This window comes from Emydura macquarii, unplaced genomic scaffold (genome assembly GCF_026122565.2).
Source record: "Emydura macquarii macquarii isolate MOO-44397 ecotype Brisbane River unplaced genomic scaffold, CSIRO-AGI_Emac_v2 contig_2452, whole genome shotgun sequence".
Taxonomy (NCBI): Eukaryota; Metazoa; Chordata; order Testudines; family Chelidae; genus Emydura; species Emydura macquarii.
In genome coordinates, this window is record NW_027132589.1 from 4,360,166 (window position 1) to 4,432,254 (window position 72,089).

Here is a 72,089-nt window from a genome sequence, read left to right on the forward strand (position 1 = left end):
ACTGGGATATCTGGGAACTGGCCATCTCTAGCCTCAGGTCAGCACATTCAATAATTTCCTCATATGATGTTACCTTTTAAAATAAAATCAGGAAGTGATTAGCTGCTTTATAATATCTAAAACAGCAAAAGCAGGTTTTCACAAAGCAATACATTCTCATCTCCGTAAGCCCTGTATTTGTATGTGTCACTCCCATTGGCCCTAATGAGCATCACACATCTGTATCCTACTTGCCTTGCTCATGCATATAATCTCACTGACTTTAGAGGAACTAAACATGTGAGTAAAGTAAGCAGGACTTTGCTCATATGCTAAGTTTCCACACACACTGAGTATAGCTAGCTTTTCTATCAGAAGAAAGTATATCAAATCCAGCTACAAGTTCTTTAGAGGTTTCCCATCCAAGTACTAAACTGGTCGGACTCTGCTTACTTTGTGAGATCTGACAAGACCTCATAAGTCTAAGAAGACAGTTAACATAAGACAGGTTGGAAGAGGGAGAAAAACATACAATTGAAACAAATGTCTTAAAAGTATCCGCTTTCCATTGTGTCAGGTTAAACTGCAGAGTTTCTGCTATACAATCACACTTGTACCTTGCATGTCAAGCTACCCAAATCTCCTTGAAGCTTCTCGTTTTCTCCTGTGAGCCTCTTACATTCTTCTTCCTTTAGAGCCAGATGGTTTTCCAGTTTTGTAATCTCAGAAAAACAAACAAAATATTTATTTGACAACTACTATCAGAAACAAATCCTGTTAAACATCAGAAATAAAGAGCTATCAGAATGGAAGAGTGGAGGATAGATGGCAGCCATGATTTCTGAAAAGGGGTAGTGGTCTTTGCAAGCCTTTATTAGTCACTTGTCCCAGTTCCCAAAACTGTACAATGAGGGTAACACTGCTTGCACTTCCTAGCGGTATTGCGAGGCATAAATCATTAATATTTGTAAAGTACTTTGAGGCTCCCAGATGGCGAACACTGGCTTACACCCTACCCTGTCCCTCTTCAGGGACCCCTCTCACGAGCATCTCCTCATTCAGGAGGTGAATTCTCTTCTCCTCGGAGCAGTGGAAGAGATTTCTCCTCAGGAAAGAGGGGGTCTACTCCCATTATTTCCTCATTCCCAAGGCAAAGAGGGGCCTGAGGCCCATTTTGGAACTTCACCATCTGAACAAGTTCATCAGGCGCCTCAGATTCCGAATGGTTTCTCTAGCCTCCATCATTCCTTCTCTAGATCCAGGAGACTAGTATGCTGCCCTCGACCTAAAGGACGCCTATTTCCATATTTCTATCCTCCCCGGTCACAGACGGTTCCTCCGGTTTGTGGTAGCTGGCTGCCACTACCAGTTCTTGGCCCTACCTTTGGCCTCTCGTCCGCCCCCAGGGTTTTTACAAAGTTTATGGCGGTGGTGGCGGCCCACATGCGCCGCACAGGGGTTCAGATCTTCCTCTACCTGGATGACTGGCTGATCCGGGGCAGGTCCAGGGCTCATGTGAGGAACAGCCTGGAACTCACCTGCGTGACATGCACCAGACTGGGGCTGCTCATAAATGAGCAGAAGTCCACTTTCACCCCGGTGCAGTGCATAAACTTTATCGGAACCACCCTGGACACTATCCAGGCCAGAGCCATCCTCCCACAGCCTCGCTTTGAGGCAATGGCCGCCATAATCAGCAATCTCCACAGGTCCCCCACTGCCTCCAGCTGTTGGGACACATGGCGGCATGCATGTATGTGGTGAGGCTGACTCGCCTCAAGCTCAGGCCTCTCCAGGGGTGGCTGGCCTCAGTATACGCACCAGCCAGGCACTCGTTGAGTAGAGTAGTCACTGTCCCCACTCAGGTACTGTCTCCATGGATTGGTGGAGGGACCAAGGGAGGTACTGAAGGGTGTTCCCTTCATAGACTTGACACCCTCAATAACTCTTATTATGGATGCCTCGGATGTGGGTTGGGGGGCCTACATCAGCAGCGACCTCAGCACCCAGGGGCTCTGGTTGGCGCAGGAGCAGTGCCTCCACATCAACGTCCGGGAGCTTAGGGCAGTCTGTCTGGCCTGCAAAGTGTTCCTCAAATTCCTGAGGGGCAGGATGGTACAGGTCCTGATGGACAACACGGCGGCCATGTTTTACATAAACAGGTGGTGGGGGCGCGCTCCTCAGCCCTTTGCCAGGAGGCCATTCGACTTTGGGACCTTGCGGTGAGGCACGACTTCCACATATCTGCCTCTCACCTACCGGGGGTCAGGAATGATGAGGCGGACCACCTCAGCAGGTCGTTTCTACCCCGCCACGACTGGTCACTGCACCCGGAGGTGGTGACTTCCATTTTCTGCAGGTGGGGTGTTCCCCAACTGGACCTGTTCGTGTCGTCCTGGAACAGGAAGCGCCCGAGGTTCTGCTTGCTCCGGGATTGCAAGCCGGGCTCCATTTCTGACGTGTTCCTTATAGATTGGACGGGGACCCTCATGTATGCATTTCCCCCCATTCCGCTGCTGCCCAAAGTCCTCTTGAAGATCAAGAGGGACAAAGTGGACATCATTCTGGTCGCCCCGGCCTGGCCGAGACAGCATTGGTTCAGCATGCTGCTGGACCTGTCCATCGCCACGCCGATGCCAATCCCGAGGTGTTACGACCTGCTCTCACAGGACCAGGGTCGCCTGCTGCACCTGGACCTGGACTCCCTCCACCTGATAGCGTGGAGACTCTGTGGCTGATGGAGGGAGAGAGAGCCTGCTCGCTGCAGGTCCAACAGGTTCTGCTGGGTAGCAGAAAACCTTCCACTCAGGTAGTGTACCGAGCCAAGTGGAAGCGGTTTACCTGTTGGGTGGAGTCTCGGGTTATCCCACCAAGCTGCTCGCCCATATAGGTGATCTTGGAGTACCTGCTCCACCTGAAGCTGCAGAGCCTGGCCCTTGCCTCCCTGAGGGTACACCTGGCAGCCATCTTGGCCTTCCACCAGCCGTTGGAGGGGAGGTCGCTGTTCTCGCACCCTTTGTCTCTCAGGTTCCCCAAAGGGGTGGAGAGGCTGTATCCGCAGGTCCGTGACCTGGTGCCTCCCTGGGATTTAAACCTGGTCCTCACCACTTTGACGGGACCCCCCCTTCAAGCCTATGGCTACATGCCCACTGCACGTCCTCTCCTGGAAGATAGCCTTCCTGGTAGCCATTACATCGGCTAGGAGGGTCTCTGAGATTAGGGCCTTGACCTCAGAGCCCTCCTATACTGTCTTCTATAAAAACAAGGTGCGGCTGAGACCCCATCCGGCCTTCCTGCCTAAGGTGGTGTCTCAGTTTCACTATAACCAGGATATCTTCCTCCCCGTGTCCTTTCCTAAACCACATGCTTCGGAGGAGGAGCGGAGATGGCACTCGCTGGATGTCAGACGAGCCCTGGCCTACTACATCGAGCGGACCAGGCTGTTCCGGAGGTCAATGCAGCTGTTCGTAGCAGTGGCAGACTGGATGAAGGGCTCACCTGTCTCCACCCAGCGCATCTCCACCTGGATCACCGTCTGCATTACGACCTGCTATGAGCAGGCGAAGGTGCCGCTTCCAGGAACTGTGACTGCATATTCAACCAGGGCCCAGGCCTCATCTGCAGCTTTCCTGGAGCGTGTGCCCCTGCAGGGCAGCGACCTGGTCGTCGGTCCACACCTTCATGTCCCACTACGCCATCGTGCAGCAGGCAAGAGAGGATGCGGGTTTCGGCAGGGCCGTGCTGATGAGAATAGCTCGCCGCTGACTCCTACCCACCTCCAAGGTATGGCTATTTAATCACCTATATTGGAATGGATATGAGCAATCACTCGAAGATAGAAAACAGGTTACTTACCAGTAACTGTTGTTCTTCGAGATGTGTTACTCATATCCATTCCAAACCCGCCCTCCGTCCCCGCTGTCAGAGTCGGCAGAAAGAAAGGATTGAGGGCCCTCAGGGCTGGCAGCACCTGATATACCGTGGCATGAGTGCGGCACTCCAGGGGGCGCTGGAGCCGGCCCTTCGGGGCTTGCTAGGGGCAAAAAACGTTCCGGGAACCAGTGCACGGGGCACACACTCACCTATATTGGAATGGATATGAGCAACACATCTCGAAGAACAACAGTTACTGGTAAGTAACACTGTTTTCTAAGGCCTTATTCTGTCAGATATCGGTTTCCTCACCTGGCATTGGAGGTCGTCACTTTGCTTATAGTATTCATCCTGTTTTGTTCTCAGCAAATCAGATAGTTTTGTGCCACTCTCAGTTTCCTCTTGACTAGCACCTGCATTCTGTGGATAATTGGATTATGGAAAATTGGGTCAAAACCAACATTAGACATTAGACTTGTTTCCTTTCCTGTAATAATGGATTTCAAGTTCCATAATGTAATTAGTATATTTTTACAACTAATATCCAAACCACTCAATGTACCAAAGACTGGTTTGGTCTTTGAGGTTCCAACTCACTCTTTTTTTTTTTTTTAATTTGCTTGTCAAAATCAGGAAGATATAATTTCTGGGCCAGATTCTCCATTTGATAATCCAGGTGTAATTCTGCTGATTTTAGAAGTGTTATACTTACCTAAAATTGGAGTAATGTAGTAATGACTCAGACCCTCATTTATTATGTTTACGTTTTCCTAAAAACTACATCCTATACCGTATTTCCCCATGTATAAGATGCTCCCATGTATAAGACGCACCTTAATTTTGGGGCCCGAGATTTGAAAATAAATGTATTACGGTACATCACCGGGCACCCTGTTTTTAGACCCCAAATTTTTCGAAAAAAGGTGTGTCTTATACATGGGGAAATACGGTAATTTAAAATGCTCTGTAAAAGTGATTACTTCACAGAGGTCCATTCATCCTAATATAACTTTTTGAAGTTTAAAATGTAAAAAGATTATGGCACAGATTCTCACCCCTGACTCCACTCCCTTTGTGATACTCAGGCAGTGTAAAGGAAGCAGAGACTCATTATAATTCCCCCCCTAGAAATTCCCCGAGCACTAGATGTCCCCGGATACACAGATGCAGGGAGCAAACAGATCCAATTACGAACACAGACATATCTACACCTTGTCTTGCTGGCCAGTCAATAAAAATATAACAGCTCGTATACAGGTAAGGCATGAAACTTGGAAAGGGAGAGGAAGAGTGAAACAGGAGGCCTGTCTACACTAGGTAAGTCACCATGTTAATGAATGGGATAGCACTGCTAGCGCTGTCTTGCCCTGCAACAGAGCAGTGTGCCCTCATCAGCCAGTTTGATTTATATATATTAGTGCAGTACATCCAAACACATCCAACCATTACTGAAGCTCCTTTCCTGAAGTTCCCTGTACAGCTGTCTTCAACATGGGCACAGCAGCAGGTCATAGCTGGCAGCACTAGGATACAGACATCTTGTTTTTATTATGCCATTATTAGTAGTATATTCTTCTGAACACCCAGGGCCCTAAACAAGATTGAGACCCTATTGTGTTAGGCTCTATACAAACACAAAGGCTATGTCTAGGCACAATCACAGGGTGTTCAGCTCGAATAGACGTTCCCGATCTAGCTTTAATTTAGATAGCTCGGACCCTGGAGTAGTGAAGCTGCAGCAGTGCACGGCTAGCGCAGGCTAGCCCTGAAAGCAATTATCCAAGGTTTTGGGTGGGCTTGTACAGCTCATGCTAGCTAGCTAGATTAAAGCCAGTTTGGGTACATCTGCTCGAGCTGCAGTCTCACTCTCTAGACACACCCACAGTCTGAGACAATCCTGGCTCCAGGAAACGAAGTCATATTTTAATTTAATATCACTGTACATTATCATATTAATACTGACCAAAAAAACCCCAACCAACTTACCACCTCTAATTTCTATAATTGCTAATAATGTTGAACTCACCTCAGTCACTTGATCTTGGGAAACCTTCTCATTAATAATTAACTCTCTCATGACTGTTATGCTTTCCCTGTGTTTCTGTAACTAAATATTTACAGTGATAAAATAGACGTGAGAGAGAGAAGATATGCCACTCGAGTATAATTTATTATTAACACAAACATCTTAGAAAAACTATCCATCACACAAGCAAATCTTGAGTGGAGAGACTCCTAACAAAAAATACTGCCTTAGAAATGATACACAGAGCCTTGGTGTATTTACATTATTTATATCTCTTCAGTATCAACGAAGGAAGCACAACTACCAGATGGATCCAATTTATTCTATTCAGATTTTTGTATCATGCCCATCAGTGTGTTCATCCAACCATTTTTATCACTTACTGTCTTAGGCCCCAGTCCAGTCACCCATGCAGGGGTACACCTGCATGGAGATAATTGCAGGATCTGGGCCTTAGCGATCAAGCATGCCTGGTAGACCCTAACCCCTCCTCTCTGCCCCTTTTGGGGCAGCAACTACCTGTTGGGACACTAGGAGGAAACAGCCCTTGCATTCAGAGGAGCTCAAGGACTATATTTCTGTCCAGCCCTTGCACAGGATGCACAAGTGGGGAAGGCTGTGGAATCCATCTCTCCCCTGGGGCTGGCTACAAAGCTGTTCTTTAATTTCCTTTTGTTTATTTTGATTTTTGTAACCATTTTCTCTTCTTCAGACAGACCAGAAAACCTGGGTACATTGAGAGACATTTTATAGCAGTAATAGAGTGCAGCAACTGACATGCCCTTTAAAGAAATTAAGAGTTCCAACTACACTGTCACGTCTTGTAACAATATTTTGATATAAACACAGGGATATAACTTCACCCTGTAAAATAATATGTGATAAAAGCCTATTTATAAGGCAGTATCCAGAATTAAATGTGAGGAGCCAGGTTCTCAAGATAAATCAGTTTAACGAGCCATTCAAGGTTAAGCGGAAGAACAAATTGATTCCATTTAAAAGCATGCACAGAGTAAGTTCCACCACTGTGCAGCACAAGGTAGGGAGGCGGGATTTAGAGATGCAGAACGTTCCTCATCCACAGTACTTGCAATGGAGCTTGAAGGCTTCACCACAATGGGCTTGGTTCTAGCTCCTCCTAGTGGACCAGTACAGAAGCTCTGGACATTATAGACACTGCACGCAGTATTGGCACACATCCTAGCATATGGCAATTTATCTGCCATTTATCCCCATTCTTTAGAGTCATGGAAATGCATTGCCTGAATTTGTTCTTGGCAATATTACCAATTAGGCAGCCATGCTATTTGTCAGGTTGCTGAATAAATGGATTCTATTGTATAAAATATTTTGACTGGAGTTTTGACTTACACTCTAGTGAAAACATCTTGGCTAATTGAAAAGGTGATTAACAGACGGCTGTAATACCCAGAGGTACAGATCACGGGCACTATTTTTCTGAGTTTGCCCCAGAAATTGGGGAATGTATCTCAGCAGGAATTAGAATTATATATAATATCTTTCTTCATCAGGAACCAAACAGAGATTCAGACCCTGAGGAGGACAGTTTGAGTCTCAGAAATCATTTTCATGGTCATTCCAGTAGAAGAGGTCACCTAAAGTTGTGGTGGTGTTTTGCTGAATAGGTCTTTCTTCTTGGGACAGTTTGGGCTGGCAGGAGCCTCACTTCTACCTGAACCAATAATTAGGGAAGGTCTACCTCTTTTTCCAAGGTTTTCTTTTTAAGGATAACGTTCTTCATTTTTTCTCTCAGTTCAGTAATCGTTTCACTCTTCTTGGAATATTCAGTGGTAGCATGGCTATCCATGTCCTAGTGAGCATAACAATAGGACAAAATTAACCATGTTTAAACAGTCAGACTAATCAGATTTGCCAGGCCTACTTGTATTCTGTTTGAACCATCAAGTTTCACAGGAGAGTCACATTCAGGTTCTGAACTTGCTCTCTAGGCTAGATAGTGCTGGGAACAGTAGTGACTTTAAGGGGAAAGGGAACACTTAATATTGTTGTTCAGTGACATCCCCTGATGGCCTGCCCAGAGAGAGTTCTGACTGATTTTGGAGAGAACCACAGTTAGAGGTCCTTGGCTGGAAGTTCAGCCACCAGGCTTTTAATCATATAACAGCAGTACCCTGTGATCTGCACCAGCTGCTTGTTAGTTTCCAGGTGGAGTTTAAGGTGTCTGTTAACTTACAATGTCCAAAAGGGTTTGGAACCTGCCTACCTGAGATACTGGTGCCCTCCCCTTGAGGCACAACCTCAGCTGTGATCAGTGGAGTTTTTTGTAGCTGGAGACCCCTGGCTTAAACAGGAATGACCTGCTGACAGGACGTTTTCCATGAGGGATCTGTGCCTCACTCTGGAACTCACTTCCCCCTTGATTTACTAGAGCACAGATTTGTTAACATTTCATACATACTGTAAAGGCCCATCTTTCTTCTCTACCTGTTTGGGGAGCATGGGTTGAAGGACGTGGTTTGAATAATGTGGGGAAAGGGAAATGAACTCTTATTATTGTGGTGGGAAAACATAACAATGCCAGTGGTGGGAGATTTAGTTTATTACATATAATGATTTCAGTGTTGGCTTATCTCTTGTAAAAACTCCTAGAGCCACAGATGGACACTTGAAATAAGTAAAAAATAAGTGACAGAAAGGAAGAATTGAGGGGAATAAAAATAATTCCCTCTCCCTCCCAAAGACTCCCCGAGGATCTGCTTGTGACTGAAACTTAAAATTGAAGGGTAGGCTTGAAGTCAAAGTGGGAGCCATTCTCCTTTGGAATTTTGTGTGTGTCTTCTTTATTTCTATGACAATAGCAACAAGAGGCCCATTGTACTAGCTGTTGAACAAACACATAGCAAGATACATCCCGTCTCAAAACATTTACACAATCCAATTACACAAGACAAAGGATGAGAGAAATGAGTTTTATTCCCATTTTATAGATGGGAACTGAGGCATAGAGAGAATAAAGCCCCGGCCACTTTTTAGTTCAAAAAGTGAACTAAAATTAGTCCAACTTCAGTTTTAAATGGTCCATTTCTCTCTCTCCTCTTCTTCCATGGGCTTGCAGCTGTCCCGCCATGCAAGTAATCCATACAACTTTTAAAGGTCTTCAGTATGGTTTGAATAGAATAGGCCAATGCTCCATTTCCTGTACATAATACCTAGTGTAATACACAGTGTATTACCAATCATTGTTAGCTTGTTTCCCATTGACTTCAATGGGCATGGATTCAGGCCTAGATGAGAGGGGAGACTCAGGCTTCCAAGCTCCCCCTATAGTACTGAGAGAGGAAAATTATTGATATAAAGTTTATCGCAAGGAATGTCATACAGAGTCCTGCTATCTCTAGCAAGATTCAAACAGGCTATGTCAACAGACACTACAGAACTGTTAGTGCATGGTAGCAGGGTCCACTCAGCAAGTTAAAGCATGGCAGACCAGTGTGCTGTAGACTCACACTCTGGCTTGCTGCACACTAACTCGCCACATAGGCAAGCCCCACTTTTACAAACATAGGCCCTGCTCCTGTAATGTGAACTGCATGGTGAATCCTTGAACCCACTTGGATCCTTGTGGGCTCTGTCCACATGCTGCTTAATACAGGATTGGAGCCTTGCGGAGGACAAAGGAAGGAATAAGTCTCTAGGGAAGGAGTCCAAATTTTTGAAAGGTATTGTTATTTCACAGTCTATATAGCAGGGGTAAAATCCTGGCCCCATTAAAAATCAATGAGAGTTTTGCCATTGATTTCAGCGGGGCCAGGATTTCACCCCAGTTCTTAGCACACTGTGAAACGTCACACATCCATTTGTGTACCAGCAAGACCTTTTCTCATTTCTATTGCGATGACGCATTAAAATTGCAAAAAGAAAACAAGAATATTCAGAAATTTCTATTTGCATGAAGAAATAGAGTCACCTTCAGGAGGGACATGAGAGAGAACCATCCTTGGATCCAGTGGAGAATTTTCATCCTGTTCCACCAGTTCATTCATTATTGCAAATTCTCCCAGTGCATTTGTAGTTGTATACAATACCATAGTATCTGTGTCAAGTCAGCATGTTCTGTACTACAGACCAGATTCTGGTCAATGCAAAGTGCAGCAAGGATGACACAAATGAGCCATTCAGCAGCTCCCTGACTTTCACACTGGCCCTGTCCCAATCCTAGCCCTGCTGTCATTTACAGTAGCCTGGTAAGTGCTCTAAATTATGCCAGTTTGTCCCTAGAGGTACGTCTACACTGCAATAAAAGAGACACGTATGTCTGCGGATAGCCTGGGTCAACTGACTAAAAATTGCAGTGTAGACATTCAAGCTCAGGCTGGAGCCCAGCTCCAAAACCCTGTGAAGGATGTGGGTGTCAGAGCCTGGGCTGTAGCCTGAGCCCAAATGTCTGCACTTCAATTTTTAGCCCTGCGGTACAAAGCCCACAAGCCTAATCAACTGACTCGGGCTCAGAGACTTGATGCTGCGGGTTGTTTTTTATTACTGTGTAAATGTAGGTGCCTTTTGTGACCATCTGCCAGCCAAGACAAGTCAGAGCACAGTAGCACTCTGGCCACACCTCCTCCGCCAAGTCAAGGAGGAAGGTAGCAGCCGGTCATGCCAGTTCTACTCCAGCTGAGGACTCCCCTTGCTTGAGGAATTTTCAGTTGAGATCCCTTGTTGTCCCATTAGTACTGCCAGCATGGCACAAGTGGGCTGAAGAGGGCTAGAGAATTCGGCTCTACATCTCCAACACTGTTTAATCTGACACATTTTTCTGTTTCTGGTAGAGATTGTCTATCAAGAAACAATGTGATCTTAATGCACAAGAATTTTCACATTCTTTATACAATTGCTCAGGAGTCACATTGAAATATAGACCCCCCCCACTCTTACTGGCAGTCAGGTGTTCCAGAGATAGAGTCCACTTCATAACTACCAAATCAGCTCCACTGGGAATTAAGTGAAAGGAACCAGAAGCAACCACTGCAAATGTTTCTTCCCTGGTTTGACATCTGTTACTCATGCAAACAAGACTTGTGTGTGGCTAAGCCAAGGATATTATGCAGATAGCTACGGCCTACACTAGGAGCATGCAAGCTTGTTCACAACATGGACTTGCTAATGTACACTCACAACCAGCCTTTTTTAAGCAGTAGATCTTAGACACACATTTGGTCTAACTGGCACAGTGCTTAAAATGCTGGCAGCAACATGGAGCCCAATCTACATCAGGGCTCTCAGCATCGTTACACTGGTGGAGCTGAACTGGCAAAATTGTCCCTTTCATAGTCAAGGCCATAGAAGCTTACAGATAAGAGGAGAGCAGTAATTTGATTTTTTCATTAACCTCAGTCACAATTATTTTTCTTTTAACATGAGTGTGTGTGTGAATTTAATGCTCATGAAAAGTGCTGACTTGACAGTCCTGAACAACAATGACCTTTCTTTATCTATAGTATAAATTAAGCAGAATACAGGCAATAGTAATGCACGCATCCCAACAGCATCCCTCAAACATGCTCTGGAGAAACCACCTCTAGGAATGAGACAATAATTCAGGCTCCATGTTCAATCAGGCCCTAAGTCAAAGCCCTCCAAGTCAGCTGAGACTGCTAATAAGGGTGCCAATGAGGTGAGGTAGTTTTTGTGATGCAAATACCTGTCCACTGGAACTGGACTGAGACCACCAAATCATTTCATATAGGCCACCAAACAATCATTAGATGGAAGCAGACTTTGCTCACTACCTATGTTGGCTGGATTTAAAAGCGGCATTAAATATTTTTTCCACCCATTTGTCAGTGGAAGGGAGGAGTCTGAGTGGGGTTTTAGGAAATGCTGAAAGGTGTACAGGTACATCTCCATCTCAAATTCTTCTTCTTGCCCCACCATACATAGACATAAAATGTTGCCTTGGAGCCAACATCCTAAAATCACTTCCAAGCTAGAGTTACCAACTTAGCGATGGGAACTCAATTGCATGATTGTGGCTGATTAAAGTTGCAGGCAAGAGTTAAAATAATAGGGATTTTTTTGTTTGTTTTCAAGACATATCTGAAAATTCCTTTATTTTAAATTATTAGAAATAGACAGCAAGAGTGAATGCCAGGTGACTAGCTCTGAATGGATCTGAAATCAGTGCCTAGGACCTGTGCAGGTATTGAAGAGCTGTTTTGTATTACCTTGCAGGTAAGTAGTCCCTCTGTGAGAGCCAGAAGGCTGCGAATTTTAGATAGAAGCTGGGATGCTCTCTGCACATATGGAGAATTGAAATGGTCTTCTTCACTGTGGAGGTTTTTCTGGATTAAATCAGAATGCATCGACTTCATATCCTGTATAGACACATTGGGATCTATCAGATTACAGGATAGAGGCTGCCTCTCAACTGAAAATGCAAGTAGTGTGTATAACTAGTGTTACCAAAGAAAAGCTAAATGCAACATAGGATTCTCACTAGCTATAGTTACCATTCATAAGGGAAAGTTCAGAGTGAAATCTGGGGACCAACCTTGAGAACATGATGCTGTGCTCTTAGTTGTTAAATTAATGCTTGCATACTTCAGGTTCTAACACAGATCTCCTACATGGCCATACTTAAGTGCTTTTTTTAGATAGAAGAAGTCTTAGTACTCAGTTCTGCTCCTGCACTTCTTACTCAGTCAGAATTTCCACTGGAGTCAATGGGAATTTTGTGTGAGTAAGAAGGGGAAGGACTATGTCATCTGTAGGCATGAAAGTGCAATTGCTATTGCTATAATAAAATATTCTTCTAAGAAAATACAGCACATCTTAACATACCAGAAGAAACCTCCCCAGAAGGTGCATCTTCCACTCTACTTCTTCTTCTTTCTTCCTTAGCTCTTCCTTCTGTATGCCAATTTTATGTCGGAGTGTCTGGATCATTTGATACTGCATTTGCTCCTAGCATTAAGACAGCAAAATTAAAGAACAAATCACCCTATGCTTCTTATATCTCTGCTCAATACAAAGGCTCATTTACTCAGCCTTTCCCCCTTCCTCCGGACACACACATTTTGAGCACCACATTTATTTCAGTGAGGGATTTTAAATATATGATCAGTGCTCACAAGCACAATATTCAGACTGTAAAAGTTGAATTTAGCAGCTGATTGTGACTTGCATTTTATGCAAGTGTGTGTGTTTGCTATGTGCGCTTCGGGTGAAATTCACCTCTGTATACAGCGGCAGTAAAGGTGAAGCCTTCAAAAAGAGGTCTTAAATGGGGCACAGACCTTGTGCTGAGCTTCTGTGGAGAGATTAATTTCACCCCATATAAAAAAGTGAGGAAAAGGCACATGGTTGCCACTGAGTATATAGCGCAGCTGGGCTTTCTATTCTATTCTATACTACACAGGTTCTTATGGTTTTTACAGTGCTACAGTACATTAAGGATTCAAAGTGTATACTAATACCTTTACTGTTTGTGACTCCCTGACTTTGTCATACTGCTCTTTCCACCTGGCAATTTCAAGCTGAAGGAAACGATTTTGCTCTCTGTCTTTCACTATCTGTTGCTGAAGCTCTTGGTTCTCTATTCTGAATGCACTGATCTGCTGTTGCATTTTCTCTGTCTCGGCCCGTTCATTTTCAGATTCTGCTTTCAAGATTTTAATCTGAGCAACCAGCTTGTTATATCTGGACCCCAGCTGCTGCCTTTCTGCCAGCCTGTCATCCTTCAGTCTCTGAAGTTCTGCCTGAAGGGACAGGAGCTGTTTCTCTGCATTCTCTTTCTCTTCCCTTAGTTTGTTCAAGGCTGAAGTGGCAGTCTTGACCTCATGCTCCAGTTTTTGTTTGAGATACTGCAGCTCTTGTATTTCCTGCTCTTTTTTGCGTATTGTCTGATCCCTCTCTAAGCACTGGCTCATAGATTTGGTCTTCTGCTCCATCTCTACCTCATGCTTCTCCTGAAGGAGACTATAATCAGTTTTGAGTTTTTCCAGCTGCAGAAGAAGGGCTTTTCTTTCAGCCCCAGCTTCCTCAAAATGCTCCCTGGCACTGAATAAAGCCTCCTGCACATTCTTCAGGCAGTTCTCAGTCTCATTCTTCTCCACAATGATCTTGTCCTTTGCTTCAATCAGATCTTCGATGTTCTTCTTCAGCTTGTTTATGGTGTCTATAAAATGCTGCTGCTGGACAATTTCCATCTCCAGCTGTTTAATCTTGGTCTCCAGAGAAATGTTATCATAGTAAAGATCCATGATTTGGGTCTGCTGTTTCTTCTGGTCCTGTTCTATCTTCTTCATAACCTCATACAAGTCCATACCCCCATCCTCAAGCAGCAGTTTCTCTGTTTCCTTAATCTTCTTCTCCAAAAAAATATTATCACACTGAAGGTCCATGATTTGGGTTTGCTGCTTTTGCTGGTCCTGTTCTAATCCCTTCATTACCTCATTCAAATCCGTATCCCCTTCCTGAAGCAGCCATTTCTCTGGACCAAGCTCTGAGTTTTTTGTCTCATACATATTGAAGGATGCTTCATAGGGACTTAGGCAGTGGCTTCTTGTTTGATGAGATGGGAGAATTCCTTTACTACCTGCATCCCCTTGCTTGCATTCTTCTTGGCTGTTAAGTGACTTCTCAGAAGAATGGAATAAAGACTTCTCGGATATATGTGCTCCCTGAGGACAACCACAACCTATTGTCAACTTATTAGAAAAATGAAAGCATACATGACTTGATTGGCTGTGACTGTCTGCCTTACCTGACTAGTTCACTTGAGGATAATTTGAATGGGTTCCATTTACTGTAAGAGAACCAATATTGTTGCCATTCTACCATTACAAACAGGAGGTCACATCCTGCAATGTTTAGTCAGTCCTCCTTACTCACACTACATTTCCATTAACTTAAATGGAAGTTTTATTTACATGAGAACTGAATGAATCTGGGCCAGGCATTACAAAGCAAACCAAAAAGAGTTTAACAGATAAATATAATTTTTCAAAAACACTTTTTATAGTATTTTTTTCTTTTGAAATGACTAACAGCTCATTTTTGTAACAGCAAAAAATAATATCACCAATAAATTCAAGACATAGAATCTTTCCCAACCAGAAATAGGATGCTGGGTATGTTCCTGGAGTGGCAATGAATAAAAATCAACATTGATCTAGGGCCCCAGTCCTGCAATGGCATCTATGGTCACTGTGCCTGTGCAGAGTCTCAAGGAAATGAATGGGGCTCACAAGGATGTAATTGTATGCTTGGGCTGTAAATTGCAATCTTACAACAGGAATTAAAAAAATTCAGACCATCAGTGTCAGCTATTGCACAGGATAGCATGAAAGTGGAGACAGAGAGCATTTAAGTGAAAAAGGCAAACAAGACCACAGATTAAAAGTGACTTTCACTGATCCGTGCAACAATGTATGTGTTGAATTTCTGTATGCCCTACATAAGGGAGATTTCACTCAACGATGGTACAACTCAACCAAAGTGGATTGAGGGTTCTCAGATGCTATCATAAAACTAATACTAAACTGGAGCAGAATTTGGCCCACACATTTTTATGCAGGTTTTCAACTCATTTAAACTAAAACTCTTCCCCTTGTTGCATATCTGTGGCTAAAAGGATAGAAAAATTATAAATAAAAGGTATCTCACAGACTCAGACTGATGGCTGCCACCAACACTTTCCTCTTTGTTGCAACAATGTAATAAATTGCTCTTGATATTTTCTTTCACATGTCTATTTGATTTCATCAGAGCTTGAATATATTCTATGTTTTCATCCAAAGAGACTGGAGAAATATCCTTCAAGTTCTTTGCACAGTCAATGTGTTGTTCAGTGGCTATCTGCCAAAAGAAAGTAAGTGTTTGAAAACTGAATGGGAACGTTAGTGAAAATATGCCATCTCATAACATTCAGACTTCAGTTAATTCAACAGGCATTTCTAGTGCACCTAACTGTAGTATCCAGGGGAGTTTTAGAATATGTCTACTCTTTCTATTATTTATATCATCATACATCAACAAGGTGCACCACTCACTCACAGAGAGTACTACTAGGTATACACATCATTTCAAACACCACCACTAGCTATAATGGGCAACATTGTTTTCATCAACATGTCTCCACTTTCTTGTGGAAAGCTGTTTGAAATCTTACCATATTTCCTTCATCACTGGTTGCTTTGCCAGTCAAGTTGAAGTTATCTTTTCTGAAAAATAATTCTTCAGTAACAAAACACGGATTTTTCTTGACTAAAAAGCCTGTGGGTTGAGTGAGAAAACAAGACACTTCTTTTATGGGGGATTCCTTAACAATGCACTCCAGCAGTGACTCCCCCATTATCACAAATGCATCATCTTCCAGAGGTAACAATTCTTTTGCCAGTGAAACTTCCTCATTCTCAGTTTCCCATGATGCTTTTTTAACCAAGCCTTTTCCTGTAATAGAGCTTTCCTTTGACCAGTCCAGCATTTCGTTGCGTTGTGCTGATTCTCCTTTGGATAACGATTCCTCCCTTGGGAAGAATATTCTTTCATTTTCTGAGGATTCCTTCCAGTCAGCTACATAGAGAGACTCCTTGTTTCTAAGGCATGTTCTTGTATCACTTAATGGCATCAAAACTTTCTGTGAAGAGTCTTCAAAATCTGTACATAGTCAGGATGGGATTGAGTAAATACATGAGAAGTGCTTCATAGAACATTAATGGAAACATCACACTGTAACTGTGGACAGGCATGTGCTGTTTGGGGTTTGCACAACAGAGGTCTGATTTCCTTTCAGCTTACATGGCTTTCTGATCAGAAATAACCTAACCTGCACATGATACAACTGCATGAATGCTCATGGCAGGGATTATGTTAGCAACCTCCAACTTCAGCCCTCAGATACATGTGTGCAACTTCCACTGAAATCAGCGTGCATGTGAGGGCAGAATTCAGCCTACAGTGTTGGAGCAGTGAATGATGCAAACGAATTAGCATGCTGTGGACTGGATCCTGGCCTCTGTCATGCTGGCATGTAAAGGGAACCAGGGTATAGGGAGTCTTTTATACTGGAGCAAGCAGCAGAGCAGTATCAATCCTAATGCTCAAGGCAGTACTAGGAGGTACTTATGACTAGCATGCTGGCTTGCATGCTTTGGGCCAGATCCTTAACTGGTGTAAATCCATGTAATTCCAATGACTTCAGTGGAGCTATGCTGGTTTTCGCCAGATGGATATCTGGGTCTATAGCCTCAAGAAGAGGTAATCTGCCACCTAGTGGGCACATGCAGCCCCCACAGCCAGCTATACACATATACTGCTGTCAGCAGCCAGTGCTAGCCGGGCCTGCATGCTGCTCCAGCTCACAGGAGTAGTCAGCAGTGTTTTATGGCAGCCTATTGTGAGTCATCAGTGAGCCTGCATGGAATGAAGGTCTGACAAGTCAGGAACAGCTGCAAGGACCAAATTATCTCATTTCAGTGTCTCAGTGGACACAGCGGAAGGGAATGTATTATTCACTGCAGTTTACAAGTGAAATTTGTGTGTTGGTGAATTGAATATGGACCTCGTGTTTTTTCTCTATATTGTTTTCTGTCCTGTTGATATGTTGCTTTTTATATAAATAAATACACCTTTGTTTAAAGGGTATCTTGATTATATTCTTACTGTTTCCAAACCTCCTTGCTCCATCCTGTCTTTAATGCTTATCTCCCTCTCTAATGTCACATCTGAAAGGTAGATTTTAAGTGCTTGATCTAAAACCTGTTGAAATCAAAAGGAGCTTTCTGTTGATTTCAATGGGCTTGACACCAGGCCCCACATGCTCTGGGGAAGGGACTGAGTCCCTTCTCTATACCATCTTTGAAGTGCCTCCATAGCACACTTAGGGGCATTATAAAAGAACTAATCATTCTACCCTGTTTTAGGATAAGACAGTTGACGTTCTTTCTATTTCATGATTCATTGTCAAAGAGGAACATACTGTATATCAAATTTTCCAACCCTGGCTAAAAAGATGGTCTCCTTTGTGGAGTCTGCAGCCAGGATCCCTTTTCCTCCTCGCATTCTGTATTTCATCCTGAAAACACAAAAAGGGGAATCCTTAACAATCCTCATCACTTGGATCTTCAGCTGGTAGCAGGGCCTCCCTCACTCATCACAAAAAGAGTTACTACACATAGACAATTTTTCCGTTTGTTTTCTCCAATAAGTGTGAGCCACAGTATCCAGTGTATTTGCTTTTCCTATCCAAAGGTGAGCAAGCGTCATCATTAAGGTAACTGAACTGAGGCTCAGAGAGGTTCAAGATTAGATTGAGCTTTCAGGCACCACCCTGTATATGGAGCAGTGCGTAGCTGCAATGACCCAGGAGGAACTCACAAAAAAGAACAATTCCTTGTTCCTGTGGGTTAGTAATAACCTGATACTGACTGTGATCAGTTAGAGATTACAGCTCCCCCTAATGCCAGCTCACTTATGCTGGCTAGCACGTTGAGTAGGGGTCGAGCTGCAAGGTAGCCCTCTCTGGTCACTCCTTCCTAACCTGTATGGGGGTGGGGGAAACATTCTGGGCATGCAGCCCTTGCTTCCTCCCACCTGTGCCTGAGATGAGACATGGGGAGGCTGCACAGAGGTGGTGGTGTTGTAGGGGATGTCTTACAGCCCTGCCATGTAGGTCAGGCAACCATTTGGCCCTAAGTGAATTGATAAAGGTCACATGACAAGAAAACAGCAGAGCAGAAATTAGAATCCTGATCTCCGAACTCCAGTCCTCTGCTCAGTCCAATAAATTCGGTAAGCTGTACTGTTTCAAGGGCTATAGGGTGACCAGATGTCCCGATTTTATAGGGTCAGTCCTGATATTTGGGGCTTTTTCTTATATAGGCACTTATTACCCCCTACCCCCTGTCCCGATTTTTCACACTTGGTCATCCTAAATGGCTATCATAGTCTATCTAGATATTGATTAGGTCCCATCAACATACTATCTGAGTGTCTCCCAAACATTAATGAATTTATTCTCACCACATCCCTCTGAGGCAAGGAAGTATTATTTTCCGCATTTCTAGGGAACTGAATCACAGAGATATTAAGCAATGTGTGCCGGGTAATATATTGAAGTCTATGGCAGAGCCAGGAATCAGATCTGATCTCCTGAGCCCCAGCTCAGTACTTTAAATATAAAATCGCCCTCCTGAAGCATGACACTTTTGCTAGCTGCTTGCAGAAGTAGGAGCTTCATTCAAATTGACCCTTTCACAGGTGTCATGTATTCCTTAGGGAGTCACTTGCATCGCTTTCTATGACTGTTTCAGAAGGAGCATTGTTGGCCTCCTAAAGGCCAGGTCCAGCCCACCTTGGCTAGAAAGATGGTCTCCCACATGGAAGCCTTGAGGAAGAAGGGAATAAAAACAAATATGGGAAAGTATCCCAAGAGCAGGAAATAGTTAGTAATCAATGTTACAAGCAAAATAACTTCCAGTCATTCAAATGAATCACTATGTTTACTCGAAGAGTTCCATATAAAATATTAAATATATAATAGAATAAACCTGTAGGTCTCTACTTCAAACCTATCCTAGGTCAGTAATGGCTGAAACCATGTGATAGTTGATCCTAAAAGAAATGAGAGATGATCTGAACCCAGCTCTTAGTTCTCATTGGCAGCATCAGCAGAGAGGCAAAGACTGAATGGGCTCAGGGAATCATCTACATTTCACCACTGGTCCCTTCTTGGTCAGGGTCACCAGCATGCTGACAGGACAGCGTGAGGAAATCTGCGCTACTGCTACTCACACTTCACTTATTTTGCTGACACATAAAAAACTTCAGCTTCCAGGACCATCAACCCTTCATAAGCATTAGATTCACTTTAAGAAAAAGCAACAACAACAACAACAAAATAGAATACCTAGATTGTGAGCTCTCTGGAGCAGGGACTCCCTTTTTTGTTACAGTACTTATCTGTACAGTGCCTAGCATAATGGGGCCCTGATCCTGGACTGGGGTTCTTAGATACTACAGTATAAGCATAAGGCATCTCGTATCCTGTTGCATCAAAATGACCTAGATACTGACAGAGTGTTAAGGCTGAAATGTTGCAGCTCTCTGCAGTGTATGGGTACTGTATAGTAGTGCTTTAAATAGTTTGGGAGCCCTCTACTGGGCATTCATCTCTTCTATTTTTGAAGCCACCAGAACCCTAACAGAGTAGTGGTATACATAGGGAGCTAGGTCTTGTATACTTACATATAGTTAGTAAAGACAGTTTTTTGGAACCCAGCAGTGTCTGTGTGGTTTTCTCATATTCCTAATGCTTTGTAGACAAGCTAAAGACACAGCACTCTCTTAACAACAGCTCACACAAAGCCACGGCCATGAGAGAATTACTGTCTTACTGGGAGAGAATGTCAGTTAGGATACCAGCATCTAATTCCCCTACTCCTTTGGTAAAAATATGCATGGGATATGTGATTTCCATGTGAATAGCGTCCAGTGACTGGCGTGGGGGAACTTAAAGATACCTCAAAGTAGCTCTATGATGTACACACCTGAGAGATTTCTGAAGCTGTACTGCTGCTTTCAACATTAAGAGAATCTTGATGGGTCAACTGCAGAGAAGCATTGCTAAGGGAAATGGCATCTCCTTCACTCATTGTATTTAAAGGCTCTGGGGTATAAGCATCAACCTCTGATTCATTGATTACTCCCAAAGTCGAAGACTTTTGATAGCCTTCATCTTTACTTACTGGATGATGGGAAAACATCTACAAAAAAAAAGATTGTAATCCTTTTAATTTCACCTAGCATAACAATAGTAGCAAAATGCTGATCTCCACCTTCATTTTTCTAACTGAACAATAAATAAATAAGCAGTGATCAAACTGTCTGTATATTGGTCATTAACAGTGTTGTTGTAGCAGTTGGTCCCAGGATATGAGAAAGACAAGGTGGGTGAGTAATATCTTTTATTGGACCAACTTTTGTTGATGAAGCTGGAAAGCTTGCCTCTTCTTTTGACAGCCTTCATCTTTACTTACTGGATGATGGGAAAACATCTACCTAGCATAACAATAGTAGCAAAATGCTGATCTCCACCTTCATTTTTCTAACTGACCAATAAATAAATAAGCAGTGATCAAACTGTCTGTATATTGATCATTAACAGTGTAGCAGTTGGTCCCAGGATATGAGAAAGACAAGGTGGGTGAGTAATATCTTTTATTGGACCAACTTTTGTTAATGAAGCTGGAAAGCTTGCCTCTTCTACCAACAGAAGTTGTTCCAATAAAAGATATTACCTCACCCACCTTGTCTCTTTTATTGAATATTAAGACATTATTATGACATATATTGAGAGAGGTGATCTAGTGAGAACTGAAAATTGGGAATTCCATTGGATTCAATTGGAGTTTTGTCTGAGTAAAGATTTAATTGTAATTGTAATTTAATTGTATATAACAGAGATCACACAATCTACATTAGATACTACATAATGTGTGTATGTATATATATGTGTGTGTACATGTGTGTGTATATATATATATATACATGTGTATATATACATACGTGTGTGTGTATGTGTGTATATATATATATATATAGTAGCGATCTTTACTCAGAAACAGCTTTAACTGAAGTCAATGAAATTCCTGGGTCCAATATATGTATTTTTTCTGCCAAGTAAATTCTTCTTCAAAGCAGTGAGTAGGTATTCCTAGTAATGGTAAAAGGACTTCTGGAAGTGATACCACTAAAGATTTATATAACCTACGAAAATTGCAAGCCCATTAACAAGGATTTTTAATGAATCTGTAAACTCAGGGGCTGTACCGTATGACTGGAGAATTGCTAACAGTTCCTATTTTTCAGAAAGGAAAAAAAAGTGATCTGGGTAATTACAGGCCGGCTGGTGTGACATCAGTAGAATTCAAGGTCTTGTAAAAAATTTTGAAAGAGAAAGTAGTTAAGGACATCGAGGTTAACGGTAATTGGGATAAAATACACCATGGCTTTACAAAAGGTAGATCACGCCAGACCAACCTGATCTCCTTTTTTGAGAAGATAACAGATTTTTTAAACAAAGGGAATGCAGTGGAGCTAATTTACCTAGATTTCAGTAAGGCATTTGATTTGGTTCCACCTGGGGAATTATTAGTTAAATTGGAAAAGATGGGGATTAATATGAAAATGGAAAGGTGGATAAGGAAGTGCTTAAAGGGGAGACTACAATGGGTCATACTGAAAGGTGAACTGTCAGGCTGGAGGAAGGTTACTAGTGGAGTTCCTCGGGGATTGGTCTTGGGATCGATCTTCTTTAACCTTTTTATTACTGACCTTGGCACAAAAAGTGGGAATGTGCTAATAGTTTGCAGATGACAGAAAGTTGGGAGGTACTGCCAATACAGAGAAGGATCGGGATATCATACAGAGAGATCTGGATGATCTTGTAAACTGGAGTAGCAGAAATAGGATGAAATTTAATAGTGGAAAGTGCAAGGTCATGCGTTTAGGCACTAATAACAAGAATTTCTGCTATAAATTGGGGATGCATCAGTTGGAAATGACAGAGGAGGAGAAGGACCTGGGTGTACTGGTTGATCACAGGATGATTATGAGCCACCAACGTGATGTGGCTGTGAAAAAAGCTAATGCTGTCCTAGGATGCATCAGACGAGGTATTTCCAGGAGAGATAGGGAGGTGTTAGTACCGTTATACAAGCGCTGGTCAGACCTCATCTGGAATACTGTGTGCACTTCTGGTCCCACATGTTTAAGAAAGATGAATTCAAACTGGAACAGGTGTAGAGAAGGGCTACTAGGATGATCCATGGAATGGAAAACCTGCCTTATGGGAGGAGACACAAAGAGCGTGGCTTGTTTAGCCTAACCAAAGAAGGTTGAGGGGAGATATGATTGCTCTCTATAAATACATCAGAGGGATAAATACCAGGGAGGGAGAGGAATTATTTAAGTTCAGCACCAATGTGGACACAAGAACTAATGGATATAAACTGGCCATTAAGAAGTTTAGACTTGAAATTAGACGCAGGTTTCTAACTATCAGAGAAGTGAAGTTCTGGAATAGCCTTCGAAGGGGAGCAGTGCGGGCAAAAAACCTAGCTGGCTTCAAAACTGAGCTCGATAAATTTAAGGAGGGGATGGTATGATGGGACAGCCTAGTTTGGCAATTGGCTGATCTTTGACTACTGGTGGTAAATATGTCAATGGCCTGTGAAGGGATGTTAGATGGGGTGGGTTCTGAGTTATTACAAAGAATTCTTTCTTGAGTGTCTGGCTGGTGAGTCTTGCCCACATGCTCAGGGTTTAACTGATCGCCATATTTGAGGTCGGGAAGGAATTTTCCCCCAGGGCAGATTGGCAAAGGCTCTGGGTATTTTTGTCTTCCTCTGCAGCATGGGGCACGGCTCACTTGCTGGTGGATTCTCTGTACCTTAAAGTCTTTAAACCATGATTTGAGGACTTTAATAACTCATAGTAATGATAATAATCCTCTCCCCTTGTATTTTATGAAATATGTTTAATCAGGTCTTCATTTTCTATTTGGGGCTTTTTTAGAAGTGGGCGTCAGGGCCCCATATGGGGGGGGGGGGGGGGAAGGAAAGGGTACACTTTACTGGGGCCCGGAGGCCCTGGGGGGCCCGGCCCAGGCTGCAACCCCCATGAATATGTGTGTGGGAGTGGACCCGTGTTACAAGTTTGTACTGGGCCCAAAAGAATTATGCTTGGGCCCTGGTGGGGGTGGCCTCTTCACTTCTCATATAATCACTTTTAGTTAGGTTATTAAAAAGTGCTCACATTTTGGATCCGTCAAAACTTCTGAATTTTGGCCCGATACTTCCCGTTCTCTCCAGGACCTTCTGCGTATGAGATGGTTGGGAGCTGACTTTCTTCTTAGAAGTCCAGTTGGCTACGACTGCGGTGATGTCACAAAGAGCCTCTGTGACATAACAAATCCACAACTGCTTCCCCTGCCTGCAGGACAGCAAATGATGACGCGGGGAGGTAAAATAAACACCAGCATTGAAACAGAGCATGTCCTTTGTCTCACGGAAATAGTGATGGGAATTTTCAGAGGGGTAGCCGTGTTAGTCTGTATACAACAAAAACGAGAGTTCTGTAGCACTTTAAAGACTAAAAAATATAATTTCTGCAGGCATAAGCTTTCGTGGGTTGTTTATGCCTGGAGAAATTAAATCTGTTAGTCTTTAAAGAGCTACAGAACTCTAGTTGTTTTTTATGGGGATTTGTAACTCATCTGCTCCGGGCTCAAGTTTAGCAGGTGCTTTATTTTACCCTCCCTCCCCCCAAACTTACATACTATTAAATGCTACTGGTTTGTGACAGTCAGCTCCTAACATGTTGGAGAAGCCTGATTTCAGTGTTCACAAAATAAAATGGGCACGCACACACATATTAATCTGTATGAACACAATATTCATAAGGCATTTATTTATAAATACACCGATGTATATGAATATTGGACAATATCAATAGTGTGTGTGTGTGTGTTCATTCATGTGTCTGTACCACGGCTATCTATCGTCTGTCTGTCTGTCTGTGAACTATAAAGGTGAGCTATATGCTGTATATGCCCGTACTTAGCTTCCATGCCACATTAGGGGTATAGGTCTGTGTATACCTACTTGGCACATACATCCCGTGTTTGTGTACATATTAATGTACAGGGAGGCTGCGGTTGTGCACGTGGGATTCATACACGTTGCAGCGCCGTCGGATGGTGACGAGGCGCGCAGCCACGGCGCCTGTCGGCATTGGTTTGAAATGAGAAGCACGCGGGGGGGTGGGATGCGACTCCGGAAAGTAGCTTGGCTCGATGGGTCCTAGAGAGCGCACGGCCGCGTTCGGGGCTTTTTGAGCCTCTGGCTGTGCCGTACAGGGTGGTGCCTGGTTGCGCCCGGCCGGGGGGGGGGGGGGCACTGGGGCAGAGAGAGAGAGAAGAACACAGAAGGCGGCCGAGGGTTGCTCGTGCGGGCCGCGTGTCCGACTCAGACCCGGGGCGCCCAGAACAGAACAGAATAGAATAGAACAGAACAGAACAGAATAGAATAGAACACCGAGCCTCGCAGCCGGGGAGCTGCAGCCCCAGCGAAGGGAGCGCGCGGCCGAAGTGGAGCCTGTGTGTGCACCGCACGCAGCAGCAGCAGCAGCCTGCGCAACGCAGTCTGGTGTGTGACACGCGCAGCCTACCTAATGCACAGCACGCGCGTGTTGGAACGCACACACACAGTGCGCCCTATCTCGTTTTGTGTATAACACACTGTTGTGTAGTGCGTTCACCGTCACGCGCACAGAGCGCCTCGCTTGCATCCTGTAGCCCACACTGGAGTGTACACCGCATACGCGGGCGTGTGTGTGAGTCTCTGTGAATCTCAAATACCTCTAACGCCGACAGCCCCCACGTCAGATCTAGCTCAGTGTAAGGTGTAGACCTAAGAAACTGCACATAGAATCGATAGCACACAAACACACAGCACATAACCCATCCAACACGTTGTGTACATAACACAGACGGATTGCAGTCCTCTGTACGTGGTGCAGCGGCCTACTACACTGCAACAATGAATTACAGGAAGGAGATGATGAACCGAACAGTCCCAGGACAATTCGATGATGCAGAGTCTTCAGACAGGTAAGGAGAAAACAGGCTGTCAAGGTTATTTTCAAATCCTCCGAAATTTAGAGCGGTTTGTTCCCCTGAACCCGCTTTTCTATTTTTAAGATAGTGTCAAACAGTTGGGGCAGTGTTGTGAGATTGCTGGTGGTAGGGTGGGGAGCAAGATTTTCTTTATATAGGACGAGGAACAATTTGTTACCCCCACCCCTCCTGCTGTTCTGGCCTCTACAACGTCTGCCTGGGTACAGGGGGGCCTCTTAGCAGAGCTCTTTGCAGGATCAAACTGCTGCAAACTCTATTTACCAGGTGTAGTACTTATTGTTAGGAACAGTTTTTCTGAGGTAAGTGGAACCACTCACTTGAACAATTATGTGTGTATGTTGCAGGGTTGGATCCTTGATTACTAAAGATACTTTTTGCCCATCAGCTTCTGCTTCCTTACAGCATGGCTATTGTGGCTTTTTGGTCCTGCAGCGGCATTGTCATCCCATGTTTTTTACTCCACAGTCTATTGCCAAGGGAATAATTTTGGTGTCATGTAGTTGTTATTGTAATTTAAGTGCAGGACCAAATAGGGACAGGATGGGCAGTGAGGAAAGAGACATTTTGAATCATTACCAAAGGAAAGGATATCTATGAAACTCACAAAATATGAATGGATTTAAAGGGATGCTGTCCGGTTAAAAATGATGTGAGAATATATTAAGTCTGTTTACTTTTTACTATTTATGCTCTCTGCTTAGGCAATAAAAATGGACTCGTTATTTGCAAATTTGTTTATAGGGAGTTTCACTTTGTGATTCTCCTGAATTGTTTCAAAGGATGGAGGAGAATATTTTTGTTTAAAAAGAAAATTGTTTCTGTTGATATTTAAATAAAATCATGGAAATATTTCCATTATGTCTAGAATTTGTGAAAGGTTTATTTGTATGAGGAAAAGTTTGTTTCTTTTTTTGCTTTTTGTTTTTGTTTAACAAAACCTGTGTTCGGCCACGTGTGACAGTCCACGGTCAGCCTGTAGAACTTGTTGCCAGGGGATGTTGGGAGACCAAAAGTATAACTGGATGCAAAAAAGAAATTAGATGAGGTCACAGAGGATACAAGATGGTCAGGAATTCAACCCCATGCTCTGGGTGTCCCTAAACCTCTGACTAGCAGAAGCTGGGACTGAACGACAACAGATGGATCACTCATTAAATTGCCCTGTTCTGTTCACTCCCTCTGAAGCATCTGGCACTGGCTACTGTTGGAACACAGGAGTCTTCATTGAGCTTCCTGCAGATCACCAGTTAGGTGCAGTTTGGAAACATCTCAGTTAGAATCCTAGCCTAGCATAGTTTAAGACAATGGAGTGTGTCTACCTTTGAAGAGTGACCAAAGTGGTCTTTTCTAGTGTAATTGTTTGGTAGGCGTTGCAGAGCAAGCCAAATATCTGTGAGTCACTGAACAGAATAGTTGAAAGAATTACAAAACAACATTTAAGCAAAGGAAGAAGATGCTTAAAATCACTACAATAAAATTGAGCCACCATGCAGAAGAGCTTGGGTTGCTGTTTCAGGGTAGGTGAAATAATAAAATATTGAGCAGAGAGGTAACCTTGCTATTTCATTCCTCTGGAGGACTATACATTGATTTCATGGTGACTCTGGTAATATGGGGTTTATTTATATAGATCTTTTTTGGTTTTTTATAGTGAATACACCCAAGGCACAGAAATACGTAAAGAGGAGGTAACAATTAAAAATCAGCAGTCATGTTTGTGTGAGGAAGTGGACACTGATGAAATTGAAGATGACGACGATGATGAGGATGAAGAGTGGGACTGGGATGATTCAGTTGGAAGACTCACCAAGCGTCATACTGCAACTGGAGGCTGCAACCCACAGGTACATTAAAGATACTTCCAGGATGCTGTTCAGAGTCCCTATAGCGAACAGGACTACACCGGGGCACAATGATATGTGAATGTGATCCCAACCATAAATTCAAGTCGGGACTTCTCCCTGTACACACAGTTTAGGAGCATCCGCTTGTCTCATGTCTCTCCCCCTCCCACACACAAAGTGAACACACTAACCAGTGCCACCCTCTTCCCATGCCCCAGTGGTTCCCCTTCCTCAATGGTTATTGCACGGTCTCACTTGTGGCTGCAACCCCTCTTCCATTCCTTTGGGGTCTCAACCTCTTCCCACACCCTGATATCACTGCTGTGTCCTCCTTTTCAGTATCCTCCCTCTATATTCCTAGTTTCCATCCCTTTCTTCTCTCCAGATTTGGAGACAACATGCTTGATGTGATGTGGGGGGCAAGCATACATTTTGGATCATTAGTAAAGGAGACAAGTAAACCCATGAAAAACACCAAAGGTGAATGGATTTAGACAGAAATTTATCAGGTTAAAAATCTTGTCTGAATTACTAGCTTAAATAATTAACCCACAGAATTTGAAAATTAATTTACTTTTCAGTATGCTGTCACCTTGGGCAATTTAAGTAGAACATCTCTCCTTTTCTCTTTGACGTACAACTCTGGTAAACTGAGGGGGAGCAGTTACAGATTGTTCTAGCTGGCTCAAAACATTTTCTGGATTACTTATTTCTGCCTTTTGGGCTTTGGAAGGAGACCTGGGGAGTAGTGAGTTAATGAGTGATGTATGCTATTTAGGAGCTTATGGGGAGCTGGCTGGGGCAGATATTTATTAGGTCGGTAGAAGATTGCCTGTGGGAACTGATACCTCTTTAACAAGCCATGCATGCCCCTTCTGTGTTCTCTCTTTCTACTCTGATTCTTTCCCTTCTCAGTTTTTCTCCTCATCTCTCTCTCAGTATTTTCTCTCCTTGTTTTTCACATCCTTGGTGTTCTTGTTCTCTCCTGGGAGCTAAAATATGCTAGTATAACTGAGTTACAGTCAGTTCCCTGATTAACAAGTACCTTCTCCTTGAACACTTAGCTAATAGGATTTTGAACCCACATGTTTGTTTTTTCTTAAGGAAATCATTTCCAGTTGTAAACTATGTCCGCACCCTGATAAATTTTGATTTTCTAAATGCAGATAAGCTTGTACAGCTGTTTAGATACATAAGCAGATCAAACTAGATAAGTTGATTTTTTTTCCCCCAACTACCATGTGTATTTAGAAGGGCTACTTAGGGAAGGCAAATTATGTAACAAATCCTTTGTTTCAGGCAAATAGACAGACCCCTAGTTGCAATTCAGCAAAAATGTCCACTCCTACAGACAAGGCCCTAAGAAAATTTGAACATAAAATTAATCTAGGTAAGTATAATCCTATCGTCATCCTTTTATGGTAATAGGTACACCTTGGTAATATTCAGTGACTAATTCTAATTACGTTGATCTGGGGATTTTAGGCATTATAGCTAGCCAGCTGTTCTCAAGTAGTTAAAAGCGTTAATATTGGATGTCACCTTCAGACATTGTCTGTCTTTAGAGAGATAATCCCTGGAACCTCTGTCTTCCCAGAGAGCTGTCTATCTCTCTTCCCTGTCTCCTTCTGAGCACACAGAATAACTCTCCATAGTTCTCCCCCTAGAAACAATATGATTGGTTGGGAGGGAGGAACTCAGCTGTTCATCAAACCATCATCTGATCACTTTCAAAGCTGCAGCAGCTCAGCTTCTTGTGTCTATTACAATACTGTATATATTCAGCATGCAGTGAAGTTGTTCTGTAACATATGGTATCTTGTGATAGCAAATTTATATTAGGATTCAATGATTTTGTTTCATACTGAAAGCTTTCCAAAATGATGAGATTTTGGTGATTTATAGATGACAAATAGCAGGGATTTATAAATGGCGAACAATAGCAGTACATGTGGCATTAATTCACATGCCATCTTAAACATATGAATTAGCATTACTGAGAGAATATTGGCTTGGACACTGAGGGCTATTGCTTACTCTGTCTGGAAAAATGGCATGGGATTTTTAAGTTCCTTAGAGATGGGCAGATGGACTTCTGTTTAACATCCCATTTGAAGGACAGCATCTCTAGGCACTATCTCAACTCCAGGGCAGTAGCCCCTGTTGCTCTTCTAGATTCGTGGTGTGGGTCTGAGGCCCATAGAGGAGAATGCTAAATTAATTCATGCCACTACTGTGTATGTCTTTAAAACCTGATCAACGTGTTACAAGTATGTTTCTTGAATGTGTGGGATATGTTTATTGGCAGCAGAACTGTAGCTGCAGTTTTGAGCATGGAAAACCTCTTCACTTCCTTTTTATGTATTTTTCAGATAGGTTAAATCTGGCTGACTCTGTTATAAACAAAGTTACAGAAAAGTCTAGACAAAAGGAAGCAGATATGTAAGTAATTTGGGTGGCTGTATTTCTGTTGGTCTATTGAAAACTCTTATACCCTCAAATTGTGATTTCTGCTACCAGCTGCAGCTTGAACTGTGATGCTGAATAAACTAGCAGTTAGAGAATGTAAATGTTCTGTGTTGTTTGTATTTTGAAATTAATGTTTTTCTCATAAACTGGGATGATTTGCTGAGCTAATCACCTAAGACATTGCGAGGTCTTGATCCTGCTTTCTTTGAAGTCAGTGGCAAATCGTATTCATTTCAATGGTTGTGGGGTTAGCCAGTAAAGCAGAAAATGCTGGTGGCACTTTGCCAGCAAAGGAGTCCTATTTTAATGTCCTCTTTTCTCTCCCTTCCTCACCTCCAAAATTAATTTTCTTCTTGAGCAATCATTCTGGAAAAATTATTGGAGGATCTATGGATATTCCTCCTGAGTAGATCATGTCATGCTGTTATATTTTCATTTCCACTAGGTATCGAGTCAAAGATAAATCAGACAGAGCAACAGTAGAACAGGTAAGTCCTAAATATATCAAACTCCTTGTTAAAATTGATACATTTGAAATCAATAACCAGAGCTAAAATCCCATTTTCTTTGGAGTCAGTGGCAAAACACTCATTGACTTCAGGTGGGACAGGGTTTCACCCCATGTTTCTCTTGTCTTTCTGAACAAGAGTACTTTATAAAAGTTGTATCTGCTTTCACAGCTGATTTGGAGAAAATTGGGGTGCTTAGTATTATGATTTACTGTTGTATTCAACTGGATTTTTATTAGTAGGCAAAGAATTCATCTCGGTTTGACTCAAAAGTGGAATTTTCCAAGGAAAAGATGAAATAGTTCAATTTTTTTAATCCACATATTTTTGCTTCTAAAACTAGTATGTTGCATTGAAGGCCTGTATACCACAAGGATCTCCATGTGCTATTGTGAATGCCTGGAACATTTTAGGATATCTGTGTTCTAACACACTTTTTTCTTGGTACTGTGGATGGGAAATCACTCTTTTAGTACCCTATTAGAGTTAGCCTAAGGATGCATGTCAAATATTATAAACCACTGATTAGGAGTTGCATACAACTGTCAAACACACTTTTCCTTAATGTTTTAAAGGTAATTCCAAAATTATAGAAGAAACAGAGTACTCTCCTGATAGAATTCTGAGTGGGTTGGTCCACTAAGGTGCTGGGGTTCTGTGGGTTCTTCAGTTCAAGATTGTTTAGTTTAATAATATTTTCAGTAAATTGGATAAAGTAATTTTGCTTATTTGTTTTTTTAATTTCCCCGAGGTGTTAGATCCAAGAACACGGATGATTTTGTTCAAGATGCTAACTAGAGGTGTCATATCAGAGATAAATGGCTGCATCAGCACAGGAAAAGAAGTGAGTGTCATTCTAACTGGCATGCTACAGTCTTTCTTTGCAAACTGAATGGATGTTTGCTGTGCTGAAAGGGAAATAGTAAAATACTTATTATCTCTGGCATTAAATTAATTTTCTTGTGTTTGAGTGTCAAGAAGTTAATTTATTGTAAAGTGTGACATTTGTTACTTTGAATTTCATCCCCGATCAATAGTGAAGCTACTGAGCTCTGTTTAGTAATCCAAATGTGGTGCACTTGAAGTCCATCTTGGTATTTGCCCGTAAAAATTCTTCATTATATATTCCTAGTGAATTCTGTGGCAAAACTGTGCATGTGGGGAAGATAAATGCGTGTTTGCTTACATGCAAAGTAGCTATGTTTTTACAGTCTTCAGACCTGACAGTTCTCATACACAAAAATCAGTCTTGCTTCTTTGCAGAGATCGAATAACTGAGTGTGGGAGTGAAGTTTCAAAAAGTATTACTAAAACTTTATCACTTCTGCAGAATAGTTTGTGTGCTACTACTATCAAGTAAGATCACAAATATTTAAAACTACACTACAATTTTCAAAGTATATGCACAAAGTATAATTTTGTGATGCTGTTTCCCTGTCTGGGTTTGATTTTCTTTAAGGGTGAAATTCAGCCTTGTGTGGGAGTCAGCACAAGGCACCATTTAAGTTCCTCTTAGACCATATTTTAGGGACTTAAGTGGTACATAGGCCTCATGCTGGCACTCCGTACGGAGGCTAGTTTCACTCTTACAGCCAAAGTCTGGTGTTATTGAAGTAATGGGCAAAATTCCATTGACTTCAGTGGAAACAATATGTGGCTCTGAAGATCTGACCCTGCAGACCCCTCCTTATCATATGAATAGCCTTCACGCATGCAGATAGTTCGGTTGAAGTCTGTGTGACTACTTTTGGGAGTGCAGAGCATCAATGAGAGTTGAGGGTGCTTGGCAGCTCTTGAGATCAGGCTCCTCTCTAGTTATTTTTAATGGGCCACTCCGTCATTATGATGAAATTCTATTGCATGTATGCATTTTAGAGCTTTATATGCACATTAATGTCTTTGTATGGTTTTAGAGCCAATCCTGCAAGCTATTCCGTGTGATTGGACTCCTGGGCTTGTGTGAAACCGTGTTGATTTCAGTGGGGCTGTGTCTGGGGTGCAGGTGTCTATAGGAATGAGGCCTGTAACAGCATTGCCACCACCAGAGCACCTCTAATGGCTTGGGGTGGCCCTGCAGCACATTGGCCTCAATTTCCCACTCCTCAGGGTTCCCTAAAAAATTTCTCACAGTCTAAGGTATTCAAAAACAAGTTTCCCCTTCTGGGATCCAGTTTATTAAGTCCTCATGCAATTTCCAATGCCCCCCTCCCCCAATTACACTCATCTAGTTCTATCTAGACTGACAATAAAGTCTGTCAAAACAAGTGTAATTCAGAATGTAACCTTCGTCCAGGGCATTTCTGTTGGAGTGCAGTTTTCCCACCTTTTTCCATGGCTTGGAGGCCTGGGCATACCACCTGGAAGTGTGCAAATGACTTTCCCTTGCTGTCTTGGGCCTCCTGCAGGAGCCTTCTTGCTTTCTGCAGCTGCTCAGGCTCAGACCTTTGCTTTACCCAAAGTCTCTCCCTTATCTGTGCCATAGATGTGATAGGGTCACATGATCTTCTTTCCTCTCTGTGAAGGACAGTTGGCTGTGTCACAGATGGGATTCAGACCCATTTCCCTTTAAAGGGGCAGCCACCCTGTGACAAAGCCCAAAGGTTTAATTTCTCTTCTAAGAAATTGTGTTCTTGATGCATGAGCAAATTTAAACTATTTCCAGGACCGTTTAATACCGTTTATCCTCCCTTCACCCCTATAGGCTAATGTCTATCATGCCAGTACAGCGAATGGAGAGAACAGAGCAATAAAGATTTATAAAACCTCAATTCTGATGTTTAAAGATCGGGATAAGTATGTGAGTGGGGAATTCAGGTGAGTTGAAGTTCTTTCTTTAATGATAGCAAACCTCTCCAACACTGACTGTGCACTGACGTACAGATCACTCTCTGAATTTTTTCACAGATATTCTATAAATAGAATAAGATGGAAATGTTTCAGTCTCTGTGGTGTGTTTGTTTTTAAGATTTCGTCATGGATATTGTAAAGGCAACCCGAGGAAAATGGTGAAGACGTGGGCAGAAAAAGAGATGAGGAATTTAATAAGGTGATTTTTATGTTTAACTTTGGTGCAGACGTGACTTGCGCATTCCATGGCTGAGGGGAGTGAATGTAACTATGAGCTGGCTGCTGGTCAGTGGCCCCTGTTTGGAACCTGTGCGGAAGACTTGTGGGATGAGATGTCAAGGCCTTCAGAGCTGCTGCCAGTTCCCAGACTGCTTATTTGAGGGTATTGTTCGTTTATACACTGTTAATAGGGATGTTGAAAAGATTTCCCCAACACTACTAAGCAGTTTGGCAAGATTCCCAGCCTGATGTGTCTAAGGTGTTTCTTCTGCATTAATAGCACGTGGACAGATTGTGGCACCCATGGCAAGCGTCACTGACCTGAGTGGGCTCCACACAGACACAGCCACCCCCTGCCCACTGTCAGTGCAGGATCAGGGCCTACATCACTGTAGCTGTTGTATTGTCTCTGTTCCTAAAACATTGCTCTACTTTTTCTAAATTTGGCTGAATATTTCCACAAACATTTAAGTGCCCCATCGTAGTGTACATGAATTGTACAATGGGCCAAATCCTGTAATCCATATTCAGATGAGATTCCCAAAGGAATCAGACAATTGGGATCTGGCACTTGACATTAAGCTTTGAAATCCACCCTGGCTTTCCGTCATGCTCTGACTAGCTCATTCATGCTGTAGCCACCTGTTAATGTTAGACTTTTAGGAAACGCATTTTAGGCTTTTCATCTAACAAATCTTTTTTTGATGCACAGCCTATTGTGATGTTTTTATGTGCCAAGCATGCAGTGATATAGAGCTCACTGTCTTGCCTAGCTCCCTCACACACACAGTGAACAGGAGTGATGGCAGAACCAAGTTTTGTGGCACCTCATAATGAGAGCTCTCAGGGCAGAGGAGCCAGTTGTTCATCGCTGCAGTCTGTTCCTCTAGGAGAGGAAAGAGCAGAGATGTTCAAGGCTGACTCAGTCTATCCCTGCCAGGTCAGCAGAAGTGTGAGCCTCTCATGGACACTGGGATCAAAGGCAGCTGGCGGGTCAACGGGCCTGATCCAAAGGTGGTGAAGGTGAATGGAAAGACTCCTGTTGGCTTTGATGGGTTGTGGAGTCAGGCCTCAAAAGAATCAGCATGGATGTGGTCTTTGTTCATCACTACGATGATGTCAATGAGACCAGCGTCTGTCCCATAAACAGGCAAAAATCAGACTGCCGGGGAGCCAGGGAATCTGAAGACTCCAGGTTGCCATGACTGTTTGGTTAAAACCTTCCCCAGAATAGTAGGGTGAGAGACAAGGTGATAAGGAGTGATTGTCAGTGTCTAGACCAGTTCTCCAGCCAGTGTCGAACAGTTGTTCTTTTGAGTGATTCTGGCACCCTGCCCACACCAGGGAGTCATTGGCCATCTCCTCCTTTTACAGATCTAGTGTAGATTTAATCCCGCTAGATTTAATGTGGGATTTTCCAGCGTGTCTAAGTGAGTTTAGGAGCACAAGTCTCATTAACTTTCAATAGGCCTCGTTCTCCTGACTCACACATTTTTGAAAAACCCTGGCAATGAGGGACATGGATCTCAATCTCCAGCATTTCCACACCTGCACAGCGTGAAACCTGCTGAAACTCAAGGAGAGAAGGCATGGTGTCTCCTTCCATTAGGATCAGTAGTTTGTGTGTGTGTGTGGTGGGGTTTCAGTCATGCTGCAGGGAGGAGGGAATGAGGCAACGTGGAGAGCTAGCCAGTAAACAGGTGCCAACGGGGTGGATCATTTGATGGTAGCTGTTCTGTTGCACTCCTGCATGTCCCAGATGCCTCCAGACACAAGAGATTAGTTCTGATTTTACTCTGCCTCAGATCTTGTCCTTAGTTATGGAGGAACATGTTTGGAACTTGATATCCCATATAATCCCCCATGATTCATAGTGTCACTCACAGAGCCGTGATGGAGGGTGGGAGTCTTTGGTGCTGTCTGTTTTCGGAATGAAGCAGCAGAGAAGCCCAGCCACAGCACCAAGCTACCTCCCAGGTCTGGGGAACAACCCATACAAGACAGCCCTCTAACACACACAAGGAAGATTTATTATCCCCTCTCTCAACCTGTGACAGCCATGACAAGGAATAATTCTAAGGCTCTGTCTGCATGCTGATTCTTTTTCCTCTTCAAGTCCCCTCTTCCTCCTTGGCATGATTCCATGGCACAATCTCTTTGGATCCTCCTTCCTCACCCTGCTTGGTGTGTTCCACTGGGATCCTTCCTCCTCTTTCTCTTCAGTGCGATCCTCTGGGGTCCTTATTTGGCAAGGTATCTTGGGGTCCTTTCTCCTCCTCTTTGGTACCATTCCTCGGTCCTTCTTTGGCTCCATCCTTCATGACACCTGCCTATACTCTTGTCCCTTTTCACTTCTCTCTCTCTCTGTGTGGTCCTTCCCTTCTTTTTCCATAGTCCTGTCCTTTTGGACCCAGTGGATTCTTGAGTGTATTTTTCCCTGCTCACCTTCCTCTACTGATTTCTGGGGCCAGAACATTATGGGGCCAATGTACATGACATGCTGACCTCCCACCACTGTGGCATCATCTTCTTTGATGAGGATTTCCAGGGATGAGCATTTGACATCAGAGCATTGTTGCATCGTCTCATAGGAGGGGTATGTCAACGGCGGGTCTGACAGATTCTAATCTGCCCAACCAGCTCCTTCTGCTTGGATTGCTGGTTTTAGAACAAGATGTGCAAGAATCCAGAGAAGCAGTTTGTGTAGTGGGGAGAGCAGGGGACTGGAAGTCAGGACTCCTGGCTTTTACTCCTGGCTCTGCAGCAAACTCTCTGTATTGTGAGAGGAAGAAGGATGGGTCCAGTGGTTAGGGCAATAGCTTCTACTTCATCCATCTGGGTTCAACTCCCTATTCTGCCACAATATTTCTGTGTACCTTGGGCAAATCACCTAGTCTCTCTGGGCCTCAGTGTCTCCTCTGTTTTAAAAAAAAAAAAAAAAAAAAAAGGCGAGGGGAGGGAGGGCTCATTGCATTGCCCTACCTCACTGAACTGTTATCTGAAACAGTGTGTTGAAGATTGTGAGGCACTCAGATACTGTGGTAATGGGGGGGACATATAAGTACTTAGGATAGATAGACTTTGGATGAGTCACTTCCTTTTGTATCTCATTTTCCCATTTGTAAAATGGTGCTAGTAATAGTGACCTTTGCTCTTCAGTAAACTACTCTGAGGTCCTGTGAGGGGGCGCGGTGCTGGAACACATCAGAGTGTTAATAACCAACCCAGCTCTCTTAGCTCCATGTGCTGATGTCCCCACTCCTTGCTGCTTCCCGTGGGTACGGGAGTGGTGAAGCAGCTCCCCAGACCCCATGTGGGACATGAGAGCCTCCCAGGAGCGTCACCCCCATCCTGAACCCCAATGTTCAAGCATTTGCACGTATTTGGGAATAGAAATGACCCTTTGGATGGCAAGTCCCAGCTCCTTGTGGTTAATAAAGTGCCCGTCACCCTGTTTGCAGGAGTTGGCGGTGCACCCTGGTGTCCTGGCCTGGCCAAGGCCCAGCTCTGGGATTCCATTCCATCCCTTTGGTGTTCTCAGCTGGCGGAGTCTTCCTTTCCTGCCCCCTCAAACAGCTGCCATGTCCCAGGCCACAGATAGGGGAGGGATCCCTTTATGTCCCAAATCCACCATTGAAAAATAATGTCAGATCATGGTCAGTTTATTTGGGTAGATGGGGAGCCAGAAGCCCAAAGTATTATTTATTCCCTGTTGAAATACTATGACCAGGGCTGGACCCCGTCCTGACCCCATTACACTTCATGATAGAAAACGCTGACTGATGGGCACACCACCTTCCACTTATGGGTAGTGTTAGTGTCATTTTATTGCAGGGTAAAGTCAGTCCCCACTGCACATCCCCTCCTAACATCCCCTCCCTTCCATCGGGGAAGTGGGTGGAGCTGCAAAGGACACCTGGGACGGGGAGACCGTTGCCTTTACAGGATATCAGTTACAGAGGCACATTCTCAGGGAATCTTTTATTTTTTCGTCTTTGTGTGGGGATTTAAAATCACAGTGAGGTCAACAACTCGTGACCAGTTGTTGCTAATGGAGGCATCTTCCTGGCTGGGGAGAGCAGGGTGGGATAAGAATGAAATACTTGGTCAGCAACAGAAAGACAGACTGGCTAATGCACCTGGATAGTGGGAGGTGGGGTGTATGGGGCGATTTAGTTAACAAAATTATATATAAGGATACATGTACATGGTGTGGCAGTGCGCTAGGGGTGTGGGATTCTAAAGCACACTAATTGGTCCCTGTAGACCCTGCTGGTGCACTCTAGAAGTTCCCTAGTGCACTTCAATGTAGCTATGTTAAAGTGCACTGTGGAACTTTTAGTGCTAACCGGCAAGGTCTATATGGACCAGTTAACATGCAACATGACAGTGCGCTTTAGAAATCACAGCCCCATAGTGCTTTGCCACACCGTGGACAACACTGGACATTTATGGCATAATTGCCAACATTCTAGGTGGCTAACGTGAGACTCGGTACCACTCAGTCCAAGTGTGAAAGTCCCACAAAACCCAGGACTGTTAGAAGGTCTGATTTATGGTCTTATGATTAAGACACTGGACTGGGACTTAGGCGGTCTGGGTTCACTTCACGTTTGCTACAGACTTCCTGTCGAACCTTGGGCAAGTGACTTATTATCTGTGTGACCCTTCCCTACCTGTAAAATGGGGATAATGATACTTCCCTTTGTCTATTTAGATTGTAAGCCCTTTGGGACAGGGACTGTCTCTTACTTTGTACAGCATCTAGTGCAGTGGGGTTCCAAATTAATTGGCTTCTCTCAGCACTACCATAATACAAATAATAAATGATTGCATTTCTTTTAAATAGGTAGTTATGGGGTTTTTGTTGTACTGTTACAGGTTGAATACAGCACAAATACCTTGCCCAGAGCCAATTATGCTAAGAAGTCATGTACTTGTCATGGGTTTTATCGGTAAAGATGACATGTAAGTATCCTCAAAAAAATCAATGAGAACGCCTTTATTTATAGGGTTGAACAAAGGTGAATTTAAAAAAAAAATATGTTGAATTAACTTAATATGTGGTGTAGGCTGGTGATAAATTGAGTATATTGCTCTTGTATATAAATGAGATGTAAACTATCAAGATCCCCACCAGCTCGGGTTGGAGAGGATCTGACTGATTCTAAAGCCTCATCCATTCAAGGAATAAACAAATAATATTAATTAACTAGAAATTAAGGCCCAGAGCGGTACCTGGATCTGCATGGGCCTTTTTATCCTCCATAGAACACAGATGGTAAGGATTTTATGTTATAGAAATGTAAAATAAACTTCAAAGCTCAGATAGTGACATGTTTAAATCCTCTAGTTGGAAAGTCTCATTAGTGATGCACACACAAGTGTCAGTTCAGCATTTTGTGATGTAAATATTAAATACAGCATTGTGGTTTAGTTCTTCACCTGATGTAAAACATTGTAGTTCCACTGTCTTCAGAGGAGCTATGAATATTTATATTAGCTGAGAAGCTGAACCAGAGTATCTAGTGCTTGATTAAATCATTGAGGTCTTTTGATTTACTGAATTAAAATGGATCAAGTACTGCAGGGAAGGGACTGTACAGCTGGTATAAAATGGGAGAATTGAATCTGTTTGTTGTTTGTTTCTTTTTTAAATCCAAGGCCCGCTCCTCTGTTGAAAAATGCTCAGTTATCTGACTCAAAAGCCCGGGAGTTGTATCTACAGATCATACAGTACATGAGAAGAATGTACCAGGACGCCAAGCTTGTTCATGCAGATCTCAGTGAATTTAATATGCTGTATGTGTTTTTTAAACTTTGCTGTGCATTTTAATATTTAAAATGTAGGTATTGGTATTCTCTCATAATATGTAGAGCTGTGCGGTACTAATATACTCCTAAGGGGGGTTGTATCCTCTTTTCAGCTCTGCTTTGTAATTTATCTGATTATTATGCAAATCTCAACCCAAATTTCTCTCAGATAATTTATCTTGCAAAACACTTCTCTGAATAGGTTATTCAATGAGTTTTTTCCATCAGCTGATGAATAAACAAGTAAGCTATTATAATTAATTTTTCTAAATAGCTTTTTGTGTTCTTCAGAATTTTCCCTAAAATAACGTGTACTAATATAACTGAAAAAAAAAAACTATTATATGAAACGTGTCTTATAACAAAACTTGAGTTTTGAGCGTCAGGCCCCCAAAACTTGAAGCATTTTTTTCAAATGATGGGGTCTTTTAAATAAATAAATAAATATTTTTTCCGCTTTTTCCTTGCTGTATCATCAGATACCACAGTGGAGAAGTGTACATCATCGATGTGTCTCAGTCAGTGGAGCATGACCACCCACATGCATTAGAATTCCTGCGGAAGGACTGTGCCAATATCAATGGTAAGTGGGCAGTATTTCAACTCCTCTTCTAATAGCTCATTCCTTTAGGAAGGTTAACTGTGTCCTTCCTTGTGTTCTTCAGACTGTAACAATGTATGTAGAACAAAATGGAGTTAGTCAAAATGCGCATCATCTTAGGATTTGTGTAGGTTTCATTAGGAAACAAACATGCAACGCTAAGTACAGCCCACCAAGATAGAGTAGGTCACACAAATTCAATTACATGTAAGCTTATGTTTTAGCCTAAGGAAAGCAGATTTCACACAGTTTCTTATATTACAACAAAAGATATAGCTATCTGCTGTACAGTAGAGAACATACAGACAGACTAGAGATCTGCTTTGTTTAGTGTTTAGAAATCAAGTACAGAACTTCTTAGTGAACAAGAAGTTACTCTTGATTTGATCACTTAAGTCCCTGCACCTGTGCAGAGCAGTTTACAGGTTTGGGACTTTGGTGATCTATTGTTAAAGGACTATAGTAATAGTTTATGTCAAGTTCAGCAAGATGCAGTGAGCACCCTCAAACAGTATTTTATTTAAAAATATTGTAATTATTGTCTTCATGTTGTTCAAGCACCATATTTCTGCTTCTACAACATTCCATCTTGCTCTGGAAGGCAAGAATTCAGTGTCTCTCTGCAAACGTTGTTTTCTTTGTTGAAATCTTTATTTGTTTTTAAAAAAGGCAATGTAAATAGATCTTAACTATACCTTAGGGCACACCTTTGATTCCCATCTATAGAAATTCCAGATTCCAAATTTCACTGTTTGGCATCTACAAAGTTTAATCTCAGTTTACTGCAACTGCTTGATTCTTTATGAAGCCTTCTCTTCCTCCCTCTTGCTTTTCTCTTGTTTCATGGTCCAGTATGGCTCACGCTGAAGTCTATTTGACTTTTGCCCTTAACTTCAATAGGAGCAGGATTGGGCTTTGAATTTTCATCCTGCATTTAGCATTCATTGTATCTGGGAGATGGGCAATTTGGGTTTTGAATGACCAAGAGTTTTCTGATAACCACACCCAGTGGGATTCTGCAAACCTTGTAGGGAATTTCCCCAATCCATAGAACCATTATTTGTTGCTTTGGTATCACTTTGATGGTGTATAAGCATGAAGTAAACTTAAATCAAAGTAACTTTGTTTTTTCCCCTGCTTCCTGGCAGACTTTTTCTGGAAGTACGGTGTTGCGGTGATGACAGTGAGAGAGCTCTTTGAGTTTATTACAGATCCTTCTATCACAAGCAACAACTTGGATGCTTATCTCTCAAAGGTCAGACTTCAAGGTCCTGCTTATGTTGGAAGATTTAAGGAGTAAAATAAGATCTGGTTCAAGCTCATCCATTCCATTTATCCCACAACGAGGCTTTGGCAGTAAAGATTGTACATTGTATAACGAGACAGCAACTTTAGAAATGGTTTAACATCAACAAACGTAAACATAAATGCCATGTTTGTGTGGGGTGGGGAGTATGAATAGGGCGAGTAAGGCAGACTTGGGAGTATATGGTTTGAGTGGAATGAGGGAGGCTTGCATTTCACCCTAAAGTATCCAATATCACCAGCTAAATGCTGATTGGTCCAAATGGTGAAAAGAACCTGTTTATTCTAAGAGGAGTGGGGTACGCTGGCTCTAGGCCCAGCACCTGGAATGCTTCAGGCTGGTCTCAGTTTCTCCTAATTGCTGGGTAGGCAAGTGGTGTCACTCTGTCCCTTCCCTCCGTCTGCTTAGTTTTGTTCTGACACAAGCAGGGGTGGGTTTAAATTAAATTGAGGTTCAGTTGTTGCTCCACTGGGTGCTAGTGAATAGAGGATCACTTTCCAACCCCTTAGCTCTAGCAGTCCCTGTATCACTGTATCGTCCGCCCGAGCAGCCATGTTGTGTTCTTCATTACCAAAAAGCTGTTGGAGTAAATCCCAACTCTGGTAGTCAAAGCAACAAAGATGGTGAAGGATCAAAGTAAGACTCCCATATCCTGTCCTCAGCCGTGTTGGGAATGGCGGTGTCTGGAGACAACCTTGAACACCGGGTAGGGGACGAGTGCTTCCAGTCAGCCCCAGAAACACTTGTCTGACATGTACTGCCTTTGGGTACTCTCTGGTGCACTGGGCTGGAGGGAGTAGGACTGGCTACAATACTCCCATTTTGCTCAGGCACTCTCCTCTGGGTTATTCAGTTCTGCTGGCAGCAATAGCAGCAACTCCCAGCATTTGGGGGGTGCAGGCAGCCCTCCTGTGTGAGAACATGAACTGCAGACAGGGACTCCCTGTGCCCTGTTATCCCACCCTGTTGTAGGGACAGCCATAATTTAGCCCTGTATTTGGATTGGCAGGAGTGGAGGGAAAGTTTGTTTGTGCTCTCATTAAGTAGATCAGTAGCCAGAAATGGGATTTAAGTAAGTGGGTGTGCCTTGCAGAAATGTTCAGAACCGTTAGGTGTCACTAAAGGCACTGGTGTGAAAAGGTGGAGTGTTTTACATGAGTGGGAGAGAACTGTTTCCAGACGAATAGAGCGGAGGTGGGGAAATACAGATAGGAATGGCTAGATGAATTATTATCCAGAATGAGGGACTGGATTATGAAGAGTGATGGTTTTTGTATTGCATTTCATATTGTTGTAGGCGATGGAAATAGCAACCCAAAGAACAGAGGCAGAAAGATCCAGCCAGGATAACGTGGATGAGGAGGTGAGGATTTTTTTTTCCTCTGCCAGGAGGGAATCTTTGCATTATTCCTTCTGAAGACTTTGAAATGTTCTCTTTGATACCCTTTGATACAGAATGTTACATTTAATACGTTTGTACATCCCGAAATAAGAGGAGAGGCTTTCAGATATTAAATGATTCTTGATCTGATATCTAAACCCTTCTCATGACAACTTCTTTGCAATCTCTGGTCAGCAACCCCTGTGTCATTAGGATGTTTCCTAGACCGACGTGCTTGGCTATAACTGGTCCTGAACTGAAATATCACAAGGGACCAGCTAGCAATGAAGGCACAGAATGTGGGAAATCTTTGAGCTTATGCAAGTATGGTTGAAAGAATAAGGTGCTAAAATAAGGATTCATACAGTGTTAAGATGAGAATAGTTTTTGCCTCCCTGTTCATATTGACTAAAAAAACAATTCCAGCCCCCTTCTCCCAGATTCTGATTTGGTTCTTCTAATTATAATAATATTGTTTCTCTCCACTTATTTCTGATGCAGCAGTAGCCAGCATAGGTCTGTTCTCTTTGCATCATTCGGGATGTTTGGTGCTCCAGCAGTGTTGTTTAGCATGGGGATCATAAGACAAAAATCACTGTCTTGATTTGATTCTTTGAACTTCTCAGCAGCTAAGTAATGGATTAAAATGAAACCTGATTTTAGTATATTGAGTGGGCACTTTGTATCAGATCAGAACTTTAAAACAAGTCACACTTTGGCCCTTAGCTAATTGCTAGTGTGTTTATAAACCAAAGGCCCAATCTGTGATTGCATCATGCCTTCTGCATGAGCACCTTCGGCTCCCACTGAAGTCAATAGAACTTCACGTATTTAAGGCTATTCCTTTGATTTTGTATCTCTGCTGATTGCAGTTCTCACTTCTTGCTTTTTGTTGAAGTAAGTTGAAAGTCTTTTCCTTTTTTGCCCAGGAAGGATTTTGTTGTTGTCCACCTGTGTTGTTGACTTCAGTGGAAATTAAGGGTGCTCGGCACCTCAGAGGAGAGGGCCAAACATTGTTATAATACTCTATGTTGTTGCAAGCTCATCTTGTGTAAGGAGATCCATTATTGCATCTTACGTGGAGTTTTTGTTTATATATAATTTAAGTGAACCTGTACAGTGAGAGGAAGGCTGCTCTAATAGTTAAGACACTGACTTGGGACTCAGGACATCTGGGTTCAGTTCCCCACTCTGCCACAGATTTCCTGGGTGACCTTGGGCTAAATCACTTAATTTTTCTGTCCCTCAGTTCCCCGTCTCATGGGGGTGTTGTAAGGATAAATACATAAAGCACACAGATACAATAGAGAATGGCCCTATAAGTACCTAGACAGATACTCCTTGGAATGGCTCAGTGGGAAGGAGAAAAAACAAAATGTTTCTCATTGATGTGGTAATGACTTCAGTGTGCTGGAGATTTAATTTAAGAATGGTCATTTTGTGAATCCTAACAAGTAAGATGATGTTGATGTTAGGTTTCAATATACCTGTGCTAAAGCAGGCAGATTCCATGAGCTGGATTGCACGTTGATTTATGGATGTTGGAGTTCTCTAGGATTCTAATGAGCCGGATCGAGGAATTGTTACTGGCATTACATTAGACTTTGGTAAGGAAGCCCTTGTATTGTGGAGATATTTCCTAGGATGTTCTTTCTGTTACTCTGCTTGTATGTTGGGAGACTAGGGAGAGTGGGACTATTGTGAAAAGGGATGATGTAGTAAAAGGATTTAATAACACATATAATTTATTTATGAAGTTGCCTCCGTAAAGAGCTTAAATAATAAAATTGTGATTGAAATACAAGAAAGACATTTTAAAAGAAACCCTTTAAAATTCAAACATTAATGGTGAGGAAGGGGGAATATATGGAGGTGGTCATAAACAGGTGACCAATAGTAGTCATGCTAAAAAGACCTTAATTGTAGAATCTTAAGATGTTGTCATGGGAGAGTTCCATACTATAGGGCCCACCGCAACAAAGAGATGATCTTCTGCTGGCCAAAGATAATGAAGTGGGATCTATAAATTATGGGTATTGTGTTATCCCAGATACCCATCAGGATGATTTCCATAGAAGAGGTCTAAAATCAGGACTGTATGTAAATCAATAAATCTGCTTGTTGTTTCATTTCACTCTGTTAGGTGTTTAAGAAAGCTTACATCCCTCGAACCCTGACCGAAGTTAAAAACTATGAGAGGGATGTAGATGTCATGATGAAATTGAAGGAAGAAGACATGGCATTAAATGTGCAGCAGGATAATGTGAGTAGACTTCCTGAACCACTACAAACAGCTTGAGTTGGCAGAGAAAGATAACCCAAAGTAGTACCATTAGCTGTAGATTCTCATGAAAGAACCACTGAGGAGAGGTTGTTTTGTTTAAGTATTGGTGAATCCTGGTCCTATAGCAATATACTATCAAAAACTTCAAGAATAAATGCATTCAAAAGACATTAGCATGTCAGGGATCAGTTGCAGACAATCACATCCTCTTTCTGAGTGGATGTGCGGTGGCTGTCAAATCAACTTGGCATTCAGTTTCAGCTGTGTATGGAGTAAACTTCACATATTGTGGTAGGAAAGACCAAATTAATCCCTGGTGTAGCTTCATTGATCTTAGTTACATCACAGCCCAAGGATCTTACCTCTGACATTTGTTTTTACAGAATTTAAATGCTACCACATCCCTTTGAAATTAATTTTGTATTATTTTTGTAGTTTGACTAGAAGCATAAAGCGGAAATACATAAGATGGTGTCTAGAGTCTAGTAATAGACAAATATAAGTTCAATGATTCCTATCATTCATTGTCCTGTTGAAACTTTTGATATTTTCCCATTTGACACAGAATAAAGCTAAGTCTCTTCAACAGTCAGGTGTTCATTCATCAACATCCCTTCACCCTGTTACTCACCTCAATGGAGCTCTATAACAGAACTTCTGTGGTACCTATATAGACATACCACTTCCCATTGCCTTGTTAGATGCCTCCGTTACTGCATAAATAGTGCTGATCTTGCTCAAGGTCTGAGATGACAATTTACGAATGTGTTACAAAATGTAGAGACTGAGTTTTAACACCCATGTTATGCACAGGTACAGATTCTAGCTCAGAAAAAAACAAGGCTTTCCAAACCACTCCCTTTTTGAGTGACAGAAGAACATAACTAAAAACACCTGAATAGCTGAAGATTCTAATATGTGAGAGTCGGGGAGATGATTTAAGTGAAGAAGTCAATCACAATATTTCCTTTATGTGTAAAAAAGTGCCATCGGTGCATTGCAGCACGTTGGCGGTACTATGTACATTGAAACAGTATTCTTTGTCCCTTTTCTAGATGAGCTTCCCATTTTTGACGGTGCCAAGAAAAAGTCAAATCACCAGAATACTTCCAAAATATAGATGGCATAGTTTAAAATGATGGCATATCCGTGCCCCCCACACTTTTATACTGCAAGCTTTGTAGGGTGAGGCTCTACCTTTCTGTGGGTTTGTAGAGTGCCAAACACATTTGTACACTACTGCTGTATAGACGAGGGTTATGCTAGTGAGCTGATACAAACAAGGCCTTATAAGTCTTTACAGGAAAGAGCTGTGCCTTCTCCCTCCCAGCTCTTCTGTGTACGTGTTGTGAAGTTTCTCCATACACAAGATTCACAGGAACAGACTGTGATATCAGAAAATGGAAGTCAGGCCTAAAGAATCTCTGGTTCCTAAAACCTGATGTGCAGAATCTACCGCCTGTGCTCAGAGAGCTCTGAAAAACAGTGATGCCTGACATGGTCAGCAACCTGTTTTCTCTGGTTGGCAGGATGAAAATGATAGTTTTGCAGCTAGATGTTTTTGTATAATTGATTTTTATTTATTCCTGCGTATAGATTCTCTACCAGACTGTGACGGGATTGAAGAAGGACTTGTCAGGTGTTCAGAAGGTAAGAGGGCCTGTTAACTTTTTCTTTTAGAGTGAATTTTATTGTTCATAAATGTGCCTGAGAAGTATTAAATAAGGCCCAGTCTTGCATTTGGTTCCATGCAAGCAGCCCCCTGATTTCAGAAGGGCTGACTGTGGGTTCTTCCAGCACAGAGGCAGTTGCAGGACCAGGGGCTAAGATCCCATCTTTACACCACTGTGTACCTGAATACCATGTATTGCTGAATGTGGAAATACATTGCATTACTCAACCAGTGCTGCAGTCACTCAGGAATGAAAATACTCGAGCCACCAGATGGTTAGTACAGGAAGATACAACATATGGCCAGGTCTACATATAGGAAAAGGGGAAAAATTTCCTAGTGCAGAAAACTTACTTGATATAGAACGTTGCATTATCACAAGTGTTGTTACTTTTTGTGTGACTTGTGCTGTAAATTGTTGTACATAGAGCAGTTGTGCAGAATAAGATATTGTATTAACTAATGGAAATGTTGTAATGCAGTACTTAAAAACATATTGGATAAAAATGATTGTTCTAAGTGATTGCAGATATCCTGCTACAGGAGGAGCCATATCGGGTTATTCCTTTTTTGGAAACCATGCTTGACGAACAGCACTGGGGAGACCTTGTCTACAATGCAAATATAACAAGGGACCAGGTTATAACACATTTGTTCCCCAGTATGCACAGCTCTGTATTGCAGTGTAGATGCCTAGCTATGTTACTGCTAAAGCCCATCTGGATTACTCCTAAAGTTGGCTTTATGGTTCTTTAATGAAACCAAGGTCCTGTGTACACTACAGAACCGAATAGTACTTAACTCTGTGTATGGTGGGGAAATAGCGGTGCAACTGTTTTGTAACCAGGTCCCCTGACACAGCTTTATTAGCATTTTCTACTGTACCCTTTGTTTTTAACATGGATTAATTTTATTTCATTCTCTTTTGTAGTTTTTAATACCAGTGTCTAGAGGCACATTATTTGTTTGTGGAGAAGTGGGTCAACACAAATCAGCTGAAGGCTTTCTTTTTAGGAGGCTCTACCACTTAAATGCCTTGTCTCATATTTTTATGTTCGCCACTGACTTTTGGTTAGGGACAAAATCCTTCTGTGTATCCTTTAGGTCCCTGCAATCCTGGAAAAAAAAGAGGAGGAGATGGAATCAGATTCAGAAGAGGGGAGCAGTTCTGATGACTCTGACTCAGGCTGTAAAGAACAGGGAGAGCCACTGCATCCCAAAGATCAACCGACGGAAGCTGGCATGGACAAAAAGGTCAGTTGGCCAAGAAGTTGTACACTTTCCCCTCCCTGCTCCAGGGAGCTAGTCAAGTGACAGATATATTTATTTTTCTACACATCTATTGCTCAGTGAGAACATAAAAGCTTCTAATTTATTCTTTTAGCTATTTTAATTAAGGGAAATGAGAGTAGAGATTGAATTTCCCCAATGAAGTTTTATTTGAAGTGCTCTTGTGGGTTTTGCCAATGTAGTTTATATAGAGTGAAATTTAACCTACACTTGCCCACCCTCACCTAAAGCCAGAATACATAAGCTTTGTGTGGGGAGCTCCAGAGGAAATGGAGGGGGAACAGATGTGGGCAGCGCATATGGCAGTTCTATAATGTCTCGTCTAGCGCTTGGGCTGGAAGAGGGGCCATGACCCCTGTCCACCTCCTTCTTCAGGGGCTCGTAACCACTGGGATCTATGTAATTTTGGGCCCAGTGGCCATGGCTTTGGCTTCATCCATAGAGGCTTATATAGAGCTGGTGTGAAGCTCCGCTCTGCATGAGCACGAGGTATAGAATCTTCTTGAGCATCAGCTGTGTGGCTTTCTGAACCCTGCACAGCAGATCCACTCCACTGGATTGGAGACTTCCCTCAGCTCCTTAGAGAATTTCACTGGGTGTCCTTCCCCTTCAGAAGCAGAAGCATAAAGGGAGAAATCCAGGCAGCTCAGAAGGATAAAAGTGTCGTAGAAGATGAAATAATTAAAATTGATCCTAAAGATATGAACTAAAATGTCTATCCCATGGTGAAATCCTTGGGGCTAGGGTTTGTCTTTCACGCATGATGTAATATGGAGAGTTCTTGGCCACTTCTGACAATCATTCCTAGTTCTTTTTTGTAAGAACAAGATGGGATGTTAGTTAATCTCACTGTTTGGTCAGATCCTAGTTTGAATGATTATAATCTGTTTCTCTAAATTGCCCCTGCAGTTTCAGTTTGATAAGTAGCAATCACCACCTGACTTAAACTGCTGCATAGAGTTGTGGTGTAGAATCCCTTCCCTTCAACTCCAATGATGATCAAGTTGCTGCATTCTGAGCTTGTTGCAGGCGATGGATTGGTCTCTCTTGGCAGTCCATGAAAGTATTCATTGCAGTAGTCCAGCCTGGATATCAGAAAGCCATGCATCTATTTGTGCTAATAGAAGAGTTCACAAATTAAATAGCATGAGTTCTCATCCTCTTTGTAATCTTTCATGTTCAGTGAGTGCTCCCACCATAACTTGCTGGCTTCAGACTTCTCTGAAATTTGGAAACTTCAATCTAGAGTTGGATTTTGTGGATCAATCTCATTTCTAATAACGTGGAGTTCATTTAATTTTCTAATACAGCATTTGAAAGCCTGGGCCAAAATTGCTTAACTTCTCCCCTCCACCTCTTCTAACAGTAACATATTGTGTTACGGACCTGCTGATAATCACTCAGGATCGTTATTGTAAATGAAATGTTGTTAATTTTTTATAGGAAAGGAAAAAGCTGGTTAAAGAAGCCCAAAGAGAGAAGAGAAAAAACAAAATCCCAAAGCATGTGAAGAAGCGAAAAGAGAAGACAGCAAAAATGAAGAAAGGCAAATAAATAGGCTTTTATCTTGGGGGCAGGGTTAGCTGTTGCTGACTATTGGTCTCCTCAATAATTTTTGTTACAAAATATTCTATTTATATAAATGTGGATTTCATCTTGATGGTGGATTGTTAACAATCTTGTGATTGACTGGATGCAGTATACAACATGGCTTTTTCGATGGAGAAGATTGACTTGTGTGCCTGTGCAAAAATGTGCAAAGCCTTTATCCTCCAATGTGGGTGGCTATTCTTCCTGGCAATCTTATAAACGGGAGAAGGGCCTTCTTTATGATTCTAGTCTAACACAGAAAAAAGAGAAACACATACTTGTACATGGTTTCTCTCTTTAAAAAACAAAGGAAAACCCCAATAGCAACACGGACATCTAGTTATACTTTATGATGGGCATTAGAACCACAGTCTGTATTTTCACACTGAGGGGGACTGAAGTTAGGTGCACAAATCCTTATTTAGGCACACACATAAGCACCTGCTCTCACGGAACATCAGTAGCAAAACCTCCATCAGCTACAATGGAAGTAGGACTGAACCATGAATGGTTTGATTTTTTTCAGAGGTGCTTAATGCCTACAATTCCCACTGGAGTCAGTGGGAGCTGAGAGTGATCAGTAGCTCTGAAAATCAGGCCATTTATTTAGGTGCCTAAATATGGGTTTAAATATGGACCTCACTTTAGGTACCCAAGTTTTGAAAATGTTGGTGTTAAATTCATCACCTTAAAACTCTCCCCCATCTAAGATGCTTCTCATACAGTTGATGTCAATTGGCTGCAAGCTGCTGAGAGGTGGTAATTATTGTTAAGCTTCTAATAATTCATCTGTGTCAGTTCCATACCTATTGCTTCTGTGTTTCAATGCTCATTGGGTGTTTCAGTGGTAAAATTTAACATCCAGATGTTTCCATTTTGAATGATAACATCTGTACTGAAGTCATCACATAAGACTGCAGCTTCTTTGTCAATATGCCTTTGGATCCGCTTATGCAAGCAAACTTGGTTCTAGTTGTCTGAAATATATTTTAAAATGCAAGCATAATGTTTTGTTACTGGCGTACTTCTGAAAATGGGTTTTATTCAGATTCTAGCAAACGGTCTGAATCTCAAAAGCTGCAATATGAAGCTTATGTAATTATGAACTGCTTTTGTTCTTCCCAATGGCTAAAGGAATAACACAGTTATAAGTGGTTGGTTCTAACACTATGTAATATTTTTAACATGCTAACAATCAGAATGAACAAGCAGCCATACCTCATTTCAGTAGATCTGAATGAGATCATGATCATCACAAGGATTTGGTAGGGGGGGGGGGCGGCAATAATGCTTCTACTTAATTCTGTTGCATTTGATCAGGTCTTAAGCTGGTATTATTTTTCCATCCAGAGCTTGATCTGCAAGGTGCTGAGCGCCCTCAGCTCCTCCCACTGGAAAATGTAGGCCCTTACTTCTCTGAGTCAAAATGATGCTAGTGATTTTGGGTACTTAACTTGAGACAGTGTAAAGGAGCCTGTTTTTAGAAATTGCACCCACCCTCTGAAAATCAGTCACCTTTAAGATGCCTCACATGGGACACTCAAAATCACTGATCCCTTCAGAAAAGGTAGGCCAAAATGTTTAGTAGTATTCAAGAAGATTAAACGTGCAGAATATGAATATCCACAGTTATACTGGCTAGGATAAAAATTAAGGGATATTTTATCCCCATGCTTCAGGACATAAGCCAACCACTAACCACCTGGATTTAAGAAACTTCCCCTGTGGACATGCTGTTGCATATTAGTTGTGCATTACTGGGTTTTTTAAATACGTTCCTCTACTCGTAGGCATCCAACACTATCCACTGTTGGAGAGAAGTGGACATTGGATCTAGATGGCCTGATGAGTTATGGCAATTCCTCTGATACTGCAATTCTAAACCACATACTTGTATTCTTTGGTCAAGCCTTGCAAAATTCAGCTCATTTATAAAGACTTATTTATAAAGACGTTTATACTAGGCCAGGTATTGGCATGTGGCTGCTCTCACACATTAGATGTAGACTCTGTTTATGGAACTGTTGCACAGAAGCTTTGGGAGTAGGAGATGTGCAGCTGCATTCTCCATGTTGAAGCCAGTAAATCCAGTTTTGCATATAAGGAGGCGTTGGCAGGGAAGTTTTTTGCTGCGCTGAAATATTTTAATTAAAGAATACAAAACTAGCTCTGACAGGCCTCTCTGCTGTACTGCTGCGTGCTTGTGTTAGGTATCAGTCACTCATTCAAGAGCTGCACCTAGGATACTGCAAGATACGGTCTCTGAGAAGCAAAAGTCAAAATTTTCCAAGACCCCTTGGCCTGCCCTGTAATTTTTCTGCACAATCAACTGTGAGTGCACTCACATGCATATGCAAAGGGTAGACATGGACCTCTTACCTATCTGATTTGTAGGTACCTGGGAGGTAAAAATGAAAATTCAGTCATTTGTACCTGCAAAATTGTACTTTTCATTCATTGTGGATGTGAATTATGGTACAGAGTGCAGCTGACTTCCTTATCCCTGATCAGCAGAGCCTGAACCTTACAGGGCAGATGCAGAGAGGGTTTAATAGTAACAAAGGAAAAGGAGTCTTTCACCCCCACCCCTGGTCTTACTCCCCTCTGCTCAGAAATGGGAAGGAATGAAGAATCAGGCCCTTAGTTGCTTAGATGTAATAGTGATTGGAGGCTTATAAAGTACTTACGTTTTTTTTTGTAACTGACTAAAAGAAAATTGATACCATGATAAATAGCTCTGTATATATTTTGAAAATAAAACAAAGGATCTATGTACTGTTAACTTCTTGGGCTCTTTTACTTTGTAAAAATTAATAAATGTGTAACATTCTTTCTAAAAGTTCAGATAGTTTGTGTTTGTTTGTTTTGTTTTTCTTTCTTCTAAAGCATCATTAGATGAAAAGAAAGAGTTTTGACCTAGTGTCTGCAAATTTCCTGCTCCCCTTTTGATTTAACTGTATTTGAGATCTTTTTTACTTCCTCTAGAGGGAGACGAAAGTGCTTTCTCAGTACATGCTGGACACAAAATGAATACCCACCTACATTTTGGGAAGCTCATGTAAGGTGCATCTCACTCTTTTTAAATTTTTATTTTATTTACTATGTGGAGTGGCTTCTTAATTGCTCTTATCTGTGAAAATATTGCGCTTGGTCCTGCAGCCTTTGTGGAAGCCAAACACCTATTATATTCCAGGGGTCTTTGGTGTGGATGAGGACTGCAGATTCAGACCCATTGTTACTAAGAATAAACTCAAGCTTGTTTTGATCTGGATTTCAACTAGGCCAAAACTGTGTTCAAATCTGGTGACGCTGGTTTGACCAATTATACAGGTGTGGGCCACTTGCAAAATGTGGAGTTGAGTCCAGCGTTCGATTTCAACACCCCAAAATGTGTAGGTTTCAGTGTGTTTGGGCTCATCTCTGTTAATACATTAAAAGTGCTAATGAGGTTTGGTCTAGTGCATACAAAAATGGGTGGGATTATGGTGGGATGGACACACACTTTTAGTATGGCTACAAAGAGAATTTATCTTGCATGTACAAAGACCGCCCTCATGAGACTCTAAAAAATGTATGTTTTTTCATTCAACAGAATATATTCCAAGGACTGGCCACATTCATGGTATGCAAACTGCAGCTTTCTGTGCAATTAAATAGTAAGTGATCTCCATGTCACAAGCTTCAGCAATTAGGTAGTACTGATGGCAAGCACTGGCCAGGGAGCAGCTACTGATTTTATTGTTGCTTATTTTGAGAGCATCAATTAACTCACAGAAGACACCCGCCTCAAGCATTCTACTATCTGCTCCTTGCAACACTCATTTTCTGCTCTTTGGCTTTTTTTCTTAACAAAATATTTAATTGAAAAATGAGGGAAACAAATTTTAAAAAGCGTTTTGTTAAAAATCAAGTTGTATACAATCCCTGTGGGTGGGTGTTTTTAGATGAGACCTTCAAAGGCAACACCGTGTGCAGCATTCTGGATCCCACGCTGTGTTTTGTAAGAGTAAAGGTTTGTCCTGGCACATCATGCACCAGTTGGTTGCTTCCTTCCCTCAACACTGGAGGTGGCTGTACTTTTAGGGTAGGTCTACGCTGCAGCTGGGTGTGAGCGTGCTTCTCAACTCGGGTAGGCAGACGCACATTAGCTCTGCTCATGCTAGCACACTAAAAACAGCAGTGCAGCCAGGGTAATATGAATGGCAGCTTGGGCTAAAGCCACCTGAGTACAAACCTGCCAGGACCTACTGGCTATATACTCAGCCAACTAGCCTGAACCCCCATCAACAGTTATTTTTCTCAAGCTATCTTGTGCAGAGGTAGTGTTTGCCTGCCTGGGCTGGGAAGCACACACTCAGGTGCAGTGTAGCAGTACCCTTACTCTGGCTGTGTGGGTCCCAGTCTTGCCAACACTTATGCATGTGAGTAATCTTGACAGTGAAGCTACTTGTGCATAAAGTTACTCATTTGCAGATATGTTAGTAGGCTCAGGACCTTAGATTGTACAGTGCTTTGGGAACTGGGCTGATGCAAGGAGCTATGCAAATGTCAAGTATTTTATCCTTATATATAAAAAAGCATGACTTGTGGGCTTATTTCCCTGTAATTTTTAACACCAGAAACAACTTGTTCTGCCCCAGTGATGCTTATGTTTCAAGTGCAGGGGCTGGGAAAATTAGATGAAAGAAGGCCTGTGGAAGGCATGTACATTGCTGCTCTAATGTACCATTCCTCCAGGGCTGCAGTAGTTTGTGTACCGTACTTGTTTGTTTCAGTTATTTTTGCATTAACTTACTCATATGCAATGAGCATCTGCTTGCTCCAGCCCTGTTTTCTGGTTCATCCAACCCACGTCTCCTTACTATGGCCATGCCTTTCAGAGTGGTTTGAGTGCTGATTATATGTGAGGCGAAGGGGAGGGAGGAGGCATGTTTAATAATTCTGGAGTGATTTCAGTTTGCTTGGGATGCCACTCCCTGTGTGGGCATGCGAGCGAGACAGCTGATTTGTGGTAATTTGCTGCTGGCGCAGCAGGAATAGCACCACAGTGTGGTGTGAAACCATGGCATGGTGTGGGTATAGTATAAACAAAGGGCTTGCTTGAGTCCGTGAGGTGCTCTGCACTCTCCACTCCCATTGCAGCTGGTGGGAGTTGAGAGCAGGATGAGACCTAAAGCCAGGGCACAGGAGAAATACTGGTTGAGCTCTTCAACACCAATGAGGGGATGTAGCCGCACAACTCTCATTGACATTCATTTTAATGGGAGTTGTGTGGCTAAATCCCTAGTTAGCTATGAAAATCTCAGCCACTGTTACTAATGTAAACAGAAGAAAAATGACAGGGCTCCTTTAAAATCCATTTTTACTTGGATTGAGAGAAGGGTCAATTCTGGAGAGAGAATTATGGGCTCTTTCTCTTCAGGCTTCAGTGGACATTGCCTGACAAGGAGAGTAAAACGGACTGTAGAAAATGGAAAATAGCATGTCTTTTAACAGTCTTTTCTGTTATGATGAACCACAGTGATTGTTGTTGCTATCACTCTACAGCGATCTCAGGACTTAGTCAATAAATAGTAAAGTAGACGGGAAAGAAACTTAACCACAATCTCCCCCAAAAGTAAAACAAACCCAGCCCTGCAATTAAAATATACACATTTTAAAATCAATTTATTTTATGCTTAAAAGGTCATTAAAAGAGGATTGAACTCAACAGGCTGATTTCACAGATACTAACATGGCGGTTTTCAAACTTTTGCAGAATGTGGATCACATCTTAATGGACAGATTGGCTCCTAGACCATCTTCCCTCCCATTGATGATCCAAGAACACCCAGTGGTAATGACAGCAATTACAGTGGAAAATATATAGTAATTATATACTAATGAGAGTAACGTATTTCCAACAGCTAGAAAGGAGAAGAAGCCAGCGTTATGTGACTAGCCAGTTCTTTGTGTGGCCCTCACTTTGACCAGAGCCATCTTAAAATATCCTACAGCGATCTACCTGTAACACTCTTTATCACTAAAAGAACTTTGTGTTTGGCTGAGATTAGCTACAGCTAAGGGGCTTTTGCTCTGATCCTCATTTGTTTTGAAAAATATTAATGAGTACATTTTGTGGAGAGCTTTTAGTGAGCACAGGATACCTCTGTGGAACAATGGGAAGGGCTGGGGCCCTTTGGGCTGACTAGGCGACTTGAGGCACTATGAATGCAGAGACTGAAAGGTAGTGAAACAAGCTATGCAGCAGCTGGGTGACTTAAAGTGATTCAGATTTGAATAAAATGTTGACGAAAACAGGAGAAAGTTTTTGCTGCTGAAGTCTGTGCAGGGAGGAGACCTTCCTTAGGGGCACGCCTGTGTGTGTGTGAAAAGAGAGAGACTTTGTAGGAGGATTCCCCTACATCAGGAGATCCATTGGAGGCATAGAGCTGCTGTAGCGGTTCCTGTGGTGTGTCCTTCCCTTTGGTCAGCGATGGACACTTAGCTCAGCTGTACCTAGGGCCATAGGCAGATGGTACAAGTCAGGGCAGCTTTCAGACTTAAATCTTCACTTGTGTGGCTCTCAAGTTATTGCATCAGGTTAAAATGGGCAAAACAGTGAATACTGTAAAAGATGCTGATTATACCACATATGCTTCAGGCACTTCCATGATGCAGTCAGAAATAGCGTAGTGCATCGTAAAATAAATGTTGAAACTACACTGGACACGTGGCTTCCTTGTGTTTTGCTTTAAAAAATGTGTGAATTTGGGACTCACAAAATGAAAGCCTGAAAGCACGGAATTGGATAAGTGGGCTCTGAGCGGTCTTTCTTACTCAGCTGTGCTAATTATTTATTATCATTTGTATTACAGTAGCTATGGAAGACAGTCAAGGACCATTGTGCTTTGGTGCTGTACTAACAGGTACTAAAAAGCCAGTCCCTCCTGCAAAGAAGGTCAGTGACAAGAGACTACAAGTGGATGGAACAAACAAATGTATGGGAGAGGGGAGGAGCGAGGACAAGGTGACAGCAATACTAGCATATTTTTGCAAGACTAACTGTATGCTCAGTTTAATTCTAGCCATTATCCATGGGCAGTTTTCGGTAGACATGATGGCAGAAGTAAAGAGGAGTTCAGAGGAGGATAACATAGCGAGTGGCTTTATGGATCTCCTCAGGAAGTTTGTGTCAATGCATAAAGGACAGCAAGGAGAAAAGTGCAAAGATGATTGGGGGAAGAAGGAGATGAACATCAGTAAAGGCTGTGCTTCCCGTGATATTCCAGTTCAAGGATTCTTTCAATATCCCCTCATAAATTACAATGAAACCCTTCAAATGCTGCTCTGAGTTACACCCATACAACCCCACTGAAGTCAGTAATTGCCTGTTTTGCAACCATTGCCTGATGCAATAACTGGGTGGCCACACATTTTAAGATGTACATGTACCACACAACTGTGACAACATACATTGTTTGACCTGTGATCATTGCTACTTGAGTAATTCTGTGTAATTGAAGTCAGGAGGATTACCCAGGTGTAACGAAAAGTGGAACTTGGTCTGTAGCATTAATAAGAGTTATCAATGTTATAAGGGACTACAGTAGGTGCAAGGATGTAACTGAGAACAGACTCTGGTCTAGTGTGTATCCATTCATAATGCTATTTTCCCACATAGGCCACACACTGCAACACTTAGATACTCTTTTAAACCCACCCTGGAACAATTATTCATTTAAGCCATGCCCCAATCATTGGAAATTCCAATAAAACAGCAGCAGACTTCCAAACCATCCAAAGGAAAGCAAAATAATCTTTTATTGTGCCATAGCTTGTCTCTTATTTTTCAATATCATATACGAGGAAGAACTGTCGTGGTGTTTGAGTATACTCCCAGCACATCGCTTCTGTGATCAGCAAAACATCATCTCTCTGGCATTTAACTAGTAGCCTCAAAGGTCAGTTTATTGCTTCATTTCTCCTCAGAGATCATGAACATTATCCTCTGGAGGGTCCAGTCCTGTAAGGAACTGAGTGCTCCCAATAGGAGTGGAGGGTGCTGAGCACCTCACAGGATCGGGCCCTGCATGTCTTTTGGCTCTAAGTCTGAGAGAGACCTTTCTATATGTGTCTATGTCCCCATCCCTTTGTACTTGTTCAGTTTTTGGGGAGCATAATGAAGAGTTCATCAGTTGTAGATTGGGGAGAAGCAATTTGACCTTGTTTTTACGTATAAACACATTTCCTTTGTGAAGAAAACGCTGAGGAAAATCTCTTGAGATTTTGTGAATTGGATCCTTGGTATGTGAGAAATGGGAAAGTTTTCACATTCTTTCCATGAGAGGTGAGCAGGGAAACTGGCCCTGAATCAGAGGAATTAGATATTTTCAGGAGCATGTCTGGACTGGCAGGCTTATCATCCAAATACAGAAGCATTCTATTTTTCAGTTTTGCTTTGAGTGGGATCAGTCCTACAGAAAAAGACCTTTCAGACACAGTGAAAAATTAAATGAGTTGTAAGAGAGTGAAAGAAAATCACTGGAAGAGTTATCAGGGAAAGACTTTTTCATCTTAACATGGATGATAGAGGCACAAATCTTTGTGTTAGTAAACAAACATTTCCATTTCGGCTGGCATGTATATTTCATTTTTGGGTGTAACCTTTTTATGTGCACAGCTGCACTCCCCATTCCCATGGGTAGGAATGATGGGTAAAGCTTTTGATCTTGTATTCTAGGCTTCTTTTGGTTACATAGTATTTATTAAGATTTTCTAACTCCCCCAGAGCTGGGTGTGAGATGTGCTCCTGGAGGACCTGCCCTCTGGAACCCTGTGATTATAGCAAGTTGTTAGTTTCTCCCTGGCAGGTGCAGGCAAGTTGTTTAAAAATAATTTTAGGGAAGTGAAACCTACCTTGTGTCCACTCTCTCCTCAGCTTGCACACACAGGCCTGCACACTGGAGGCTTGTCTTCTTTTTCTAAAGGTGGTGCTTTTCCTTTTCTCCCAAAATATGTAATCTGTTTGAATTGCAGATGACTTTTTCCCCTTTTCTCTTGCCATTGTGTCAGTGATGGCTGAACACATAAGACGTGGAACAATTGAACAGCATCTCTTTGCCTCTACATCTTTTTTTTTTCCCCTCTGTCATCCAAAGTCCCTTAAAGTCAATGAGGTTAGGGAGGGAAGTCTTTCCACTGACTCTAATGGACACTGAAACAGGCCCTCTGTAAAGTGTTGGAGCTGATCCTGAATTCCTTGAACACTCAAAGCTCCCTTTGGCTGAAACCTCTGGCATTCTGCACTTCTGATGGAACGAACTGTATATTTCGATAGCTTCAAAGAAGCAGTGCCAGCCTTCCCCGTAATTCCCTTTCTCCTACACTCCTCTGGGATTTATAAAATGCTCTGCATGCTTACAGAGCTTGGTAAATAAAATCTATTTTACACCAATTGAAATATTTTTTAAATTTAGGCAAACCTATACAGGTTAGGGGCAGACCTTTGACTCCTGACAAGCTGCCGGGCCCTTGGTGCTGCAGAGGTTATGTACCACTTCCTTAATCAGCCAGAGGAGTCGCTGTTGAGCAGTGTGACATAATGCTGTCCTCTCCAAAGAGATTTTTGTTTAAAGAAACTTTTCAGTCTCTGAAGTGTTGTACACATGATTTTATTTGTCCCCTAGAAACATGAGCTTAGAGGTGCTTGGGACACTGCCTGTGTGTTTCAGAGACCTTGTGTCCTACCCACTGAGTTCTGTGCAAGTGTGCTGCAGAAACTAGGCGTCACTGCAGTAAGCTAATCAAAACTAACATTTACATGTGTGTGCTGGTTTTTTTAAATGAAAAAAAAAAATCAACCATTTCCCCCCTTAAAAACACAAACTCATAGCTAGATATTGATGAAGTGAATGGGAGTTTGGAGTACCGAAGGAATGCAAGATGAGGCCCCTAACTTCTCTGCTTGCAGACAAGCCACTTTGTAATTCACCTGGTCCTATAAGCCATACAGTATAGCATTGTGTCCACCACTGAGGCCTCCATCAAACTCTTTCTGTGCAAAATATATAATACACAGAGTTTTGTGTTATCTCAGTCATTTTTAATCTGCCCGCCCCTGTTCAACCACACTCAGCAGTTTTTTTGGAGTGTAACAAAAGTGCTTCAGGCACAGGCGTCTCCCAAGCTACATGAATTGCTGAATCTGAAGCTGCTGCCTGAGCATTATTGTCCTATGCATTGTTAGATGAGCTGGCGCTGCAGCCCCGGCTGCTAACTTGGCTGTAAATGAAGGACTCTGCACTGAGTGGCACAGGTTTCATGTATGGCATCTCATCTATGAAGACTACATCCAGCAGGCACCATTCAGAGAACGAAAAAGAGGAAAGCTGGATAAATTTACAGGGGGTGATTTTTCACCTTTTCTTTTTATTAGAGATGGACAAAAACCAGAATCTCACAGTCAGACCCCTTTGAAGCGCAATTTGAATCCAAATTCTTCCCCGTGGTTTAATTTTAGTGCCACTGTTGTCATGTCAGAATGGCAAGGAATCACAGAAGGGATCACTTTCTTCTAAGCTTTAGAATAAGAAAACAGTTTCCCTACAGCTTTCCCTTTGTGCCTCCCCTGCTTCACTGTACATATATGCTAACAGGTGCCAAAAGTAGAAGAGTACTCTTTTCCAGTTACAGTTTGGATACGTCTGCAATCTCACAAAAAGCAATTCTCATGAGTTTTCAGTACAAGATAAACTGGGATTAACCACCATTCAAAATGGCAGCAGTCCTATGAGGTCATGTGATCTTATGAGTTTAATGCCATTTTGGATTGAAATCTTCTGAGAACAGTGCATGAGATTTCAGTGCCAAATCCCGACTTGGTCCCTGATTTGGCCTTCAACCCAAAATCCTAGACTCTACCCAATTCCCGTTTGAATTTATTATTGTTTGTTGAGCTCCTCCAGTATTCAGAGACTGTATGGAGGCTGTTGCTGCTCAGCAGAGCTTATATCTAAAAAGCAGACACAGAGAACAGAACACTCGCTCAGGTGTAAAGTGGCTTTTGCTACCTGTAATTTAGGCTTCTGGATTATATGCATTGACCTCACATGTTTAGTTGATTTGCCTTAACTTTCTTGAGTATCCCCCTGTAGATGAGCCCTAAGCGTAGTATACAATCTACATACCTGGAGACATACCGATCTTCATCCATGTCACGTTGCAAGGATTCTTTAAAGCAACTCTCATCCCAAGAAGGTTCATCAGAAGAACTTCATTAACTGGTCAAACAAATTCATAATTTTTGATGTTTGAATGAAAACTGATGACATTTTCCAATTCCCTCCCACTCCTTTTCGACCAGCAATAGAGCTGGTCAAAAAATTTCAATGAAAAAAAACTGGGTTCAATTTTTTTAAAACAAAAATGTCAAACAGTTCTAGTGAACATGATTGTAAGTGAGAGAAAATAAAGAACGTGCCAGAAAGTTCTTTATCCCCACAACCACAATTTATCAATGGAGAACCTCACTAGTACAATATGTGGGGTATCCGAGCTACCAGAGTGGTGAGTAGTGTATGACTACCTAGAGGGAGTCAGAATAGTGACTCTTCAATACTCGTTAATTATTATCATCTATCTGCATTGTGTGAAAATGTGGGCAATAGTAAAACTGAAACAGCCTTGGCACAACCAAAATAGCCCCCAAAGGTGATGGATCTCATCTTTATTTCAGCACTAAGCTTGCTTCTGGGGACTACTGGAAAGAATGTCATTTCTGAGCCCCAAAACTGGCTACTCAGTGACGTCCCAATCCTGAAAATACTTGCACATGTACTTAATTTTAAGCACACAAGCACTTGCTTTGACTTTGCTGGGTCAACTTATGCTGAAGTTAAACATGTGCGTGGTTGCAGGATCAAGGTGCAAAGCAGCAGATGGAAGATTTCTATTTTATCTTTTCCTTTATACCAGGAAAGTTTCCCACAAGGACAACTCTCGAGTGAATGTATACCTGCCATTTCTAAATCTGATTTCCAGTGAAACAAGACTTCTCCAGCTCCTGTCTTCCAGAGACAGCCACTGTCCAGCCACTGATAATGCTAATCCCTGTTAAAAGGATGTCTTTCCTTGTGTAAGGCAGTCAAGCAGATTTTATTTACAGCTCTGTGTCTTGTGCTGCAGAGAAGGAAGGGTGTTCTACTTCCCTGCTGCCTTTAGTTAAGAAATGAATGGCAAATCACATTTAAGAGTTAAAACCAGACAAGCTGTCTTCGTTTTTCCAGTTAGGGCTGTAATTATGCAGTGGTGGGACTTTTAGGGAAGTAGGTAGCAAAGAAAGACAAGAAGAAAATAACTGAGGTGGCTAGGGAAGGAAGTTTGGAAGGGAGAACTACAGGAAATGAATGGGTCAGAAGAGAGGGAAGGAGCCAGGGTTGAAAAATGAAAGACGTGGATGAGCTGGCAGTAGGATGGAGTGGATGGAATGGAAGAGAAGGAATGAGACAAAGGTAAGAAAGTGCCTGGACTAGAAGATGAAGAAAGACAATGGACAAGGCTGTCTCTGTTACACGTGATAGGATGAAGGGAGAAGGAAAGGGAGGAGATAGAGGATATAAGGTTTTCATTGGTCAGATGGGGAAATCTTGAGCATTAGGGTTCAAGTTGTGTGAAAAACCTTCACTAAAGTGGCTCTCACAGATTAGCCCAAATTGTGCCTTTGATGTCTGAGACATGGACATTAACTGAGGGGCTTGGGGATCTGTTCTTTCCTCGGACACTCATGCCTCCCGCTAGTTCAAGGTGAGTGAGACATCCATGGTCCCTGCTGGGGTACTGAATGTGCATGCTTTAGTGCCAATTACCACCCTGTATAGTCCTTAGACTGAGCTCTCTGCAGCAGGGACTGTCTTTCGGGTTTTTCAGTGCTACAGTAATTGAAATTAATTAATAATAATTAATGAAGCAGCATTGGTTTTAGTTACAAAGAAGCAAACTGAATGTCAGCAAATACCTAATCATTCACCTTTAGTTCTGTTGAAGAACCAAAAAGATGTAAGAAAAAGTTCTCTAGAAGTTGCATTCAACTCTTGAGTAGCTGTGGGTAGGCCTCATTAAACTAGGTGATGGTACATATGCATTTTACATCAACTTTAGTGTTGACACTAGTGTCAAAAAGTAAGGATGTACCTGGCAATCTGAAATTTGCAGACACACTGGCTGATCTGTTGTCTCCAGCCTCCATTACATCCATAAATTCTCAAAGTCATTACACCCAGTGTGATCACTAACAGAGTGAGGTCTATTAGAGGAAGATCTAGTATTGGGTTTCTAAAAGATCTATTGAAAAACAATAACCCAGTCCACCCCTTGTACCTCCTCAGTTGCCATGAAAAACATCTTCCCTGGGGAATTAATGCTAGAGCTCATTCTCGTTTGAGACCCATGTCAACATCACTTAGCTTCATGTTGATACCACTGCATGCACCCACAGATGTAAGCAGGGTTCCACTGTCAACATCAGAAGTGGATAAGTTAAATGTATTGTATTCTTCACCTGAAGCATTCCCCCTCCAGACCAACCGATATAACTTCCTTCAGTTGGGTTGAGATGTTCTTCAAGGGGATGTGCAGATTCAAAGCTTTCAGAATCCTAGAAAAGCCTGTTCTCCACATAAATATGTTGAACCCTGGCTATAAATCACTTCCCTATGAGCAATATGGAGGTCAAGTATTTCAAGTGCTGGTGGACAATTCAATGATGATGTTCTTCCTGAACTGTTAAGGTGGAGCAGAGTTTAATTTGCTTTGCCAGAAGGCAATTCATTTGAGCTGTAATCCACAATGACATTCTGTGAGCAATTCCCTTGGAATGGGTAGCAAATTCTACTGGACAACTTCCGTTGTTGCAGGTGGGAGCCAGCTCTCATGATTTTATTGTGAATCTTTTGGTTTTTGGTGTATTTATTATAGCTCTAGTTGCTGAAGTCAAGAGATTGCTAGAGAATCTCAGAAAAGGAAGTTTCTAGACCTCATGCTTCCAGAGAAGAGCTTGAAAACATGAAGTGAATACATCCTAAGGGCTCAAAAACCACAAGGCAAAGAAAATATTTACTATTTTTGTAAAGTCTCAGATTGCTGGGCCAATCTCATGAGTTCGGGGGGCCTGTCTCCTGATCTGAAAGACTGGTAATATAAAGAGAATCCCTTACTTTTCACTCACTAAAAATACGTCTCTCAGTAGGAATTACATCACAGAGAGAATTAAAAAGAAACAGACAAAGAGCCTTCTGCACATCCCTCCACCAGCTGGCCTGGTGGTGACTGATAGAGACTATTCCGCTGTTAACTATAATGAGGTAGGGAGGGAGCCCGTGCATTCCAGCAGGAAGCACTAACTGCTGGTACTATCTAGCCATGCTCTTTCCAGAAGGCTTTGTGCAACCACAGCTGCCAGTTTTGTGGCATATCACTGAAGTTTGAGTTCATAACAAACACAAACAACAGGACCTCCTTCTTTCATAAATGCTATACTGTTTATTATTCTTTGCACTAGGGTAGTACTTAGATGCTCCAACCAAGATCAGGAGTTCAATATGCCAGTGTGCCATCACCCAGGTACAATCTGGACTGTGGAACAGCTGTGTCCCCTCAAATCTCCAACCTGGGGTGCCTTTTACGCTGCTTCGCTGAGGGAGTAACCACTCCTGGTCTGCTCTCAGAGTCTCACGTATATATATCACTCCTAGCTATACTGTATGAGTGCTATGGCCAGTCACTCCTGAATTATACTGCAGAGCAACATCAGCAAATTCCCAGTCCCAGACTTGCCCCCAGAAACATGCATCTTGTACTGCCCAGTTCTCTTCTTCTGGCCAATATAAGCTCATATAACATCCATAATTTTATTAATGGAAAATTATATGCTCAAGTCCTGTTATTTCAAATGGAGTTTCCCACACACTTCAGTCCAAACACACTGCTTTAGGTAAAACAATAAAACAAATTGGTTACACGAAAATAAAAGTAAAATGCAACTAATGCCTAACTTAACAAGCTAAGTGAATTCAAAGCAAAAGTCTCTCTCACCACATGCTTCAGCAATCTTACCAGCTGAATTTCTTTCAGATAGCATCCCTTCCTCAGTTCAAAGCTCTCTTTTCTTCAGGTGTTATGGCTGCTGTGGATAGAGAGAAAGGGAGGAATGTTTTGGGATGGCTATTCCATTCTCTTTCATCTTTGAAAATCATCTCTAGGTTCAGGACATAGAAAGTCCATGTGGATGGGAACCTCAAGTTTTTCTCTGTGAAATTGCAGATTTTTCATTCACAGTCTCTTTCCTGCCAAAGAATGGCTGCTTAACAAGGTGAAAATTCATCTGATTTCGTTGACACCTGGGTGAAGCATCAGTTTGCCTTTTATCTCTGAGGAACTGGTTTGTGGCTTTTTTTCTAAACTTGGAACATATCTCAGTAATTTAATGCAGTATAATCTTATAACTTTACAGACAATGTTGCTACACATTTTACCAGGACAATAAAAGTCAACAAATTCTGAGTTTTCAAATGATCCTTCAGAAGACATACTTTATACAAATGTTATCATAGTCTTGTAAGAGGGGTGAACATAGGGGTACAGACAGTCATAGCTGGGCATTGTACATACACAAGTGAGAAATAGTCCCTGCCCTGAAAAGTTTACAGAGTCAGGAAAAGAGAAGAATTATTATCCTCATTATATACACATATTCTGGGTTCAATTGTGTAACTATTCATCGGGAGCTCAAGAGCCATTGAAGGGCCAAAGCACCTCACAGGAGGCACTCATCACCTTCCTGGATTAAGTTTCTAGAAAAGAAGTTTTATGAAGGAATTTAGAATTAATTATATAAATCCCAATCTTGCAAGGTGCTGAACATCTGCTGTGAGGTGCGGATTGTCTTAACTCCAGCTGAAGAAAAGTTGGGACTTTAGGGTGCTCAATTCTTTGCTGCATTAGGCCCTAAGAAAGAAGTGTATTATAATGGTTTCTATTACAAACTTCATTTTTTAGAATAGGCACTTTAATCATCTATGGTCAGTAAAGGCAGTCAGCAAAGAGGGGGTCAGGTGGCTATCCTGCTGTGGAAGAAGTGATGACATGGCTTTAAAATAGAAGATATTTTCCCCCCAAGCTTAAGCTGATATTGAGAATTTTGTGGATCAGACCAAATAAAACTCCAACCCACCCCATGGCTTGCCCATCCCTTCTACATACTGTATGGAATTTGTATGATAATGAACACTTCAATATTACCTTTGGACTCACCATAAAATGGAAACTCACAAGAGGCAGAATCTTTCACTAACCATTTAAATGGACATTTTTTCTCAGACCAACCAACCAACCACATAATAGTTTAGGAGAAATGAAAAACCATGTATCCATTCAAGAATTTAAATGTGCAGAACACAAATACTACAACTGAAATGAAGCCAGGACAATTTACCAAACAAAACTCACCTAGTCATCACACTGACCACTTTGTTTTTATGTTGTTTCCCTTCTTACTTCTTCTGTTTGTAGTTTGTTTGCCTTTTTAGGTTGCTTCAGAGCAGGGACTGGGTCTGTGTAGTGCTTAGCATATATTGGGTGCTCTTGAAATTTAAAATAATTTAATTAATAATAATTTTATTTTTATAATATATCCTTTGTAGCCAAAACACACAGATAGCTACACAACAAAATACCAACCAAATGCAACATAATAAAAACACCATAAAATACCACCCACTTAAAATATAAAAACTGATTTGTCTGGTTCTCAGCTGGTGTAATTAGTGTAGATCCACAGAAGTCACCAGCTGAGGATCTGACTTATCACAGCAGGCGCAAATAAGGGTATCCAGTTTAAAAAGGGAAAGGCACTGAACAAGATGGTAATAAATATAGGACTGAGTGGCACTGTACAAACACCTTTGCAATAAAACATCTTAAGGGGCAGCACCAAATGAGATGGATTTCAGGCAAAGGCACCAGTGGGGAAAGCTGGAGGCATCAAATGAGCTTGATTTCATGGGGAGCAAATTCCACACAGCAGGACTCACTATAGCAACAGCATGATTACATGTTGACTTCAGACATCTGGGTAGAAACCCTAAACAGCAGACAGTGTGTAAGTGCAGCTACCCATTAATACAAGGTTCAGGGAGCAGGTCTCAAAGGTAGGGCGAGGCAACCCCTCAAAGGTTTTTTAAACCTGGTAGTGCTAGTTTTAAATCAGTGGGCTGTAATCAATCCATATGAGGAATGGAGGTGGCTGTGAGAGGATCATGCAGTGAGCGGCTCTGCTCTAGCATTCTGAATAAGCTGTAAGCGACTAAACAGCCCAAGTCAGCACTTTAAGGAAAGGGAATTAGAGTAGAGAATAGAAATCCCAATATTAACAACTTTTACTTAATAGAAACATTATGCTTTATTAGCTAATAATAATAATAACAATAATATTATTATTATTATTATTAACATTATTAGCTTTAACATTAATGGGATTTGGACATTGGCCACACACAGGGTGCTTACTAACACCTTTTTGGGGGGGAAGAAAGGCCCCAGCTGCAATCAGGTTTGCAGTGCTGCAACCAGGAAAGGAAGTGGTGGTGTTGCATGGTACCTTTCCCTGCACTGTCTGGGGTCCAGGCTTGGTATGGCCCAGTGTTTTCTTCCCTGGCTGCAGCCTCACAAACCTGTCTTCTGCTTATTGGTAACTTCTGGATAATGGCACCTTTGCCGGGAACTGAGAGGTTGCTAAAAAGAAGAATCCACCATGCAGTAATCAAGACTCATGGTCACGAAGAAATGCGCTGCTGCCCTGAGATCATTGTGAATTAATGGAACTGCAGCACGAATTACACCCTACCCTGTTGAAAACTCCACTTTCTTTCACATTAAGAATTTGGCCTACCATGAGAAAAGGACAGTCTGCCGTGACATCAGGGAAGGACACCACAGCATCATTGAGAATGGTGTAAACTAAAATGGTGACTGGTTAGAAGCATCTATAGATAAGAGTTATAAAACTATTGATAATGTTATTTCCCCATATCCCTGACAGCTATATCTTAGTGAGAAACTGGATTTGCCACTGAAATGCTGATGCCCATGGTGTCCTGAACTTCAGATAGCATTTTCCTGAGCACAGTGTCCTGATTCAGCAGCTTGACTGGACTATGGAATGTGCAGTTCTTTCATCTCATCCTTTGACTTCTCTGTGTTTATGTGGAAATAGGGGCCGAGAGGGGGCTGAGGCTGGAGAAAGAGAGATAAAGCAGGTTTGTTTATGGATGAGTCAAAGGCAGAGCAGATGGAGTGTTTGCTTTGTAACCTGACAGAAGAATTACTCACTGGGCTGCAGCTGCTCCCACTGATTGCTGGAAGGGGCCTGGGTTTCTCATGACATTGCCAAACTGTGATATCAAATGATGAGTTCTCTGTAGAAGTCAATCAGTGACAGGGTTATTAATAGGCATGCAGGTGGCAGAAGGACTTTTCATTATTTGAGATTGGACACAGCATCACCACAATGATAACAATCACATTAGTTGGTTTTTGGGATTAAATGACACAACTTTGTATTAGCAACTACATAACCAGAGCATTCATGAGCAAGTGTGTATAGCACCTTCAGCAAACAACCAAGTCGTAATGTTAGTATCCTATCCTAGGAGAAGACTGAGTTGCAATCAGAATAGTACAGTGTGGGAAAATCCTGGGCCAGGTTTTCAAAGTTGGATACAATTGCTGCCATACATATGCACATGCCAAGTTTATATGCACAAATACCCCCTTTTGCTCATGTAAATCAGGTATTTGTGCTGGGCTGGAAGAAGGAAGAATGGTCTCGTGATTACAGTAGTGGGCTTAGAATCAGGAGGTCTAGCTTCAATTCCTGGCTCTGCCATGGACTGTGTGATCTTGGGCAAGTCACTTTTTCTCCTGCGGTTCCTCATTCATAAAAATGAGGGTAGTGATGCTTCCCTTCTCCCACCCATCATCTCTTTTGTCTATTTAGACTGTAAAGTCTTTAGGATAGGAAGTGTGGCCTTTTACTATTATACATGCAGCGCCTGGCACAAGGGGCCACAATCCCAGTTTTGGCCTATAGGAACTACTGGAATACAAATAATTAATAACAATGTTTCCCCCAGAGTTGCTTTGAAATCATTAAGCCGGTAAATTTGTCACAACGTTTGCAGAAACCGTGGATTCCATCATTTTCCATTCTTTTTCAGTGTCATTACTGTTTATTTTTAATGGTGTAGAGCTCTGCCGTGCTCCTAAAAGTGCCATAGATGGCTCTACCCTGCTGGCAGAAATGGAGGACAACTCTGTGGCTGCAAGTGCCTCATACGGTGGAGTAAAGATAAAGTATTTTGCACGTTTTTCTTTGCAGGCAGGTGGAGATGAGCCCCTTCCATTTCAGTTCCCTCTTCAGTCAGTGGGAAGTGGTTCATGCCGTCACAAGGCGCCAACATATTCTGGTTTGCTGCCTGGGGACTGAACAATTTTCGGAACCTACGTTTTTTCAAAGTGTTGCATTCATTTTTAGCTGCACAACTCTCAATGGCAGATGCTGGGTGCTCAGCATCTCTGAAAATCAGGAAATTTACACTTTTGGCCTCCCAGTTTAAAAATGTTGGCCTTTTTGTGCCTCACTTATCCCAGATATAACCTTGGGTGAAAACACAGCCTGCCTGAAGGATGTAATAAATACACTTCTTCTAACTACTATTCCTTTGTTTTAGGATCGTGCCTGGAGGCCTCAAGTGAGATTGGAGCTCCGTTGTGAGCAGTGCTGTACAAACACGTAGTAAGAGACAGGCGCTGCACAAAGTGCTTACAGTCTAAATAGGCAAGACCTGGAAGAAAGGAAGTGGTGTTATCCCCACATTAAAGAAGGGGGATTGAGGCACAGAGTGATTAAATGATTTGCCCAAGGTCAAACAGAATGTGAACCCAGATTTCCTCAGTCCTAGTCTAATGTCATAACCACAAGGTCATAAATGGCAAAGGTGCAAGTCTTGCTGGCTATCCTGTTTTAAAAAATAAACTGCCCCTTAATCCCCACCTACAGGCGCCGCAGCCAATCTATGTCACCACTGAAGACCAAAGAGGCCATCCTTACTCCATTTTGCCCACCGCAAGAGAGATTCCTTCTCCTGTCCTGTCCCTCCAAAAAAAGGGATAAATAAAAGAGCCCTGAGATGGAGCCTGTGTAGTTGATAGTCTGTAAAGGCAATGGCCTCTCCTGCCCTGGGAGTCCTGTGTAGTTCTACGTGCTCCTCCTATGGAAGGGAGGGCATGTTAGGAGGGTCGGTGACCCTGCAATAACTCAGCACTAACGGTGCCCATGAGTGCAAGGCAGTGTGCCCGTCAGTCAATGTTCTATCATGGAGTGTGATGGGGTCAGTGCAGGGAATGGTATTTTGACAGGGAATAAATAATACTTGGCAATTCTGGGCCTCTTGTCTACATGGGGAAACAGATCATGTTCTGAAAACATTTTCAGTGGTGGGTGTGGGAGATAAAGGGATCCTGTCCTCTACCAATGGCCTGGGACGGCAGCTGTTTGAGGGGGCAGGAAAGGAAGAGGACTCCTGCACCCAGCTGAGAACGCAGAAGGGGTGGAATGGAATCCCAGAGCTGGGGCTTGCCTGGGATACCAGGGTGCACCACTGACTCCTGCAGACAGTTTATTAACCATACAAGGCTGGAACTTTCTATCCAAAGGATTATTTCTGTTTCCAGAAATGCGGAAATGCTTGAACATTGGGGTTCAAAGCCACACACAGTCAGTTTGCAGCAGAGCCAGGAGTAGATCCCATTTCTCCTGACTGCCAGGTCCCTGCTCTGACCACTGGAAAACCTGTTTCTTTTGATTCTTGTATTTCTTGTTTTGAAACCAATAATTTGTGAAGTGACCTGGGATCCCAGAGGCTGAGCAGCCTGAGGTCAGTTGGGATCATCCACATCATATCTCTGGCATCTCATCACAGGAGATGATGCAACCGAGTTCTCATGGGGAAAGAGAGAGTTGTTGGGTCAGAGCAGAGTAAAATTCTTATTGTTTATCTCATTCATGATCTCTAGTTCGAGGGGCTCTAACTCTCCCACGTGCACAGATATGCACACGGCACCAATAGTTACATTCAAACACATGCCCTGATTAAGGATGGGAAACAGCTCATCATCCACCACAGTGAAGGGAATTGTCTTCAGGAGTTGGAGTTCAGTAGGGTATTGGATTAGCAGAAAAAGGTGAGTGTGAGGCGCCTGGAGATGGCACTAAAATGTGCCACCCCAGATGGCTGCATGGGGCAAGTGAAGAAGGCAACAAATCCATTGCTATTCAGGGAAAGGCAAACACAGTTATGAGAAAACAGATAGATAGTAATGGAGGTATAAGGACAGCTGATGATATGGGTTGGGGTGGGGGGTCATGGGGAGCACAAAGAGCATAGATAAGGGGGGCAGCTGGAACCGTATTCCTATGGTGGGTGTCGGGGATATCCCTGACCACTCACACCAAATCTTTCCTGTGCTTCTTCCATCCCCAAGGCATCATCCGCCTGGATTCCACACTACCTGAAATCCGTATGGAGAATTGTCCGTGCTGGAGGTTCCAGGATACAGTGATCCCTTTGTTTGTAAAGAACACTGGCCAGGTGCTATGGGCACACATCATGTTATTGACTAGGACACAGGATGTCAACAGTAAGTAGCTTGTGACTCCCTTGTTGTCCTGAATCTTCTCTGGATGCTGAGCATGCTCCTCTCCCTGCGGGTCCGTGCTGCATAACTGACGGCAGGGAAGCTTTACTTTGCTCATCACGGGGTCGGTCCCCTGTTCAGTACACACAGATTACAAGGGGATGATTGCATGTAGTAACGCAGTTCAGTCCAATGCCTGCTTTCCTTTTCTTTCAGTCCTGGCCTTGCCCCCTCTTCTGTCATAGCGCACCATCTAAATGCATCCCAGGCACATCTCTTCTGCTTGCTGTCTGCGTGCAGGAGGTGTTGGGGACTTGCCATCTCTTGATCATTATTACAGTTAGTCCATTATGATCTACTTACTTTAATATAGCAGTCACACCATTCAGGGGACAGGGATTCCATTTGTCTGAGTTTCCCTGATTGAAATCAGTGCCTTACAAAGTCAGAATGTGTTTTGAGTCCAGAAGTCTGATTTTGTTTTTTTTATTCTTAAGCATTGTAACCCTCTGCCTTCTCAATGGAATCTTGCTATCAGTACCCTCTCTGATGGCCAATTGTCTGCATTCTTAGATATAAGTGTTGCTCTCAAATGCATTTCATTGTACTAGTGTAGATCTATTTTACTCCAAAACAATCCTGCTTTGTTTGATTTCAAGCCAGGGAGTCATATGCAGTTATCAAGGACGATGAATATATGGGAGGAGATCATGGGTGTGAATGGGGAATGGCAAATGTTTTTTCCACTCTTTTGCAATGCAGTGGTGGGGCTGCTACTCTGTCATGGGATGGGGAAGGGAGGGAAGGGAATGCAGATATTTCCTTTATTTTGGAATGAAGGACAAAGGTTTACTCTTAGCTGAGGGAAGCACTGTTTTCTCTAAGCAGCTTGCAGCCTGGGTTATTTTCAGTCTTCATCGTGGTCTTTTATATAATCACAGTTTAGTAGCCCCTATAAAAATATTACCTCATGTTTTC

At 42.4% G+C, this 72,089-nt stretch overlaps 2 protein-coding genes across 2 annotated transcripts; one reads left to right on the top strand and one right to left on the bottom strand.

The window, feature by feature from the left end:
- Positions 1–4,128: 4,128 nt before the first annotated feature.
- Positions 4,129–24,652, bottom strand: CAGE1 (cancer antigen 1). Its single transcript, XM_067562582.1, has 11 exons — positions 24,563–24,652; positions 20,407–20,622; positions 17,858–17,933; positions 16,029–16,516; positions 15,524–15,715; positions 13,333–14,538; positions 12,698–12,820; positions 12,082–12,231; positions 7,599–7,709; positions 5,879–5,959; positions 4,129–4,272 (listed from the first exon to the last, which is right to left on the bottom strand). The coding sequence occupies exons 1-11, from the start codon at positions 24,650–24,652 to the stop codon at positions 4,129–4,131; spliced, it is 2,877 nt and encodes a 958-aa protein (XP_067418683.1).
- A 285-nt stretch (positions 24,653–24,937) lies between these two features.
- RIOK1 (RIO kinase 1) lies at positions 24,938–49,452 on the top strand. The gene is made up of 17 exons (XM_067562642.1): positions 24,938–25,529; positions 27,208–27,400; positions 28,700–28,790; positions 29,773–29,842; positions 30,315–30,357; positions 31,130–31,222; positions 33,080–33,192; positions 33,344–33,424; positions 38,326–38,412; positions 39,109–39,246; positions 39,738–39,841; positions 41,008–41,114; positions 42,463–42,528; positions 44,690–44,809; positions 46,427–46,480; positions 47,607–47,756; positions 49,236–49,452. The coding sequence occupies exons 1-17, from the start codon at positions 25,459–25,461 to the stop codon at positions 49,344–49,346; spliced, it is 1,692 nt and encodes a 563-aa protein (XP_067418743.1). The 5' UTR covers positions 24,938–25,458; the 3' UTR covers positions 49,347–49,452.
- Positions 49,453–72,089: the final 22,637 nt, after the last annotated feature.

Bases quoted from the DNA above. Each gene is read 5' to 3' on its own strand.
- CAGE1 (XM_067562582.1), bottom strand. From the start codon at position 24,652: ATGCCGACAGGCGCCGTGGCTGCGCGCCTCGTCACCATCCGACGGCGC. The intron at 20,623-24,562 runs GTACATTAATAT...TTTTTTTTGTAG, and splicing joins TGCACAACCGCAGCCTCCCT to ATGTTTTCCCATCATCCAGT. The intron at 7,710-12,081 runs GTAATACAAAAC...TATGCTCACTAG, and splicing joins AGGGACTACTTACCTGCAAG to GACATGGATAGCCATGCTAC.
- RIOK1 (XM_067562642.1), top strand. From the start codon at position 25,459: ATGAATTACAGGAAGGAGATGATGAACCGAACAGTCCCAGGACAATTC. The intron at 33,425-38,325 runs GTGATTTTTATG...GTACTGTTACAG, and splicing joins GAGATGAGGAATTTAATAAG to GTTGAATACAGCACAAATAC. The intron at 38,413-39,108 runs GTAAGTATCCTC...TTTAAATCCAAG, and splicing joins TTTATCGGTAAAGATGACAT to GCCCGCTCCTCTGTTGAAAA.